Consider the following 65,276-nt stretch of genomic DNA (forward strand, 5'->3'; position numbering starts at 1 on the left):
CGTACTCCACCAACTTGATGTTTCTATCCGACATGGTCTTTTGCTAGTTTTTAATAATTGTATCTGTAACACCCCCATACTCCAAGTGCCTTACCAGGACCACTCAGGTATAAGGATGCCACCATCTCGGTTACCCGAGGCATGATAATCATAAGACAATGAAGAAACATACTTTATTGAATAAGTTTAAGTGATTACATTATAAAACCAACTGTAAGCAAAATACAACTGTTCTCAAACTATAAACCAACTGAAAGGAACTGTCCTAACAAACACAGCGGAAGACTAAAGACTCTGATATGTGATGACTCCATCCCCAGCTAGATCCCACGCGTATCCAAGATATACCGCAAGCAATCGCTCACCACCCCGAATGGATCACCACAGTTTTTAAAACATTTAAACGGGGTCAGTACTAATCACACAATTTATATACATATCAACAATCCGATAAAAGATGACTCACACCGTCACACATACAATCACACCAATCCCAACAATCTCAATCACCGACTGTCCACTGGACCAGCCACCCGATGGGGGACCGCGGCCGTACCCACCAAATCCCCGCTCCACATAGTGAGCGATAACCCTGTCCATTAATGTGCACATCCCCTTCCGTGGCGGGTTCCACGAAGGGCGAAACTAGGGCGTGAAGCCACTCCCGCAAGTGACTCCACTCAGCCGAGAACGCATCTCGAGAACCATAGGCAACCAATCACAATCACAATATCAACAACCGTCTGAATCTATCAACAGTGTACAATCACAATCACAGCCGTCACAATACAATTACTATATCAAACAATCAATCTCAACACATCAACAATCATCCCATTGTGGGACTAATGCGAGTAGGAAATCCTGCGGAAAGCAACACAATCATCGGATGATCTAGCAAATTGTCTCAAAACCTCTCCTTTACAAATCCTTCTCCTATCACATAATCACATAATCACAATCTAACCATAACAAATCATAAAAACCCCCAATCCCAAAATTAGGGTTTAACCAAATCAAAGGAAAGACAATAAAAAGGGTACATAGATCTTACCCTCGACGCAAGGAACTCAACGGTATAAACAACGACAAGAACGACCGTCGAACTCGGGAATTGCTAAGAATGCGATTAAGAAGATGAACTTGTTTGCTTTCTCTCTTAAACAGAAATTTAGGTTTTGGAAAAGTGATTTGGAAACAATGACGGAAGTGTTTTATACTTTAATCGCATTATTAACAAAACCCGACAAAACAGCCTCCGTAAACCGGCTACTCGATCGAGTAGCTAAGGTACTCGATCGAGTGCCCCTTACTCGATCGAGTACCCTAGTTACTCGATCGAGTACCCAAGAGGTCAGAAACTATTTTATATCGCAAAACTCCCTTACTCGACAGAGTAAGGCCTACTCGATAGAGTACCCCAAGACTCATAAATACGGAGTATTACAGTCTTCCCTCCTTAAAATGAACTTCGTCCCCGAAGTTCAACCCATACATGAAAACAAACATACTAACTCGATCAAGACACAACAACGTGACTAAGAACTCAAAACAAAACTCCAACCCAAACATGAACTCGTAACACCAACTCCACTAACTATTCCTACCTCCACAACATGGCTCACGATATCGTATCCACTCCATTATATCTCTCTTAACACTAACTCCATACACTACCAAAATACTCATAACATCAAACGGAATGTTACATTCTACCACCCTTAAAAGGAACTTCGTCCTCGAAGTTTACTCGGACTCATAACACCATCCTCCAGCTGTCACAACACTATATAAAATATTCTCACACTTGAAGCATCACACTACTACAAGTACGGCCATGGCCTTTTATAAGTATCATCCACAAAACAAATCCCTCCTTTACGCTACGCTAACACTCTACTTCCAATTATATTACAACGTGCACCACCATGAAACTCTCTTTTATCGCATCCTACTCCTCTTAAGACAAATGTTACGTCCTCGTAACTCACTAATACTAAATCCTAGCTATATCGTGTCATTATCCTCATCACCACCGCATGTCAAAAATAACCACTTATAATCTAAACACTCGCCATGCATATATCCAAGGCTCTCTTACTTAAACATTCCTCATACCTCAACTCATACGTCACACCACCTAACCTATACCTCAAAACCTTTATCTTAACCCAAAACTTCAACTTTTCCACATTACCGCAATATGACATACCTCTCTATATAAAGCACCTATCTCCCAAACGCATAACTCACGATCCACACTCGTTACGTACGCTCACACTAGATCCTCCAGTTCTTTCCTTCATTACCGCAAGACTCATACATAACCTAATATGACACTAATTCCCCCAACACCCTACACTCACTGTCCCAACAAAAGATTATGAACCACCTGCAGCTTTCAGATCATTACCACACATGTTCTACGGACCACTTGTCATTACCATGTCTACTAAAGCCTTATCTAGAACAAGATCAAAATTACTGTAACAACCTCTCACAACCGTGTCCCATCAATAGAACATCACTATACCATGACAACAACGAAAACATATACGACTCTATTTCATATCATATTATACCCTCATTCCCAACTTAACCTGGTAAAGAAAACATCAATAAACAAGACAACTGTCTATCTGCAGAAACTGAAACTCGCAGGGAGCAACATCAAACAAAACAACAAACTATGAATAACTGGTATGCACTTTCGAATCTCGAATCATAATCATCCCGCCTACTCCACCACAACCGGTGACGGCATCACAACACCGCCACCAACAGCCACATCGTAGTGCGAAAATACCCGCATCACAACATTATGTACCGTGCCCGTATCACCACCCGAGGCACCACAACCACACCGATAGACATCACAACTGCATACGATTCCCATAAACACTGACTGAGCATAACTTCTCAGACAAGAAAACTTACTCAAATCCACTTTATTAAATCACCACGCGACATATTATATGGATAAACAGATAAGCATCTCATGAACATTATCTCTACCATTTCACGGAATACACATGTGTTATTAATACACATAAAATTATAACTAGCCATGTCAAATTAATCAAGTTATTACCTTTCTGGATATTATTCAATTAAATTACCGTGTCCAACCTATATATTACAGAACATTCATAAAACAACTTTATAATTATCACACCATACCACTTCTTGTGATGTCAGAACCTCACACAAACATTTACACATATCATAGACCCGTAATCACAACCAACTAGTCAATCCTGATCACGTAACTTACCACTCAACATAGGTTACCAGTCGCCCGAGCTTAACTCGTATACACCTCATAACATATTCTCCCTTTCGCATATCCATCACCCACTGCCAAATGTAGCCACACCATTAATACTCAACTACTAACAACCGCCTCATATAACCACATCTTATACTCTTTCATAACTGTACTTATCAATCTGGTCTCTACAAAATCAACCTCTTTAGAATTGTTACCTTTCTAATATACCATTACCCTTAACCACTAGTCACAAACCATAACACTACCGCTGTCCGGGTATCAAACCTCTTACACTCATCTCTAAACATCACGATTTGTTTCCTATCTTTGGTTGACATCCCAAATAACGAACATCCAATCCATTAACAAAAATACCTCAACATTCTTCCCAATACTATCCTTAATTGTATCATCATCTAACTCTCCACCAAAAATCTCGTATCGTGCAAATACTCCACCAACTTCATACTCCCTTAATTCCTCGAAACTCATGATTAATCATGTTGTCCTGAAACTTCTGTATAACTATTAACTTACTTACCCTTGATAGTATCATACATCTCGACGATTCCTTACTTTATGTCACATAACTCCGGTGAACTTTTTCTCAACTTACTTTTATCCTTCTTTTCTCGTTATACTCAAAAATACCATTAATAGCTCAGCTCCTTATTACTTCTATCTAACTCTTTAGTGCTCCGATTATCTTTTCATTGCTCCAAAACTCAAATCCCATTATTTCATATCGATATCACCTCACTCTTTCTTACCATAAATATTATCTTATTATGCCATTAATCACCCTTGCCTCTAGTTTATCCATAAAATCAACGTTCACTGTTCTAACAATTGCATCTCCTTTGTACCTCTCTAGAAATCAGAATTCCTTTTGTACCATTAATTGCCCAAGGAAATCACACAGTAGTTTCATCTCTTAATAAACCAAATCTCCCAAATCCACCTCGCGACATGTCTCCACAAAGTTCACTATATACTACTCTTCTCAACTCCTTTAAAACGCACTTTCACTACATATATCCTTACTCAACTCTATTTCTAACCATCTCCCTCCATAATTCTTTACACATCTCAAGCTGCCACTATCCGCATCCTTACTTTTCAATCTTTTTATTCTCACGTTCATTATACTCACATCATCCCTTGCCCATATTCTCTTACTTTTACATTACTCAACACACAATCATATCACTCATCCCGTCTCGCAAAACGTGCTCTATGCCTCAATAAACTATACCAATCTTCCTTTTCTTTTTTCCACCATCTATCATAATCACATATATCTCATGTCCTCCCCACCGAACTCATATTCATCATAAGTGCCACTCTTTACATCATAAGATTGGGTAACTTACGCTTCAGGACCAACACATACGTAAAACAATGCATAAAGAAGTAATACAACGCCCTTGAATTAAACATAATATGCAACGAATGTCAAAAGATAAACATATGACCCGAAACACGCATATGACCTGCACAGACCCCACTCGATCGAGTACCAGAACCTACTCGATCGAGTTGAGGCTACTCGATCGAGTGCCCAACATGCTCGATCGAGTGCCCCGACTCCAGAACCCAAACAGACCTTCGATCTCGACTTACTCGACCGAGGTAGCCTGGCTACTCGATCGAGTGACCCCATACTCGATCGAGTGCCCAAGGTACTCGATCGAGTGCCCAAAAACACGATTCTGGTCAAAATAACGACAAATACCCACTCGATCGAATCAAACCCACTCGATCGAGTCATGCAGACTCGTGAATACTACCAGCGTGTTATCTCACATACCCCAACGTACTATGCATTCATTATTATTTCAAAATTATGATTACAACTACGCATTCAAATCTGCGCGACTCCTCATACAATCAACAAAATAATCTACTTCGTGTTATCAAGTGCCACGTTATAAACAACCATCATGCTTTTCATCCAATTCGTTATACAAAACACATATCATTGAACCTCTATTCTTCATGTTACTACTTACCAAAAGCCAAACATTACCATCTATCATGCTCATATAACATTCAACTTTCAATCATGTATTACCCGCATGTTTTAAACTTTCATAACTTTTCATAACACAAACCACACCCATGCACTACAAATCCTATTTCCATGTTGCTAATACAACAACATTACAAATCCACTTCATCACATAAACACTTCCATAATCAAGAAATTCATATCCTTACGAAATTGCCACTTCATCTTTTCCAATCAATTCATCTAGTTCAATCACATACTTCAGCTAACAAGCGCATATGATACGATAGTAGACAATTATACGAACTTAATATATAGCTTTACGCAAACAAAACTATGAAAACAAATCTTATCACACCCCCTATCCACATGTTATTAGGATTGCCTCATTATAAATCATTCATCCTACACATCATTATTCATCACATATAAACTATTTCCTTTTTCCACCACATCATTCGTCATTCTCACATACTTTTCCAACTATTCCAATCAACATGGTAAACCAAGTATCATCCAACATGCTTTCAACCAACAGCATACAAAATCACCCTTATACATGCCACACATCACCATATTGTTACACAATTCACAAAATAAACACATAGCGATCCCGACTCATATCCCATGGTGACCGGTTCAAAATCGTAGGGCGAGTTCGCGACTTTAGGACGTCTCCCAAGCCTTTGCATTAGCTCCTACAACCTTTACCCCGGGTTCATTTTAATTGACTCCTAGATTCATTAGATTCATTGGTTACGGGTTTCGGGATCGTCGCTCTGATACCATTTGTAACACCCCCATACTCCAAGTGCCTTACCAGGACCACTCAGGTATAAGGATGCCACCATCTCGGTTACCCGAGGCATGATAATCATAAGACAATGAAAAAACATACTTTATTAAATAAGTTTAAGTGATTACATTATAAAACCAATTGTAAGCAAAATACAACTGTTCTCAAACTATAAACCAACTGAAAGGAACTGTCCTAACAAACACAGCGGAAGACTAAAGACTCTGATATGTGATGACTCCATCCCCGGCTAGATCCCACGCGTATCCAAGATATACCTTAAGCAATCGCTCACTCACCACCCCGAATGGATCACCACAGTTTTTAAAACATTTAAACGGGGTCAGTACTAATCACACAATTTATATACATATCAACAATCCGATAAAAGACGACTCACACCGTCACACATACAATCACACCAATCCCAACAATCTCAATCACCGATTGTCCCTTTGGACCGACCCGCCAGTGGGGGACCGCAGCCGTACCCACCAAATCCCCGCTCCACATAGTGAGCGATAACCCTGTCCATTAATGTGCACATCCCCTTCCGTGGCGGGTTCCACGAAGGGCGAAACTAGGGCGTGAAGCCACTCCCGCAAGTGACTCCACTCAGCCGAGAACGCATCTCGAGAACCATAGGCAACCAATCACAATCACAATATCAACAACCGTCTGAATCTATCAACGATTGTACAATCACAATCACTGGTAGTCACAATACAATTACTATATCAAACAATCAATCTCAACACATCAACAATCATCCCATTGTGGGACTAATGCGAGTAGGAAATCCTACCGGAAAGCAACACAATCATCGGATGATCTAGCAAAATTTGTCTCAAAACCTCTCCTTTACAAATCCTTCTCCTATCACATAATCACATAATCACAATCTAACCATAACAAATCATAAAAACCCCCAATCCCAAAATTAGGGTTTAACCAAATCAAAGGAAAGACAATAAAAAGGGTACATAGATCTTACCCTCGACGCAAGGAACTCAACGGTATAAACAACGACAAGAACTGACCGTCCGAACTCCGGGAATTGCTAAGAATGCGATTAAGAAGATGAACTTGTTTGCTTTCTCTCTTAAACAGAAATTTAGGTTTTGGAAAAGTGATTTGGAAACAATGACGGAAGTGTTTTATACTTTAATCGCATTATTAACAAAACCCGACAAAACAGCCCCCGTAAACCGGCTACTCGATCGAGTAGCTAAGGTACTCGATCGAGTGCCCCCTTACTCGATCGAGTACCCTAGTTACTCGATCGAGTACCCAACAGGTCAGAAACTATTTTATATCGCAAAACTCCCTTACTCGACAGAGTAAGGCCTACTCGATAGAGTACCCCAAGACTCATAAATACGGAGTATTACAGTATCATAGTGATGGTTACTTGCATGTGTAATATGGGCGTTGTTTGCCCGAACTTTATGTAGGTATACCTTTTTTTACTGCTGCCAAAAAAAAAATTATTGTTTGATACTCAAGTTAGTAGTGAATGTTTATTGTTCATGTAATTTTAATTTGTTGTTTTTGTTGGAAATGCTAGAGTACTTTTATCCCACGTTAATGAAATAAGGAACCTTTCTATGTTTATATATCAAGTGTCTTTTTTTAGGTACTTGTCATTATGAAGGCTAGTATGTACTCTCCCCACCCGCGCGTGTCGCCGCCGTTCGGCTCGGCTCGCACGCGCTGTGTGGTCGGGTCTGTTTTGTTGTTATAACAAATAACAAAAATTCTCGTCTTATTTTTTCTGTTGCACCGTGACTTTTCGAGTCTAGTGTAGTCAGTATTGGAGACTTGCCTATCTTGTTACTTACAAATTCAGTTTTGAAAATTGTTATGTCAATTTAATTCTCATCAAAATTTGGTCTCTGATTTCTACTATAAATAAGACGATTTTCTAGCTTTTCTATCATCCAATTTCATTCTATCTATTATACTTTCTCTCCTTGTCCCTTATAAAATCTGAGCTACAACTTTAGAGTTCCTACTCTTTCATTTGGGTGCAAATTGAAGAGCTCCGTGTATACCTTAAGGAGCGTCGTTCTCAGTTGGACAACACCGTGTCCAGGGACGGAGCCAGAAGCTAATATGTGGGGTAGCAAAGTTTTTGTTACATTCCTTCGATTTATTGAAAGAAACATAAATAAATACGGACTATAATTGTTTTAATTTTACAATAATCGTATTTTTCAATTTGAGAAGACTAGTTATTTCCGCGCTTAATGCTTTGAGAGTTTGACGTGTTTCTTGAGCCTGAGCCCTAGGGCCCTTGTAGTTTAGGACTTATTAGTGAACGATTTGTATACAATTAAGTGTTACAAAAGTGACACAATTTGTAACTTATAACCAAAAAAATTTATACGTCCTTATTCCCCATCGTTTGTGAGTGATTAGAAAGGAAGTAATTAACAAGTACTACATCCGCCTCAACAAAGTCTTTATGTTTTATTTGTAATGAATTATAAAGAACCCGTTAAGATGGAAGGAGTAATAATTTATAAACTAATGTAGTTGTATATAATAGATAGTGCTAAATACTTGGTAGTTTTTTTTTGTTTTCATAATGTAAACTATTGAATAAGTTGGTAATGTAACAATATATAATTAGGGAAACACGAAATCATTCAATACAAACGTTGCCATAATGGTTGATGCGGAGGAAAAAAAACGAAAAAATGCATCCTGTGCAAACCGAACACGAGTGGTATTGGAAGAAGCCCATAAGACAACAAGTCCAGAGCTTTACCACTACAAGTCTACAACACATATACAATGATGTCAATTTTACGATGTTATGGTATCTTGTATCTATATGACCGCTAGGATAGCTAATCTTCATCTTCCTCGATAATTTTTCTGGGTTTGGAGTAGCAGTAGCTACCCATTTCTACTCACTAGCTTCGTCCCTAACTGTGTCGAGGGCGATTAAGCTTCTAAGGCAATGAGTTCCATACAATGACACGGTAAAGTTATTCTAGTCCATTTTAGTTCGTTTGTGTTTGTCCTTGCAGTAACTATTTTTCCAACAGTTTTATAGTTAATTTTGAATAAATTTGTTGTTTTTTATCAAACGATTGAATCAAATTTGAAAAAGTGCGAAAAAGAATCAACGACACATAGTACTTTCTCGATAGTTTGTAACAACTTCCCTCTTTTAAAAAGAAACTTAATCAAGCACACAATTTATATAGTAATGTACGATCATCGTATGTATAAAAAGTAATCACTTTATTATAAAAACAGTGACCATTTTACGTGATGTTTGCGGCCAGGATTTAAGAAGAGCCATATGATAGATAAAACAACAAGTCTCCCTTGTGACGGGTATATCCGTCACACGCTATATCACCCATATGAATAGATAAGACAAAAAATACCTTTTTTTTTTTGAGTAAAAGATCAATTTCATTAATAATAATAATATGTCATACAAGAATTGCAACAAGAATTAAAATTAATTGAATACAAATTTGTAAAACACAAGCAAGACAGACTCTTCCTAAAACAAAGATCGTTATTAGATAAAAGCGCTTCTGCACACCACCCTCTAAAATACCGTTGTTTCTTCATACAGCCAACTGCGAGGGGATCCATAGATCTGATAATAAAGTTTTGAAAGAGATGAATCTTGTCTGATCTCACAAATCGTAAGCAATAATCCAATATCCATTGCAGCACCATATGACTACAGATAAAACCATTGATCTTCCACATAATTCTTGAACCTCTCAAATAGAGGGATGAATCTCACACAAGATGAGGACCAAACTCACACAAAGGCGAGGACAAATCTCCAATAAAGGAGAGGCAAGAGTTATTTGCATATAATTAATAATTAATAGATATTTAGTAAGAAAAACGGAAAAATTGGGGCTTACCTCCACCAAAATTGGTAGACGGTAGCCCCTAATTGATGAACTTGAAGATTAGGGTTAGGGTTTTTAGAGGTTTTTAGAGAGAGACTTTTTTTAGAGAGAGGTTTTTTTAGCTTGTTTTCTAGACAAAAAATACCTAAAAAGTCACAAATAACTTCTCTTTATCTATCCATATGAGTTTTATTTCACCCGTCACAAGTTTTTGAAGGATATAATATCCGTCACAAATTACACAACACAAATTCTCATTATAGACGGACACTATCCGTCTATAGCTATAGACGGATAGTGTCCTCTCACAAATTAAAGTGGGTAGTGCAAGTGGGTGGAAAATGGATACCCCCACTTGCACTACCCACTTTAATTTGTGAGAGGGACACTATCCGTCTATAGCTATAGACGAATAGTGTCCGTCTATAATAAGACGGACTGATTACACAAATGAGAATTTGGGTAGATAAAATCATAGGGTTTGCTCTATACTTGGCCCAAAAATGAATAAAGAAGATGTGCAAATACATCCATAAGCCCGTAGGCCATAGCAAGTTGAGGAAGAGGCCAAAATCAACTTTATAGCTCAGAAGAAAACCAGAAGTTCATTTCAATTCCCAAGTATTCATGTGGTCGGCCCATTTTCTGGAGTTAGCTCCACGTTTTATTCTACTTCACGTATTACGGAGTACTGAATTTCTTGATCACACATTTACCAATTACCATCACACCACACTCAGGGCCGGCTTTTAGCATGTGCGGGCCGCGCGGCTGCACAGGGCCCCCGAAATTTTAGGGCCCAATATAGCCTAACAAAGTTTAGATAGAAATTGATGCGACTTAATATCAACTATTGTGTAGTGGCCCAATGGTTTACTTAGTGCTCCATTAGTCCTTCTACTTACCTGAATACCCAGGTTCAAATCCCCATGTCTACAATTTTGACAATGGGATATGTTTTTGTTGGTTTCAATTAATTTTGATTTTTTGCCAAATTTCTTATTTCTCTCTTTTTTTTAAAAAAAATATTCTTATAACCAAAATTTGTCTACAAATACATAAAAATAGAATATCAACATTATTTGTGAGAAATATTTTATGAAAGATAAAAAATGATTGGGACAAAGGAATTACAAGAGAAATCGACTTTTAACGTTCTAGTTCTTTCTAAAAAAAACCCTTATGATAAAATTAGCATTTTAGAGTGTAAAATAGTAATAACATAAGTAAAGTTGTATTGGGGCCCATTTTTAAAATTTCGCACAGGGCTTCCGAAATCTCGGAGACGGCCCTGACCACACTACACATGTGCATCAGTGCATGACTAGTCTACTACAAACAAACTTTTACATGATACCAATCTTCCTCTTTTACGAAGGTTATCCACATGGGATAGTAGATTTGGCAAACTGATCCATCGGACGTTTGTTATACATTTCTTTTAGAATTGAGTAAGGTTGAGTTATTTAAGGTTTCGACGGATTTAGATGTGCTGTTATTTCGAGTAACTTTGGACGTCATTTCAATCAAGTTATATTTAAGTATGGGTCATTTTTGGACAAGTCATTTTCGGTCAATGATTAAAATAATTAGCAATAATTTGACAAACAAAAAAGTATTTTGCAAATTTATTTAACTAATAAGGAATGTTTGAAACAATTGACCCTTATTTAATGTATTACAGAGTATATTATTGTGATTATTTATGATTTCTAAAGTTTATTATTTCTTGTCACCTCAAATAGATTTAATTTTCTGGCCAGGTGGATTTGGTCATTTCAATTCGAGTCAACACTGAGATCAACAAGGTATGGAAAGGGTTAAGTTAATTTGGATTTTGTGTCAATTGGGGTTATGTAATTTCGGGCATCTGAATTGTCTTATTGAACAGGGCCTGTTTTTGTTAGACACGTGTATAAGTATGACTAGAGGTGTATCTTGGTCTTTGGCCGATTTGGCTAGGGCTAAGGGTGGGTCGACTTGACGACACTAAATGAGGACCGGGCTGGGTCGGGTTAGTTCTAGGCCATTTTTGCCTGGCACTAAACCGGCCCACTCAGTAACGGGCTGGGCCGGGCCGAGCTGGACCTCTATTTTTTTTTATTTTCTATTTGGATCGGGTCGGGCTGAGGAAGTCGTGGCACTAACCCGACACTAGGGGATGACCGGGCTGGGCCGGGTCAGTTCTGGGCCATTTTTGTCCGGCACTAAACCGGCCCACTCAGTAACGGGCTGGGGCGGACCGAGCTGGACCTCTATTTTTTTTTATTTTGTGTTTGGATCGGCTCGGGCTGAGGAAGTCGTGGCACTAACCCGACACTAGGGGATGACCGGGCTGGGCCGTGTGTTGCCCGGACCGCCTTTTTTCGGCCCACATACCCGGGCTGGGTTGGGCTAGCCCGCCACGTTATACACCTCTAAGTATGACTTGTGTCCGTCAGGGGAGGGAGAGAGTGTGTGGTCGATTTAATAATTGGTAATAAGAGAAACGGAGTGTGGGTCATGCTCATACATATGTCAGATCCGATAAAAAATATTCGAACTGATAACCGATCGAACATCCGATATGAGAATAACCTGAATAGTATCCAAAATCTAATTAAATCACGTTCGAATCGAAATTGAGCCGAATTAAATATAACCGAATAACACCTGAACTTGAAAACATTAGAACTGATAGTAACTGAGCCGACTGACTTATATTAAAAATATTTATTTTCTCATAATAAAACTCCAATTTTGATAGTTTTTTTTCATTGATATTTATTTATTGGTGATATTTTAAATTTACATTTAAATTAAAAAGTACAAGGAACATTAAGCCAATAAGATTAACCCGATTAAAATCAAACTGATTTAACCCGATTTGAAACGGATCTTAAATGACCTATCTACAAATTGAGTCTACTAGTATTGATTTGGCGGGTAAATCGAGTAATGAACCCTAGATTATAAAATCCTTGAATTCGCGGCTGATGGAATCAGTACGTGTATCTTTCTCAGTCGCATGCTCACATCTCAGGTACACATTTTTTTAATCTGAGGGTGTTTAATCAGAGTCCACGATTTCAAAAAGGGTGATTTTCATGTTCCATTAAATAATACTCCGTATTAGTTTAATAAAACTACGCGTTGTTTGATTCGCTGATTATTTTGAGTGATTGTGCTTGCTACTGGTTATTGCGCAAGACCGTCTCCCACTGTGAAACGGTTTCATTATGTAAGAAGATAACGGGTGATTAAGTCCATCTTTAGTAATTAGCCGATTAGCGTGTAAATTCACCGTGTTGGAGGATAAATGGTTATCGTAGTATTGATCAGAAACGTTGAATAAAAAAGATTTTTCAGAATAATTTTGTTGCTGAAGAATGTTACAACATATTGCAATTGTTTTTTTGTTTATCGAAATTGTGATTGTGATGACATTCCGGAAATTGCCTATTTGTGTACAGACAGTCTTAAATTGTAAAATTGCGTAATCACGCAATTTTAGTCCGCGGATTAGGGATGCATTTCAATTGAGCAAGTTACGTTTTCTTGGAAATCTTGGTAGCAGTCGTGTTATAGACTTCAGCTAGTCTTGGTATAGACAGATCACAAATTCTCATTATAGACAGACACTATCCGTCTATACGTATAGACGGATACCATTTTCCCTCACAAAATACTCATTTGCCATAAAGTGGGAAGCACATGGGGGGTGCCCCACCTTGTCCCCCCTACCCATTTTATTAGAGGTCTTTACCCGTCTGTTCGCCCCACCCGTCTATACCAAGACCTATTGTAGACAGATATATCCGTCTATAGCTAAAGATAGGTCAAATAGCTTGAAAGTGGTGATATTTTTGGCCCCACCACTCCACGTGTTGCTTGTTCTATTAGGAATGTGGTATTGTATTTGACCCGTCTTTAGTTATAGACGGATATGGGCCGTCTATAATGAGATTTTGTGTATAGACTTATAGTCGCTTGGTTACGCAATTACGGGTCAATTCGACAAGGTCTTGTGTTTTTAGAATTTGTGATTACGGAGTTAAACAACTAATTTTCAAGACAACTTGTGTGTTATATATTAGAATCCCTACAAAAGCCCATGTTGGCATATACTCCTTCCGTCTCGTTCATTTGTTTACCTTTTGTAGGAGATTCTTTGTGCAGGGTATTTTAATCAAACGTAAACAAATGATAGGGACTTTTAGAAGTAATTGTTTTAGTTCAGCCGATTCTAGTTGACACTAGCTGCATTTCTTTCTATTTTTTTAGAAAGATTGGTTGGTAATTGGTATGGTATGATGACTTACTTCATGGCAAGTCCTGTTGGACAAAGCCAGGATGCTGCTAAATAATGGCAACATACAACTTTTTTGGAAACATTGTCACTGTTTTATCGATTTGGCTATGTGAAAGATTGAAAGACGTAGATTCATTTTCCTGAAAAACAAAAATTAAGAGGGTTACAACTTACAAGCTAGTTACTCAGATTCGTTTAATCATTAGAAGTATTCTATACGGGTGCATGTCCAAGTGTCACACACGGCTGTTTTTATGAAAAGTATTCATTCTTTAGGTTCACATGAGGTGTTAATATCAATGTCCGAGTGTCGACTGTTAGACACGGATAAACGAGGGAATCAGAAGAGACGGGGTAACAAAGGTTACAAGAACCTAGTTGTATTCACTACGGTTTTTTAGTGGACAAACAAAAAAACCTTTTTTTTTTTTTGGACAAACAAAAGTTACAACTGCTATAGACTTCTTTTTGAATGTTGTTTTGCTTCATTATTGCAGCCTGGGAGTTTTAGTCCCATATAATGAGTGAAAAAATAAATGTATGTTTTACTATCACTTATGAATATATTTGTTCGGGTAAAATAATGGATTATGAGCTGGCTTTCATCACAAGAACTTATATGAGACGTTCTTACATGTGAGTTCAATCCATTAATCCAATAATTCATATCGATACAAAAGGATTTGGGTTGGTCTAACATGTGAGATCGTCTCATTGGTATTTCATTGCTTTTCCGCAAGCTGAATATGAAAGCCCTGTGGAAACTGTAACCCAGGTGTCCTGACAATGTTCCCTCCTTTTATTGGCTGCCACCTGAGATTTTATACATAGAATTAGGACCTCTTAGATTCTCATTTTATTATGTCCTGATGATTGGTAGAGGAAAGAGATAACAAGCATTGCTTATACCTGTATTTTGTGACTAAGCAGTGTAGAAATACAGCCATTTGCACCTTGGTGAAATCTGTCCCAACACAAAATCTCATACCCCCTCCAAACGCCATGAAATGTTTGGATGCGCCATTTATTTCGCCTCCCTGAATGATAAGCAATTTCATGTTCATCTTCTTGTTGGTTTTTATAGTTTTATATCACGACCGATTTATGAATTTCTCAGGAATGGAAGAAATAACAGGACTACGCTGTTTACCTGCCATCTCGAAGGATTAAATTCAAGAGGATTTTCATATCTGCCGGGGTTTAAGTGTACAGCTGGAGGACAAACCATTACTCCCCAGCCTGCTGGAATGGTGTAACCTGCATTCCAAATTTATAAGGTGAGTTATGTTTCTTGAATATAAAGTGAATTAACTTGAATTTATAGTTGTTAAAGTAGACGTTTGTTTTGTAATGATGATTGATGCATACCCTTGTAGTCAAAATCTTTCATTGCTTTTCTGAAAATGCCGGGAACTATGTTTGCCAGCCTAACTGTTTCATTGATGAACTGCAGTATAGATTGGTAACTAGTTAAGGTTTGGTAGAGCTAATATGAGATGTACTGTCAATGAACTTTGCTTGTGAGGCTAACGCAACTGACCTGAAATGTGTATGTCATTGATTTATATTCGTTCCATGCAAGCGGAGAGTCTTTATTTTCACGTCTTCTAAGAATTTCCTCATGCTCTTCCTGTCAATTTGTCAGTCTGTGAGTTCAAAGCTCGATACGTCTGATTCTCTGAATAGTGTGTATGAAATGTCTCTGAATAGTGTGTATGAAATGTAGAACACAAGTTCTCGTATAAAAAGATCTCATGATAAGATAATCATAAGAGAGACCCATGTAATGAGATAGCTATCCCTTTATTTCAGGTTTAGAGTCAGTTAGCAGGTTCATATGTGTGGTTTTATAGTTAAATTAGTTAGTCTTGCTTTAAAATAGCAGGAGACTGTCTCTCAAGAGACTTGGTATACGGAGAATTGATGATTAATGATGAGTTGCCTACTCTAAGCTCTTACCGTCAGAGTTTTTAGCACCAAAGGATAGTCTGTGAGAAATTTCATTGCCAGAGTTAGAGCCAGGGAGGTCGTCTCAAAGCTAGCAAAGAGAAGCACGAACATTAGATCCAAAGCAATTCCTTCTGTTAGGAGCGTTCCCTCCTTTGATAGGTCCTCGAGGACAAAATCAAAAAAGTCTCTCTTATGTTTGCTAGGCATCAGTCGCCTCTCGTGTAACATGTTCTTAAGCATCGTCATTGCCCTCATTCTTCCCTGTGGCGATAATACAATTTGCTTAGAATTTGGAAATCGTTGGTTTTATTTCTTTGATTGCAAAATGGAACAGAGATTTTTCTTAGTAAAAGATCATATTGTTAATAAAAAAGGATACAAGCATCGAAATTTTTTATCAAAAGTAATGAAACACAAATTTGTAAAGTTTGAGTAAGATATAATTTAGTCGACCTGTAAGCACTTGTGGTATGCTGTACCAGGAATGTTCAAAGGAAAGGAGATCAACCCCTTTATAAATGCGACAAAGCTGTCCCTTAGATTTTCTGAAGAGTTTTCCTCATCGTAGCTGATCAACTTTTTTGCGGTGAGATTGAATATCATCTGAAGAGAAATCATAGAGAAGAGTTAAGTTAAACTTTGCAGGAATATGACTAAAGTAGCTAGCTAGAATTTTGAAATAGCTTACACTGGCTGTTGAATCCTTAAGCTCGACTGAGTCTAGACGTGACCATTGATTTAGCTGTTTGAGCACCGACTCTTCAACTTCAGGAAGCATCTTCTTTAGACTTTCAATCCCAAAGAGATTTAGCACCATGTTTTTAAGGTACTTGTACATGAACCCGTGTAAAGAGCCTACGTTCTCCCGTCCAAAAATCTCTGTAAAAGTATCTGGATACCAGCTCTGAAACATTTGTCCTTCTTGTTGAAAGATCAAGTAGTTAAGCTCTGCATCAGCTGAAATTATAATCGGTCTCCCCACTAGACTGGTTCGGAATACCGGTCCATACCTGTGATCATCAAAAATACACAATGTAGAATAAAAGATAAGCAAAGCCTCAAAGGTGAGAACCCAAACACTATTTTCGAATAAATGCAAATGTTTTTTACGAACTTTGTTTCACATTAATGTTCTTTGATAACAAAAACGTTACTGACTAATATATTACCCTGAAGTTTACCTTTCCATTCTCTTTTTGACAAAGGGAGGGATGTCGAATGAGGTGTTTTTAGCGAAGAATTGAAGAGTTTCACCAATGAGCGGCCATCCCATTGTACCAGGTGGGAGGTTGCCATTACATTTCGGGTTATACCATTTGTATACCCAATGTGTGATGCATATAACAACCACGGCAATAAGGCTTAGAACAAATGGAGACATCGGATGTTTAATGAGACCTCAAACTCGATTTCTTAAAGGCGAGTATATATGATTATTGTTATAGGAGGAATGATAAGTAGAAGTTGATGGCATGCATGCATCTAAGCACCATGAGTTGAAGCTACTTAAATAGTCAGGGGAGAATTTGCATCTAGTTGGTACAAAGCTTTAGAATACTAGTTAGTTGTACAAAGTAGTTGGAGATAGAATTGAAAATCCTATAAAATTATTATTTATTTGGTTTAAAATTGATTATTTTGCTTCCCTATACTAGTTCTTACATTGTCAACTCCTTATTTAAATACTATCTTTAAAGCTTTGAATGATTATGAAGCCTACTGGATGTTTCCTCTTCTGTTACTTCTTTCAGTTTATATGTATGCGTGCATGTTCATTCATTGCAGCATAAAATATGTTATGGAGCACCAGGTTTAAATGTGACCGGACCATGGTTGCAACTTGCATGATTCAGGGTTCTGTTGGCTGATGGTTAGCCGTAACACGACGAAGTTCATTCACGAATTAGGATGAATGGTTTTCTTTTTAATACTCGTATGCTTTTTAATTGATCTTAGTCGCATTTTTTCCTGAATCTAACACTGAAATATGTGACTCTGGCCCGAATTAGTTAATTGCGATGATCTCGAACAAGTTTATACCATCAACAATAAATCTCTTGTAAGACCGTCTCATAACTTGCCTTATTTTGAGCCTCTTGAGGATAATGTATGCAACTAAATCTTCCGTAAGATTTATCTATATAAATCATTGCTGTTAACTGTAGCATGTTTTATCTATTTTATGTTGGTTGCATGACCTATGCTACACAAAAGCCACTTCCTTTGTTATTTTTATTTGTGTTTTGGGAATGAAATCTTATGTTGGATTTTATTTGCTGTTATGTTTGTAGAATGTCAAGATTAAGATCTATTATGCACCTTCAAGATATGCAGCAACAACCATGGATACTGGTGAGATTTTGTGCCTGCATTTTTTATTTAAATTTGCTTGCAATTTGTTATACTCTATACTCTATACTAAATATATTGGGTCACTACATGAAATTACTCCTAACATAATTCAACTTCAACTTCAATCTTATCTTATGATTTACATTTACTTATGAATCGGTTTTTATGCGAATACCTCCTATCTTATCCGGTGGTTTGCATTTACTGTATTGAGTAGAAGTTACCATTTTACTTTATGGTCAGATGTTACCATTTACAAATGGTAACAAATGGTAGGTAAAAATATTAGTACCATTTAGAAATGGTCACATCTTACCATAAAAATGGTCACATAAGCCCGTCTGAAAGTTCTAGACAAAATATGCCGTCTGAAATGAGATTTTGCGTACCGCATTAGTCTATATGAGTTATTATATGTTACATATGTTATTGTATGGGCTAATCTTAGTATTAATTGTATTGGTTAAGCCCATAGCCACTAATGATGAATGAGAAGGTAAGGCAATATTGTTCATTGTCATCAAGGAGTGGCAGAAAAGTGGCATCTCAATAATTTATGAATGTTATAAATAATAAGCTATTTATCTTTTTGGTCTAATTTCTTTTGGACTTAATTTTAGTTTATGTAGTTTAGTTTATTTTAATTAAGTTCAGTTCAGATGAAATCGTCAACTTTATTTCAAACCAAACAACAATTTATCGGATTATATGTGCATGGCTATGGCCTAGCCTGACTTAAATCCATATTGACAGGGATACATATACAGACGGGGATCCGAAATTTGAAAATACTATGATAAATGTCAGTAATCTCTTTAGGAAGTACATGTACAAGTTATTAAATGTCATTTCTTGACTAAGTGGAATATTTGTCATTTCTGACTAAGTGGAATATTAATACTTGCCATTTCTGGCGCACTTCCACTTGAATGGCGTGAAGTTACAACCTTTCTATTACTACTGAATACAACCACTGTCCTCCAGCTCCAAACAAACAACATACATTGCACATAAGTGATAACAAAAAAACTGGACATGATGGTTGATTCCATTGATTGCTTCCCAATACAACCAAGACGAAAATCGTCTTCTACCGCGGACAGAAAGTGGACGCCCTGGTTGATTCCAGCGATCTCAATTGCAAATGTCGCCGTCTTTATTGTTGTTATGTACATCAACAATTGTCCTAACAACCATAACTTTGGTTCTGGAAAGTCATGTGTTCTTAAGTTTCTTGGCCGACTCTCTTTTCAGCCTCTCCGTCAAAACTTTTTACTCGGCCCCTCCGCTTACACGTTCTCTTTCTTACTTTACTTCTCCCTATCTCTACTTGATGTTGGTTTGTTACATTTTGATTGTTTATACTGTACTTGTTACCTAAGGCTACGAGACAATTGTGGTGTGTTTTAGACTTGTTTTGACATTTTGCGATATTCTTACAGATTATTTAAGATGGGTGCCCTTCAGTGGGATATGGTGGTGCGTGGGCACCAAGGATGGCGTCTTATTACTTGCATTTGGTTGCACGGTGGTTTAGTTCATCTTTCCCTCAATATCCTCAGTTTGCTGGTCATTGGTATTCGGCTGGAACAGAAATTTGGCTTTGGTATGCTACCTTTATTTAAATATCAACACATTTCAAGCAAGACTTGAATTTTACCAAAATAAAACTGTCAAACATCTTGATTTCATATCTAGAGTGTGCCTTTTGTGCCACTGTCGCATGTTTCAGTGTTTGACTCGGTTCAGGGAAATGAGTTCAAGTTTCTAAATCGCTTGTGTCTCTGACCAGCTAGTTGCTAATGAACGTTCTTTCGAGAGCAATCTGATACGAGGATCGTCCAATTAAACCCCGAACCATGCAACCATGTTTTTGGGCTCATTTAAATACTTGTTGAGTTCGCTTCAGTAGCTTTATTTCCTGCTATCAAGCACTTACTCCTCTGTTTCCTTTTGTTAGTTCGAATTGGAGTATTGTACCTGGTTTCAGGCGTTGGAGGATCTGTACTATCAGCACTCTTTCTCGGAAGGTACATGTCTATGGGAGCCTCTGGAGCAATATTTGGACTTCTTGGTGCGATGCTTTCTGAGCTCTTGGTGAATTGGACTATCTATAACAACAAGGTAACCCTCTAATTCGTCTAAGAAGTGTTTTTTTTCTTCTTCCGTTACCCTTTTTATCTTCATTTATCAGTATGACACGTTTTAGATATCGACTACTCTCATTATATCGCCAATGCTTGTGCTTTCAAATAATGAACAAACGGGAATTATATTCTAATATTTCCTGACGTTCAAATAGATTGTGTTCTTCCAGGTTGTTGTTCTACTCGTACTTGTGCTTCTGATTGTCCCTAACTTCGTACTTGGAATCATTCCTCATCTACATGTAGACAATTTCGGGCACCTTGGAGGTTTTTTGACAGGGTTCCTGCTTGGGTTTGTGGTGCTCCTACGTCCTCGATTTGGGTGGCAGGAACGTCATCAACTGCCTGAGCATTTACGTGTCAAGAGCAAATACTTACCATACCAACTGGTTTTATTCGTCACCGCCTTAGCTTTACTGATAGCTGGGTAAGTCCAATTTATGAAATATTCCCAAATTTTTTTTTTTTGGCATAAAATGAATTGTTCAAATGTCATACACATGTTTATTCACAATCCTGGTATGCAAGATAATATGTTGAATCGGTGCAATATAGATTGAAAATTTGTCTGACCTTGAAATTTGATTACCTGCCTCATTACCGTCATAACAGGTACACAGTAGGGATGACAATGCTGTTTAAAGGGAAGAGAGGTGATGACCTTTGTAAGTGGTGCCATTACTTAAATTGTGTGCCTTCTTCTAGATGGAAGTGTAACTGAGATCCCGAGTCCAGTCTGATCCTTCCATTGCCATATAACTTCACGTCTTTGTCTATCGATGGGTTCTGGTTTATATAGAGATATCGGGTTCTTTCTCGAGGTAACTGAGTAGATTAGGTACGGCCCCTGCATCTCTGTACTGACTGTTAATTTGTGTTGCATCAGATTGTTGGCTTTGTACGAGAATATTCTAATCGTAGTCTTTGTGACAATTATATATAGACTGGAAAACATATTCGTACTACCCGTTTTTTCCCTAATCTGCCAGGACAGCCACTGCTATTCACAAATGTTATGTTATATTCAAATGCCATGTTTATACATTTGCAGGCCTGCAAGTTTTCTTATAATATTTCGTCAATGAAAGATTAAATACTAAGTATATGTAGACATGTAGTTGTACCCATGGTATTTCGTATTACGCCATACACCAACTTATACGACTCCATGTTATAAGACTCCATGGTATGTTCAAGAGAATAAGAGTGTATGGCTAATCTAAGCTATACCTCTGCTAGTAAGGAATTTGGGGACGGAGTTGCTAATTCAGTTCTGAAGAAGCGGAAATGCTACAGCTTCTCTCTCTCAGTTAGCTTATAAAATTTGCACTATTAACCATGAACCTAAGTCTGAAGCTGCCAGTATGAAGCCTCAATTATAGAGGGTTAAATGATACGTTCTCCCGTGTAATTCCTAAGATTAGAGCGTTACTAAATAATAAGTCCGTAACTCGTAAGTAGTACTATGATTAGAGCATTATTGATCCATGGTAATGGAAAAACATCTTTACAATAGAATAATAATTGGTCCAGCAAAACCAATGTTGCTTTAACCTACACCTAAGTTCTTTACTTGCATTGTTTAACAATTATCATACTTGTTGTACAAGACATTCCAACATCTTTTTGTATCTTGTGGAAGAATTGAGACCAGTCTCCAAAACTCTCACACTTTATTCTACCTCAATTGCCAAGTATTTTTCACCAAAAAAAATGTTTATTTAAATGTCATGTTGGTATAATGTATTCACTCCATCCCAAATTCCCGATCAATAGTTTACACTTTTCTTTTCTGAGTGTTTTAGGTCAATAACTTACGTTTTTATTTTTTGACTAGTTTTATTACCCGTGAAATTCACGGGTCTAGCTATGTTGGGACGTTAGATTGTTAATGTGTTATAAAAGCCCATATTTGCGATCGCACTGAAAACCGAGGACAAAAAAGTCTTGTAAAAAAAAAAAATTCTATTAATCAATACGTATATTTGTATAATGCCACTAATATTGCTAAGTTTATTAGTGTTTTGTCACGATTATTGTTATTATTCTTGTTGTCTTTGATTTTTTTAAGTCTTTTTTTATTATACCCCCTCCATTCCAGTCATTTGTTTTATTTTATTGTTCTTTCATTAAAAATATTTGAATTACGTAATTAATTCAACCGAAAATAATTTTTTAAAATAGAAATTTTTATATTTTTATTTGCGAAGTATAATTCAAGGTAGATTAATCGGTTAATATTGTATTGAAAGAGTATGGTGCGGATTATAAACGTTGAAAAAATAAAGATTATTTTATCCGTAAAATTTATTCTAACAATAAAATTTCAGAATTTATTTAGTATTTATTTTAATGTTTAACGATTGTTTAATTATTTTGAAAATGAAAAGCCAATTTTAATGATTGTGTTTAATCCTACAAACTCTTTCAACAATTTATCTTTTTTTTTTTATTAAAATAAAATAAAATAAATGCATAAGGATGTGGTTTGCAAAAATTCTGTCAAAGGGAATGTGATGCTTTGTCATGCCTTTTTTAGTATATACTAATTTAATTTCTCGTGAAAATCACGTAAATTATTTTTTATTACTTTTGTAATGGCTTGATATTCACATAATTATGTTGAGTTTTTTTTGTGGTTGTTATTGTAACCTATTATTCTTTTATTCTTATTTTGGCTTTTGTTACGGAATTATATCAATTTTGCTCGATGACTGAATTATATTTTTCTTAGTCCAACTCTATCAAAATGATAATAAGAAGTGTTAATCATAGATATATACTTATTTTTATTTTTTTCTGTACGTTTGGAAATAACAATGATATTTTATAAAGTAAATTATTATTTTCCCTCATTTTCTATTAACCGTTGTAACGTTTAATTAAGTAAAAACAATTTAAATGAGAACTACTTTTGTACCCGCGAAAATCGCGGACTTGTTCTATTTGTCCCATTTATTTGCTTTTGTTGACGTCTATCTTGAACTAAAATATAAAATATTTTTTTTATCGCGAATAAGCTATAAACCAAACATTTGTAAATGTTTTCTTCTTTTACATTATTTTTCATGATCATAGTAATATAGATAGAAGTTTTAATTTGAATTTTATTTCCATATATTTTAATACATGTTAATATTATTCATGAATATTTTGTAGTCAACAATTTAATGTAACTAATTTTATAACTATAAATGTTTGTTTAAATTTTTTACAAATTTGTTATTTTTATGTATTTATGATGTACGTCATAAATAATTAAGCTAAAAACGGCTGCGTCGTTAGGTCGATAAACAAAGCATTCCAAAATCGCGGTTACATATCTGATCGATAGGTTTTTTTAAGAAAGTAAAATAAATACTATTAATTTAACTTTTCCTCAAAATTTATACTTTTTATCAAAAATATACATGTAAAACAGAGAATCTCGCCGATGATGAATGATGATGCTTTGTAAGCCAACTAAAAGAGTAAAAAATATGTTTTCGTTTTTCACATTTAGATCCAAACATGTAATCTCCACTTTTTAATAGCCTCTCGCAATCAATAATCTGCAAATTGAAATAGTTAAAATTAAAATTAAAATTAAATAAGCATCATCTTAATTACAAAACTAACTATACAACTTATTAAACGTTTAAAATTTTAAAATCTTAAAAGATAGAAATATGGAGTACTTTTAAGAAGACTATGTACGTTTGAATCACATGCACATATACACCTTATTTTTCAATTTTTCGCAAGTGTGCTAATTACAATATTTAAGATGGTTTTGAAATAAATCAAAAGTAACAATATGAGAAATTGTGAAGCTTTACAATCCAAGTTATTGGATTTTTCATTTACCAGATATAAGACCTTTTAGTTATTATCTTTATTACTAATGAGGAATTATATGGATAAATTTTACGATTTAAAATTTTAAATAATGAGAGTAAATTCTTAATTTATTTTTGTAATTTAGTACATGATCTTATGGTTTCCACTAAAAAATATTATTAGTAGCTTTATAATCCAAATTATTAGACTTTTTAGTTACTACATATAAGACCTTTTAACTACTATCTCTATGGTTAATGAAGAGTTAGATGGACAAATTGTACGATTTAAATGATGAGAGTAAATTGTTAATTAATTTTTATAATTTAAATCATGATCGGTATTATGATTTCCATCAAAAAATATTAGTAAATCTTATGAAGAATTTTAATAAATAAGTCTGATGTAGCCTTAATATTAACCAATGTAAAAATGACATGTGAATTAAAATTAGATGTTTTAAGTAGCCTTTTAACTATATTGTATTTTTTTTTTTACAAAAACAAAGTTATAAAAAAAATAATTTACTAAGATCCTCTAAATTCGAATTAAAAACTAAAAATGTTTTGTTTTTGTATCAAGTGAGACAATTACGTACCAAATAAGTTTTAATATCATTAGAACATGGTTCAAGGACGGATATCAAGTTTTTGTTCAACTAAATCCTTCTCTTGCCTACACATTTCCCATGTAGTTTTTTTTAACACACTATGTTAATATTATGAGAAGACAAAGGAAGCATCACCTACAAAAATAGAATAAGAAACAAACATACATTTAAAGATAATTCAATTAATCTTGTAAGAGGGTTTACATAAAGATAATATAAAATAAATCTACCACAAAGCGATATTAGTGGATAAATTACAAAAAACTGTGCATTTTACAATAAGATTATATAAATTACACAAACAAAACTCGTAGAACATACCTTATGTATAACGTAATTAACTGCACAATCCAACTTTGTAATAATAAGAAAATTGTACCATTCCCTCTGCAAAAATAAATCAAGTTGAGAAATACAAATTGACATCAATAAAAGTTATTTAAACAATACCAAATAAAACACAAATCTTATGTATGATATAACTTTATTTTTTTCACAAATGCAAATGATTAATAAAAATTATATGCAATAATGAAAAGTTTCAATAACATATGAATCTATACACCTTACCTAAAAGTGGGTAAGACATATAACTGTTCATCGATGAACAGTACATAATTGCTCTACTTTAATGGGCCGTTACTTGGGCTGTGCTTATTTGCTCTCCTTTGTTAGTTTGGCTGTTTACTTGGGCTACGTCTATTTTGGGCTTCTGCTTACTCATGTAAGGTGTAAAGGTAACAGTCCACGTGCAATCCGCTCCACGTTTAGGTAAGGTCCCCTTGCTCCACATCTATGGATTCTCCTTGCAATTTTTTAATTGAAAGACGGCATAGCTTTGGCATTTTGCTTCCCAAGCACATCGTTTCACTAAAAATTACAATTATTCCAATTGCACACTCCTTATCTCTCCACTTCTCTGCTTCTTATGCCCTCCTTTCCTCTCTTTCACCTTAAACTAATCTGCCCCAAGGCTACCCGAGTAGATCCTGACAATAATTTCTGAAACATCTCATACAGACGTAGTTGTGGCCGTCGGGTCTGTAAACAACTTTAGTCTTATTTTCAGGAAGTATAAGGCGCAAAGTGCACTGAGATGCAATGCAAAGGAGCATGCTTTTGTATGAACTGTAAATAATTCTAAAACCCAGGGCAAATTCATAAATGGAACGAAGCGGATAGTTCCAGTTTATGGATTGGCCATGGCTATTCGTTGGCGCCATAGCTCGCTTTGGCATCCTCACTTACTCGGCTCTATTGGTGTCGCATGGGATAGGCGATTTAATGGCAATTTGTCACTTATTCAGCTCTATTAATGGCCTTGGTGTCTTCGGGGATGGGCGCTTCAATGACAATTGGTTATTTCATGGCCTTGCAGGGGATCTTACTGGTATTCCGGGTAATTTTTCAGTGGATGTAGTAATTCTATTTAGTGTGGTTTTTGCTATTAAGCGGCTCACTGTCTGGCTCATTTTCTTCCCATAAATTACTCTACTAGAATGCGGTACCGTGCCGGAGGCAGTTTCGGATGTAGTTTCAACTTATTGTTATTTGGCTTTCAATGATGGATAAAAAAAATTATACGGTCATATAAATTAGTACTAATTTTTTAAAATGAATGGTGTGCTTGGTATTTTTTGATTTCAAAGAAAATTAGCAGAAGAGACAAAAAAGGACATGCTAATAATAGGTTGTATCAGTAGAAATTGAGTGAAGGACATGCTAATAATAGGCTATATCAGTAGAAATTGAGTGGACTATTAAATTATAGACTAACATGATTGCATAAGATTTGACACATCCTATGGATTTAGCTTATAACAATGCAATTTCAGAGGGCCATTTTAATGACTTTAGGTAACCATGACTCACGTGTATTAGATTTGGTAAGCATTGGGGTCCCTTGTGGCAAAAAAAAAATAACCTTAAACCTTAGAGACTAATCACATCAGTATAGCTGACCAAGTAGGGGTAGCTGCTAATGCTTAGTATCCTTACTCCTACTATATACCTGGGCTGTTATGAATCTTGTTTTCGAATTGATTGATTAAGAGTTAGTAGTGTTGTTGTACAGGGACTTTTGTTCCTTACCAAAAAAAAATCGATTTGTTTATTCATATCAAATAATAATCATTTTTTTAAAATGAATGGCGTGCTTGGTATTTTTTGATTTCAAAGAAAATTAGCAGAAGAGACAAAAAAGGACATGCTAATAATAGGTTGTATCAGTAGAAATTGAGTGAAGGACATGCTAATAATAGGCTATATCAGTAGAAATTGAGTGGACTATTAAATTATAGACTAACATGATTGCATAAGATTTGACACATCCTATGGATTTAGCTTATAACAATGCAATTTCAGAGGGCCATTTTAATGACTTTGCATTAGGGTCCCTTGTGGCAAAAGAAATAACCTTAAACCTTAGAGACTAATCACATCAGTATAGCTGACCAAGTTTAGATTTGCTAAGCATTGGGGTCCCTTGTGGCAAAAGAAATAACCTTAAACCTTAGAGACTAATCACATCAGTATAGCTGACCAAGTAGGGTTACATCGTACTTACAATTAAGAGAGGTGGCAAGGTGATTTGAGTTACCATGCCCTTGTAAAGTGGGGTAGCTGCTAATGCTTAGTATCCTTACTCCTACTATATATAAGCTGGCTTAGTGTATGTAAGCAAGGCAAATGCTTATCTTCCTTGCATAGGTAAGCCTTTCTCTCTGTTTTGGTAGTAGTCAAAAAGTTTTAAAAAAATAGTTGTGCCTTCTCTTTTGCTTATTGTGACTTGCCATTCAAAATAAAGGGGTGAACATAATAGTTTGAATTCTCTTGTGCAGGGCATTGCAGCATTGAGGTTATCATATTTTCAAGAGGTACTTGCTAAACTTTGCTGACTTCCCTTCAAAATTGTTTCTGTGTTCTTAGGTTTGGCTTTATTTTTGTATTATTAAGTGAGTTTCAAGGTTATTATCTAGGCTTCTCTTTTGCTTATTGTGCATTACCATTGAAAAATAAATGGTCAACTATGCAAATCTTTGCTTACTTTGCAAAATAAGTTGTCTATAGTTTGTATGTTCTTGGTGTAAGGTGTTATAATTCAGTTGTGATCATAGCGATAGGTTCAATGTTCCTTGGGTTTAAAGCATTTCTAAAGTTACAGCCATTGTACCAGAGTGTGCACATTGTATTCACTAACCAGAGCTATGTGTGTTTTGGTATAGTCCTAAGTATTCATTATATGCTAAAAAGAGGAAAGTCTTAGACTTTAAAAAAATGCTTGAGTTATGAGAATGATGGTTAAGATTACTAAATACTCATCCCTCTGTTGAGTCAACCTAAGTGCTTACGTAGATGAATATGCTTTGGTGACGTTTACAGAGATGGGTATGCTGTGGTTGTGAGAATATTACCATGTAGGTGATGGCTATCAGTGATGGGAGTGATGATAGTGGATGGTCCTGTTTGTGTGAGTGGTGTTTTTTTACAAATTTTAAGCCACCGTTAGCGAAAAATGGTGCGGCATGGGGAACGACTTGTTTTTGTTTGCAGGTTCTGAAGTGCCAAACCGGCACATACAAGTTCTTGGAACCTGAACTTTGATTAGTTACAGTGTAGCATAGTTCATATTACAGATGTGTATGCTTAGACCCCTCACCTGTTCGTCCGTTAGTGTGGTTGTATGGTTTCCACAGATAGGTTGACTGATGAGGTTGTGATGTTGGTTGTTTAGGAGCACATGGAACGTGCTGTAGTGTAGTTGGTCTGGAGTCAGTGGACCTGCCCAATTGAAGAAGTATTGCAGATGTTTATTCAAACCACATTAGCCTATTAAGGATTCCCGGTGTATTTCTTAGGGAAGAATAATAGCCACGGGTGGGTTTTGTTGGGTTACTAATTTATTCGCTTTACAGGTTAGGCTAAGGATGGCATCACACAGTCAGCTGTTCAGCATTTCATACCGTGTTCTTTTGGGCAATATTGCAGAGGAGCTGGGCTGGTTTGAACCGCTATACTGCCAGTTTAACATGACACAAAATGTTGTGTGTGTGTTTCTTAGGAGGAGCCATAACCCAATTGCATATTCTTTTAGTGGTGCCCCTAAGGCAACTCTTGCTGAATCTGAGGAGGATGCTGCTGAGCAGGCAGTGGATTACTTAGTCCAGAAGGGGAGGGTGATAGTGGACGATGTGAACCTGGAAAGGAGGGAGATGTACAAGGCCTGTTCAAGGTTCTATAAGGACAAGAGGACAGCTCTTGAGTTGATAAAGAGGGTGCCAGCTAGAGTTAGTATGTTAGGAGCCGCTGACCCAAATAACCATACGCTCGGAAATGGGGCTAAGATAGTAAGCATTGACTTTTGGGAGCTTCTGATCCAGATTTTCACGGTTTTCCAGATTAGTACAACTGAAGTTGAGGACCTGGTCTTTGACAATGATAGCCGTGTTTGTACCTTGAGGATTAATTGGGAAAACAGCTACAATAAGGTGTGCCACTTTATTGGGGAGTGCTCCCCTACTCTTGAAAAGGCTAGACAGTCCTTGGCTAAAAAAATTGTTGCCTACCTCGAAACCATCTATGGCTTTGGTGTGAAAGACGCAAACTACTACAATATGATTTATGGCGAAATGAGGTGTGGTGTGGAGCGCGAACTGTACTTGGCTGTTAAGGATAAGATGGAAAGAGAGCTAAGGGCATTGGCAGCACCCTCAGGAGAAGGGTGTCTCACACCCGATGGCCCGGAAAACCAGATCTGCACTGGCCTGACGCTGCCACCACCTCCCAAAAAGCTTAAGTCTATTTGGATGGCCATAGCATCGTCATCTACAAACAAGGGCCCAATGTATCAGATACCCAATGCTGATGTGCTACTTGTAGGCAAAGGTGCAGACGTCTCTGGGGGAGTAGAGGAGGGTGTTTAGTGGATCTAGGCAAACTCGCACTATTAATTAGCTAATTATAATAATGTACTTAGGATTGGCAAGTCTACGTTGTAGCGTTGGTGTTTAGCGGGTCTAGCGAACCCGCGCTATTATTTAGCTAATTATAATAATGTACTTAGAATCAGCAAGTCTGTTGCTATACCTTGTAGCGTTCATTAGTTTTTGGGATTGGCTAATGTTCAACTTTGTTGCCTACATAGTAGAGTTGGTAACATAGTTGAAGTTTGGTTATTAGTTCCTTTTTGGCGTTGGAAAATGTATTTTGTGGCCGGGGTGTAAGCAAAGCAACGTTGTTCCTGTTTATGGCTATAATAAAAGACTTATTATCCCATGTGTGTGTTTTTAAGGTCTCTTTTAAAATGTGTAATTGGGTGGTCCTTTTCATACTAAATAAAATTGAATGCAACTCTATGTGTGTTCGCCTATGAGAATGACGGGAAATGAACAAGATAAAATGAAAGTGTAAGATCAAATTTGTGCAATCGAGACATGATGAAAGTGTTGCTTAAAAACATTGAAAATACTTGTGGAAGAAAAAAAAATGCATGCATGTTCCAGGTTATTTGTTGTGCTGTTGCATGGACCAATGGTTGGATATATCATCTAAAATGCTGGCCATTGAACTGTGTGCTTGAAAACATTGTGTGGTGCAGGAATTAACCATTAGCCTGGTTTCACCAACTGTATGTAAGATTGCCTGCTGATTAAAGGCAAGCAGCCAGTTGTTTGTGCGGGGAAATTCATAAAGGTGCTGATGGAAGCTAACGAGGATACAGGTTTGCCATTAGTTAGATTTTAGGTGTCTGATTTTGGCATTGATGTCGTGGCTAATTCCAATACAGACATTTAATTCTTCTGTGTTTATGTTCGGTAGTCACGATTTTTAGTGCCACGTCTTTGCAATGGTCGGCTCAATTTTCAGGTTGTTTACGTATGGCTAAACATCTAACGGCGCAATTTAAGAATACAAGTTATAATCGAACCAAACTAGCTGGACAAATGCATTACGAACCTACTGTAACCTTGCAAAGGCGTTCGGGACAAATTATGTTGAGAATGTGGCAGAAAATGTTGACTACAACCCTTTAAAAATGGTTGTCTGTAGCTGAATCAGCACGGACTATCAGGAAAGGCAAGAGGCAAAGACGGGTGCCTAATGTGCAAGCGGACACAGGTGAGGGGTCATTCAGGGCTTCAGAGGATATTCCATATAGATCCAGACGAGCACCAGCGCCTGCTGAAGTACCGATGCAACAGCCTCCGATTGCTAAGCGACAACGCCGTAGGAGACCAAAAAGTGAGTAAGGAATTGTTTACTTTTGCCACAGAGCTTTCCATATTCAAGATAAGATTTTTTTTTTGAAACCCCTTCGGCTATGCAATGTACTAGGTCGTAAGATTTATTGCCAATTATGAGTAAATATTTTATAAATCGTGTGTGTTAATTTTGCACGCTCTGTTGTGGCTACCGAACAGTTCTCTGTTTCTTATACCGGTGTTGCCAGAGGTAACAAACTCATCAACAGTCGCTAATTTTGTTATGCAGACACACCTGATGCGCTGGGCGGTAAACCTATACTAACCGAGGCACGTAAGCTCAAACCTTCGACAATATGCCAGAAATGCCATGCTAAAAAATTTGAGTACGAGACCAAAGGATTTTGTTGCTGCGACGGCGAGGTTAGTTTGGCGTGCAATGATTACCCAGATGAGCTGATGCGCCTCTTTACTGCAAGTGACTCAGATGCCCTGCATTTCCAAACATATTCGCGATTATATAATAACCTGTTTGCATTCACATCTCTTGGCGGCACATTTGATGCGCAGACTCATAAAGGCATTTACGTGTTCAAAGCACATGGTCAGGTCTATCATAATCTTCCTAATCTAATACCCATGGACAACATACCTAGGTATTTGCAGTTGTACTTCTACGATGGCCAACATGAGACGGCTAATCGGCTTGGATTGTTCCCTCAACTAGAAGATGGACTAATTACGTCATTGATGGGCCTTATGGATGCAAACCCCTACGGTAGGTTCTTTAGGTCTCTTCGGGAAGTCGAGGTCACCCAGGATACACGGATTGTGATCAACTCTAACCCAGGACAAGACCAGCGTGTTTACAATGCACCTACCTCTGATGAGGTGGCTGCAGTGTGGGTAGACAGTACATCATATGAAGGAAATGAAGGACCACACATAGTTGCATATGGAAAAGCTGACCACACACATAGAATTAAACATTACTATGGCTGTTATGATCCGCTGCAATATCCATTGCTATTACCGAGGGGAGAAAGCGGGTGGCGACAGGGGCTTAAGAAGGTGTCGGCTACTACTGCGGGCACATTTGAAGATGTTCAGTTTCCAATTTCAGCGGCGATGGATGAAGAACCCAATATATTGATTGCAGCTGAGGTTCAAAGTAAGTGGCTAAACTAAAGGTGTTGCTTTATGTTATTTGTTGTCAACCTTAGTAAACATCATCATCAAAGACATATAGACAAGGTTTAATTATTTACTTCCTGGTGAAAATCGTGTCTTATTATTTGGGTCTTGGATTGAATTGGTTACTTTGTTTACTGGGGGAGGAAAGCATATTAGTTTAGTGTTTTTAGAACGATGCTTGTTAAATATCAGCGGATTGGTATTTCATGTACGCCCAAGTAACTACTAAGTCAATGTCTCATGATGTGCATAACTAGGTGTAGAAGCTGTGCTGCTTCCTGGTCTAATATAGTACCTATAGCCATATTTAATATATAAGTTTGTGCTGCAGCATATTTTGACTGCAATTTATCAAAAGCAACCTTAGTAAACATCATCATCAAAGACGCCTCTGTTAGATTTTTTTCTAGAAAAGTATAATGAGTGCAAATGTTAAATATGGACATAGGCATTAACAATTATATGATGCACTGTCTTCTTCTAATCACTGTCCACAATGTTTGTATTGGTCATAATACTTGTCCAATGTTGTACAGACGCTGCTAGGAGGCACACAAAGGCTGACAAGCGCATATCATGCCGAGAGTACTATGCTTATAAATATCAAATTCGGCCTGGTAACTTCTTACTTAGAGGCGGAAGGCTATTCCAGCAATTCATTGTTGATATGTATGTGAAAATTGAGAACACAAGACTTGACTTTTTTCGATTGAACCAAGATGCGATTCGAGCAGACCTCTACCAGGGCATTCTTGACACATTGGAGCTTGGCGAAAATAGTGCGTCAAATGTTGGGAAGAGAATCATTCTTCCGCCTTCTTTTCTCGGTGGGCCGCGGTATATGCGCCGTAGGTATTTGAATGCGATGGCCCTTGTGCAGAAATATGGCAAGCCTGATTTATTCTTAACCATGACCTGTAATCCTAACTGGTCTGAGATAAAATCAGAGTTGGCACCCTGTGAGCTGGCACACAATAGACCAGATTTGGTAGCAAGGATATTCAATGCCAAATTAACGGCATTGCGCAAGGAAATAATGGAAAAAAAGGTTTTTGGGGAAGTGGCAGCCATAATACATGTTGTAGAGTTCCAAAAACGCGGCCTGCCTCATGCACATTTTCTGATTATTCTCAAAAAAGATTATAAGATTACAAATCCAGAAAGCTTTGAAAAATATGTGTGTGCGGAAATTCCTTCGCAAGATAACGCACATTTGAGGGCAGCTGTTATTAAGCATATGATGCATGGACCGTGCGGGGACGACTTTCCAGACTGTGCATGCATGAAAACCAAAGACAGGAAGAGGTACTGCAAATCTGGGTACCCAAGGAAGTTCCAAGACTACACAACAAGTGGCAAAGACTGTTACCCATTGTATAGAAGAAGGGACACCGGCGAAACTGTTCTTGTGCGCAAGGTTCAAATGGACAATCGATCAGTCATTCCTTATAACCCTTACCTTCTTGCAATGTTTGACTGCCACATGAATATGGAAGTGTGTACTACCATCAAAGCAGTGAAGTATCTTTACAAGTACGTGTACAAAGGTCATGATCGCATCTCATTCAATGTTGCGGGTGAAGGACCAGCTACGTTCGTTGATGAGATAGAGAGGTACCAGGCTGGTAGGTGGGTTTCTCCCCCAGAAGCGGCTTGGAGAATATTTGGATTTCATCTTTTTGACACGTACCCACCTGTTCAGCCACTGCATGTGCATTTGCCTAATAGTCAGCTCATCAGGTTTGCCAATCATGAATCGTTAGAAGATATAGTTGCTGATGAGCACAGAACAAAGACTATGTTGACTGAATTTTTCCGCGCAAACTCTGAAAACGACGACGGACCAAAGTACCTGTATAGTGAATTCCCAGAACATTTTGTTTGGGATGGAAACCGAACGGGCTGGAGAGCAAGGGAACGTGGAATTTCTATTGGAAGAGTTGCACATGCTGCTCCCGGAGAAGGGGAGCGTTACTACCTTAGGGTATTGCTCGCACATGCCAGAGGGCCAAAATCGTTCGAAGACTTGTTGACGGTTGACGACGTCGTTTCTGCATCGTTTCAGGAAGCCGCTCTTAGAAGAGGAATACTCGAGGAGGATAATGTGGGGGAAAGTTGCATGGATGAGGCCGTTCAGGTAGAAATGCCACATGCTCTCCGACGGCTATTCGCAACAATCCTGATATTCAGCTCCCCAAACAACCCCCAGAATTTTTGGGACAAATATTTTCCAGCTGATACGGTCGTTATGTACCAAAAATAAATACCTAGCTACTACTAACAGAAGTCAGCGGTAAGTAGGGTCGATCTCCACAGGGAGGCGGTCACTATCTACTTGTCAAATTCGGTCTGTCTAATGTCACTAATGGGGGTTTTAAAATGTGTTGACTAAACTAATAGAATTAAGCTAGAGGAAAGGGAATAAGAGAAATTAACAGTAAGGAAGAGGGAACTAGGATTTCGGGTCATCAATGAACGTCAGTTAATCGCAGTTAAGGTCACAGATCAGTCGATGTGTCGGTCTAAGGGGCAACGAATATCTCCTTTCAGTCTCAATTCGCCCTAAAATGCTATTAGCTTAACTTTCGCCCTCACTAAAGCATCCTATTGTTCACTGCAGGTCTCACCCCTTCCAACCTTTCGGTCCAGGTCAAGGTTTACCAAAATTAAAAGGCTAATTGCTTCGAATCAACTAGCAGGATACAGTTAAGGCAGCGATTAACAACATAGACTAAAACAACAACGACAAATCTAGAAACCTAATCAGCAGTTAACATCCATTCATTAACTTCTCTAATCCTAGCAAAGAAATTAGCTAGACATGATTAAATAAGCAAGAACAAGGAAAAGAGTAATAAACATAAATTAAAGAGAGTGAAGGAAAAGAAAAGTTACAGAAATAAATCCGGAAATTAGGAATGAACAAAGTAGCAGAAACAGTAACAGAGGAAAAGTAACGTGCGATGTGTGGAAGAAGTCCCCTAAACTGTTCTATCGTCTTCCTATTTATAGGAAAGGCGAGTTTATTAAACCTAATGCTGAAATAAAACAAAAAGCCCAAGCCCGTAAGAGAATCCACTCGATCGAGTGGTTTTAAACTACTCGATCGAGCAAATCCTGGCTCAAACTACTCGATCGACTAAAAGTGTCACTCGATCGAGTAAACCACAAATAGCAACTGTTCGATCGACTAAGAAAAGTACTCGACCGACTTATTATTCCTAGCAGAAGCACTCGATCGACCAGTAAAGTACTCGATCGAGTGAAAACTAACTTCAGCAGCTCATAATCTCGCTAGTTCAGCTTTGACTTGTCTTTTTAGCTCCTGAAATGGCTTCACGCATCCCAAGACAGCTATATTTCCGCTCCAAATTCACTCTTCCTCCAAATGCATGCAAAACGGACGATAAAAGACTCGATTTCACTACTTTCTGGTCCATTCCTGCAAATAAGACAGAATAAACCAAAGTAACATATTCGGGGCATTTCGTAGCATAAAACTACGATAATAGCATAGAAATACGTGCATAAAAAGGCCTAAAAAGACTATATAAAATGCACGTATCAAATCTCCCCAAACCAAACCTTTACTCGTCCTCGAGTAAACTAAATGCAAACTAGTGGAACGGAAAAGATAACTCGGAGCTAGCTACAAATGCCCACTTAAACCAATTTAATGCAAGCAAACTAACACTTATACCAAACAGTCAAATGCAAACGAGTTGTAAGATGTTTATAATAAAGCTGAACCGTCGACCTTGCAAGACCTTTAATAATGGACTCTCACGGGTCACTCTTCTCTCATGAAGCAAAGGGTGAAAATATATATGTAAGAGAGAAAGAAAAATAGTCGCTCACCTAGACTACGACCCACATAAACATGCATGCAACTAATATGATAGACAATTCTAGCTACCGTACATACATTCCAACCAAACAATGTCCGTCACAGCCGAGGGCTTACAAAAATATGGTAAAGTGAGGCAATGGGTAAGAAAAGGCAAAACATGTTATGGGAATGTGGAGGTATAGGTGATCAAGCTAGTACCTAAACAAAACCATATGGCAACATCCATTTCCAACTCAATTATAAAATAAGCGCATATGCCCTCCATTTGGCACAAAACTCACCAAACCGAACTGAAAATACTCCTCAAAAGATACAGATAAAGCATAGGAGTGAAACCGTCTCATCAAACACCATCTTTTTTTTCTTTTTTTTGTTTTTCTTTCTTTTTCAAATTCTTTTTTTTTTTTTCCGGTTTCTCTTTCTCATTTCTTTTTTTCTTCACGTTTTTTTTTTCTTTTTTCTATATTTTTTTTTCTTTTTCACGTCATTTTTCATCAACCTCCTTTTCTTCATATATTACCAACTCCGAATCAACAGATACAAGCCAAAATTGGCACAATAAAATATATACCGCATAAACATACACTAAACTAGCTTGACAAGGCAGGCTAAATGTTGAATGTAGTTAAGGGTCAACAGGCAAATTTGGCTAATGTGGAGTTAAATGGGTAAAAATGAAAGAAAAGGGAAATGTAAGCACCTCCCTGCATGTGACACCAACCACTAACCCGAATGTATGAAGGCAAAAAGCAATTGAATTTCATATACGTGCAAATTAATGATACATGTTATGCAAGGAGTAACTACTCACAATCCTACATGAAACTGGTCATAAATGACACCAGTTTATAAAGCTCTAGTCCTTAGAACTTATAAGTAGGTTGCCAAAATTTCTGGTCAAGTCTATTCGTTCAGCTAAATTTTAACATTAACTCGTAGATATGCAATAAGACAAAGCTAAAAGATAACAGTTCAATGCAAGGCTTAAGCAAAAAGACAAATTGCAGTGCAATTTCATCATTGAAATCTACCGTTCCGACTTAACCTATATGCTAAAATAAACGTGAAAATTTTGAATTTTTTGAATTTTTCTAATTTTTATCCGAATTTTTCTAATTTTTATGAGATTTTTGAATTTTAATTAAAGATAAACAACAATGCAAACTGAAATTAAACGTGACAACAAAAATGCAATAAAAACAAGATGCAGACACAGATATGGATGCATAACCTCCCCAAACCAAACTGTACAATGCCCTCATTGTACCAAAACATGGAAAGGAAACGCAAACTAAAAAGAGGAAGAGAGTAAATACGGAAAGCTTACAAGATAGCACGAAAAAGGGACCTCCCCAAACCGACCATGAACATGGGAGGTCGCTAAATAGCTCCATCAGCATCACAGGAAGAAAATCCAAGTCAAAACCACTCGATCGAGGTGAAACAGTGGTCGATCGAGTGAATGGGCATCCAAAACTGCTCGATCGAAAGGAAATTAGGTCGATCGAGGACTTCTCTCTTTGCAGGTGCTCGATCGAGAGGAATAAGTGCTCGATCGAGTAAATACAACAGCAAAAGTTCTCGATCGAGTACAAAAAGCACTCGATCGAGTGATCCTCAATATGTTCCTGCAAAGATACAATGAAAACAGCCCGCAAACTAACAAAACAAGCTTAACTGATCTAGTCTATGGTATGAAAACCATTTATTACAACTGGAATGAAAAACAATTAAAAATAAATCTCCGGATTGCCTTCCGGATAGCGCTAGCTTCAGTCAGGTCCCAGCTCGACCTTCTTTTTCAACAGCAGCTCCAATCAATCATAATCAAAACAGCTCAAAGCTCTTAGCATGAGATCATACATCTGCGCATGTGCTACACAAGAGTATAAGAAGCACCATAATGGAATAAAGAAATAGGAAATAAAAATGCACGACCGTTTAAGTCTAACAAATTTCCTATGACAGCTCCTAAATTTGTCCACAAAATAAAGGAGCCCAGGAGCAATCATCAATAAATTAGGGCCCCGTTTCAGATTAACAATTTCAAGATGACAAGTACGGTGAAAGACAGTTAAATTAATTAACCATCTGGGAGAGGGTATATTATTGAAATACGAAGCATGAGTAAAATGAGGCATTGTACTGTTCAAACAAACAATAATAGAATTATCGTTTACTACCTCGGGTTGGTTGCTCTCAACGATGGAATCATAGATAAAGAAATTTATTACCTCTTCCGTGCTAGGAGCAATTACCGACTCAGCTGCTTCCTCGTCACCCTCCTCAGTGGATTTCACCCCGTAAATCGCAGCCTCAAGTGAATCCAACTCGGCTTTGAATAGGGGAGATTCACCGTATCCATTATTATCATCAAAATCGTCATCTAGAACAAACCCACATGACGAATCAATGCTCTCGCTGGCCAGACTACTCGATCGAGTAGAATTGTCATTCGATCGAGAACTTTCTTCCTGATTTTCACTCGATCGAGTGCTTTGAACTACTCGATCGAACGGTTTTTCTGGAAATTCACTCGATCGACTAATATAAGTCACTCGATCGAGTGATTCTTCCTGTACAGTGCTAAAATCCTCGTGTAAGGCATTGAAATATGATAGAACTTCGTAATCCGAGTCATAAAAATCATCCTCAGCATTGGGCAACACGGTTTCTTCACGGGAAAAACCGCTCTCGGCAAAGTATACCTCTTCTGGTTGCCTACTATCCGACTCAGCTGCTAACTGAGCAATTTCAGACTCTAGCTCAATGAGTTGAGCTTCCATACGTCTATCACACTCTTGCTTTTTGGATGCAAGTGTCTCCAGCAAAGATTTCAGCTCCACAATCTCTTCTTTCCGTATATCAGGAAGAATTTGTTGTTGCGGTGGCCAGACAAACAGAGGCTCTTGGTAGCCTCGTTGATAGGGTAGATCCGGCGGCACAACTACAGAGGAATGGCTAGCTCGTCCCCAAAGCCTGAACTCGAGGACCTCGTCATTTTCTACCATGCAAAAGGCTGCATTGTGCTCAGCAGCACCACATCTCCCGCAGTAAATCACCTGCTGCGCCATATAATGGGACATAGGTGACAAGTCAAAGGTACTCAAGCCTTCCCTTTGACAATCTTTCACCTAGAACTGTCTAGGTAGGACCTGTAGGGCCTATCAAAACAGCACTAAAGAAAAAGATTAGAACGGCCTCAAGGGAAAAATCCCTTGAGGCTAAAAACAGACAGAATTAAACAAATAAATAAATAGTTGCCTCCCCGGCAACGGCACCAAAATTTGATACGGTCGTTATGTACCAAAAATAAATACCTAGATACTACTAACAGAAGTCAGCGGTAAGTAGGGTCGATCTCCACAAGGAGGCGATCACTATCTACTTGTCAAATTCGGTCTGTCTAATGTCACTAATGGGGGTTTTAAAATGTGTTGACTAAACTAATAGAATTAAGCTAGAGGAAAGGGAATAAGAGAAATTAACAGTAAGGAAGAGGGAACTAGGATTTCGGGTCATCAATGAACGTCAGTTAATCGCAGTTAAGGTCACAGATCAGTCGATGTGTCGGTCTAAGGGGCAACGAATATCTCCTTTCAGTCTCAATTCGCCCTAAAATGCTATTAGCTTAACTTTCACCCTCACTAAAGCATCCTATTGTTCACTGCAGGTCTCACCCCTTCCAACCTTTCGGTCCAGGTCAAGGTTTACCAAAATTAAAAGGCTAATTGCTTCGAATCAACTAGCAGGATACAGTTAAGGCAGCGATTAACAACATAGACTAAAACAACAACGACAAATCTATAAACCTAATCAGCAGTTAACATCCATTCATTAACTTCCCTAATCCTAGCAAATAAATTAGCTAGACATGATTAAATAAGCAAGAACAAGGAAAAGAGTAATAAACATAAATTAAAGAGAGTGAAGGAAAAGAAAAGTTACAGAAATAAATCCGGAAATTAGGAATGAACAAAGTAGCAGAAACAGTAACAGAGGAAAAGTAACGTGCGCTGTGTGGAAGAAGTCCCCTAAACTGTTCTATCGTCTTCCTATTTATAGGAAAGGCGAGTTTATTAAACCTAATGCTGAAATAAAACAAAAAGCCCAAGCCCGTAAGAGAATCCACTCGATCGAGTGGTTTTAAACTACTCGATCGAGCAAATCCTGGCTCAAACTACTCGATCGACTAAAAGTGTCACTCGATCGAGTAAACCACAAATAGCAACTGTTCGATCGACTAAGAAAAGTACTCGACCGACTTATTATTCCTAGCAGAAGCACTCGATCGACCAGTAAAGTACTCGATCGAGTGAAAACTAACTTCAGCAGCTCATAATCTCGCTAGTTCAGCTTTGACTTGTCTTTTTAGCTCCCGAAATGGCTTCACGCATCCCAAGACAGCTATATTTCCGCTCCAAATTCACTCTTCCTCCAAATGCATGCAAAAAGGACAATAAAAGACTCGATTTCACTACTTTCTGGTCCATTCCTGCAAATAAGACAGAATAAACCAAAGTAACATATTCGGGGCATTTCGTAGCATAAAACTACGATAATAGCATAGAAATACGTGCATAAAAAGGCCTAAAAAAACTATATAAAATGCACGTATCACCAGCGCTCTCAGAAGACTTCAAAAAACGGTATGGTGATGACGGGCACAAGATCTTGCTGATGACAGCTACAAAAGTAGAGCAGTATTTGGAAGGCATGGGTAAGACATTTGCGGACTTCGGCCTCGCACACTTACATTTTGAAGAAGATGCAGTAGTGCAAGGCACCCGGGATATTACTGACGCTCTTAATGCTCCTGTGCCTCTTGCACAACTAGCATCTAGGAAAGAATTAAATGTAGGCCAGCGAGCTGCGTATAAAGCAATAATGGAACATGTGAAGAATGGGAGGCCAGGAGCCTTTTTCATTGACGGCCCGGGTGGGACTGGGAAAACTTTCTTATACGGTGCGTTGTATGCAAAGGTTCGTTCAATGGGAAAGATATGTTTGCCAACCGCAACATCAGGGATTGCAGCGTCCAATTTTCCGACTGGAAGGACTGTTCATTCCAGATTCAAAATACCATTGGATACTGATGAGTCATTAACCTGTGATGTTCCAAAACAGGGCAGCCTAGCTTGCTTATTAAGAGAAGCTTCACTCATAATTTGGGATGAGGCCTCAATGGCTAAAAAAGAGAACATTCAGGCTGTTAATTTGCTGCTCCAGGATGTATGTAGTAGTCCAGTTTTGTTTGGGGGGAAAATAGTGGTTTTCGGTGGCGATTTCCGGCAGGTGCTATCTGTTTTGCCACGTCGTACTCAACAAGAGGCCGTAGATGCTAGCATAGTTAGTTCTGAAATCTGGCCAAGCCTTCAAAAGTTTCATCTCACAGAAAACATTCGAGCGCGTGCAGACCCGGAGTTCTTTGACTTTCTACTGAAGCTTGGAAACGGGGACTTGCAAACCACAGAAGACGGATATGTGAAGTTACCCCCCGAACTGATCTTACAGTCAACATGTGATCCTTGTCCACTCCAGGTACTTGTTGATGCTGTTTTCCCTGAGGTGAACCAGGTTTCGTTCAGCCCAGACATTTTCAATGACAGGGCAATACTGACGCCAAGAAATTCTGATGTTGATGCTGTCAACAAATTGTTGATAGAAAAGTTTCCTGGAGATAGCTATTGTTATAAGAGCTTTGACAGTGTTGTCGATGATTGCTCAAACGTCTATCCTGCTGAGTTTCTGAATACACTTTGCCCTCCTGGAATGACTCCACACGAGTTGGTGGTTAAAAAAAATTCCCCCGCCATCTTATTAAGGAACATCGACCCTGCAGCAGGCCTGTGTAATGGGACACGCCTTATTTGCAAGAGTTTTTTCCCGAACATGATTGAATGTGAAATTTCTACTGGTTTTTACACTGGGGAGCGAGTTTTTCTTCCAAGAATCACTCTAAAACCATCTAAAAGCTCGAAATTCCCCATTAATTTCCAGAGGAGACAATTTCCAATTAAACTTAGTTTTGCGATGACAATAAACAAAGCTCAGGGGCAAACACTGCAACGCGTTGGAGTTTTTCTACCAAAGCCATGTTTTTCACACGGACAGTTATACGTGGCTCTTTCTAGAGCCAGAACAGCAAAACAACTAAAGGTGCTTAATGGGATGGCCGAAGATGAAGGTGATAGATCTGAGCTAAAAAATATCATCTCCTTTGAGATGCTTAGAAGAGTCGGGATAAAGCCGTGATGCTAGGTACACATTGCTTATCTCTATGTTGGAATTTGACAACCGCCGTTTACAATGCGATACTAATTTAGCAATTGGTTGAAGGTAGCATTTGCGTCTAGGGAACTGCTACATGTAGCCTAAATTGTATCAGGGCTATAAATATGATGTTTGAAACCTGATATTAGGACTATGCTATGAATCTAACTGAATAGTAGTTCTGTGTTCCAATGTTCCTAGGGTATTTAGGAATACAATAACCTAACATTGATGTTGCTTATAATTACGGTTCTTGCATGTGCAGGCAAATCGTGGGAAGAAGACTGATTGGGACGGAGATGTAGCCTGCACGAAGTTGTATTATAAATCTTTCTTTTTAGATTTAGGGTTTTTGCAGTTCATAATTAGTGAGCCATGTAGGCTACAAAGCACACCCGGACAAAACTCCGTATTATATCATCGGAGTTGCCCTTAGTTACTTTGGAGATTTCTGCATGCAGTTTAAGGCTAAAGCAGAATTCGCCTTAGCCATAACCACTTTATTTTGGGTGCATGAATAACACAATCAGCGAGCCGTGTAGACTATAAAGCAAACCCGGACAAGGCTCCATACGGTTTCATGGGGACTGTCCTTGGTTGCTTTAGAAATTTCTGCATGCATTTTTTTGCTGATAAGGTTCACTGAAATCAAGGCGATTTAATTTCTAGAGCCCGAATAACTTTTTTTTTTTAAAAGGCGCCGGCCAGCAATAATGCTGAATGCTCAATCACCCTTATCGTCTATTGAAGTCATTTTGTGTTACTGCACATCCAAGATCTAATTAAAAATTTCATCTTCTACCCAATATTTGGGTTGCCTGATTCGTTCATATTGTTGCCCTATAACAGAAAACGCCTTTGATGGCTTTACTTTTCGGGTTATTATAGTTCCGTTGTCGTTACTAAATCATTTAAACTAATTTAAATCGAGATTTATAGGTAGATAATACCCCACAGATAACCACCAATATGCACTGCCATCTAAGAATATAGTATTATGATTATGATTTTGACTTGTCACTGTGCTGCTATTATGATTATGATTGTGACCTGTGACTGTGCTGCCTATGAACTGACTACACATGTGATATTTTAGACTTAAGATTGACTATACATAATATCATAGAAGCAATGGTAACCTGCAAGGCCTATACTTATGCTGAGATTGGAATAGACATTTCAGTAATCCTTTTGTACGGCAAGAAAAGTCCATACCAAGCAACCTCAGGCTGTTTATATATAAGGATATTCATACTTCAGCTTCAAACACATATTGTTGCATCAAACCACTACTACAAATACAGGCAACCACAACGGCCCTTTAACAACGCTTATTCACGAAAATCATCAAAACACGTTGTAGAATTGATTCCGCGAATTTTACCAAACTTAATTACAACGGTTCTGTGTTGTTAACCGTTGTTATTGGTTTTAACAACGGGTCATACTTGAAAAACCGTTGTTAATGAAAAAACTAATAACAACGGTTAAATTTTAACCGTTGTTAATGGTTTGGCGCCAAATTAGTGAAAAGTAATCACAACGGTTATATTAGAACCCGTTTTTAATACTTTTTAACAACGGTTGTAGACTCAATAACCGTTGTTATTAATGTTATGAAAATCTTAAGAACAACAGATTGCTTTATTCTGCTATACGCTACAAAACCCAAACACAAGCTAATACTGCTACTATATCATCCTCCATTTCTCTTCGATCGTCTCTCTGTCTTCATCTCCGTCACTGTTGTCACCGTCTTCTCTCCCTCATCGTGTTTATCAATCAGGTATATATATGTTTCTTAGCAACGCTTATAGATATAGGATTTTTTGGGTTATTATCTAATTTGTTGATAATTTAGCTTAATTGCTTTTCTGAATTTCGTTTATTTGTTTGCCTATTATTGTATTTTCTGAATTAGTTGCCTATTATTACGAATGTAGAATAATGACTCGAACTTGGATGATTGATGCAAATATGAGTGACCGCACCTACAAGGATGGTTTAGCTGAATTTTATGAATTCGTTTCGAACAATTTGAAAGGTTCTTCTAGTATTGCATGTCCTTGTGAAAGATGTGGTAATATTAGCTATATGGCTTTTCCGGACGTTAAAATACACCTAGAAAAGTTGAGATTTAGTCGATCCTATACACGTTGGATTTTTCATGGGGAATCATTAGAGGAAGAGAATAACTCTGAAGAAGATGATGTTGAGGTACACGAAAGGCTAACTGATGATCCTGAGTTTGCCGAGTTTTTTGAGTTGGAAGAGTTGGAAGTAGAGAAGTTGAATGTTGGGTCTATAGATAATGAAGAGAATGATGATGAGTCCATTGCTTTTGAAGATGTAGGTGATGACACTAGTAATTGGGATGACCTTAACAACATGTATGAGAAGTTGTGTGAGTCTGAAGTACCTCTGTATCTTGTAAGTTCACAAAAATGTCGGCTGTGGTGAAGTTGTATAATATCAAGGGGGCAAATGGGGTGAGTGACACGTGTTTCACTAGTTTTTTAGCCTTGATAAAGGAGTTGCTTCCTGATGGTAATGTTCTACCTGTTAAGACATATGAGGCGAAAAAACTAATAAGAGGAATGGGTATGAAATATGAGAAAATACATGCATGTCCAAATGATTGCATATTGTATCGGAAATTATATCAAAACTTAACCGATTGCCCTAAATGTTTGGAGTGGCGTTATAAGGATAAGGAAGGGATCCCGGCTAAGGTGTTGTGGTATTTTCCATTGATACCAAGAGTCATAAGAATTTATGCGAATCCCGATGATGCAAAAATGTTAACTTGGCATGAAACAGGAAGAATAAATGATGGAAATCTAAGACACCCGGCAGATGGTAAGCAATGGAAATCGTTCGACGCTAAGTATCCCGAGTTCGACAATGAACCTAGAAACTTACGTCTAGCGCTGTCCACTGATGGAATGAACCCACACGGAAACATGAGTAGCCAACATAGTACTTGGCCAGTAGTGTTGGCTATTTATAACTTACCTCCATATGTGTGCATGAAAAGAAAGTATTTGATATTGTCGTTGTTAATTTCCGGCCCTAAACAACCTGGAAATGATATAGATGTATATTTGGAACCTCTTCTAGATGATTTGCGATTGTTGTGGGATAGTGGGATAGAAGTACTTGATGCATATAAGAACGAAACTTTCAATTTGAGAGCGATGTTATTGTGTACAATAACTGACTATCCGGCTTATGGCGACCTTTCTGGGCACACAGTTGTAGACACCTCGTTTCTGCACCTCCCGCAAACCACCCGGTGATGATTGGGCCGCATGTTTGATACGCGGAACGATTTGTGACAGTTCGTAAGATTATCGTCAAGTGATTGCTCAAATATTAATGTCTACCTCTTAGTTGTCATCTACGCGCCGATACGGTCGTTTTGGCAGTAATTAGAGTACATTTGGAGTCCGGGTCAAAAGCCGTCTTCATTTCTTAAAACCGTCAAATCCCGAGTCAAAGCAATGTGCTTGTCTACCTAAGGTTAGGATGTCATAAAATGTCATGATTACTCTCATTTTGAGTCCCATGTCACTTCTTTAGGCTAAACATAAAGTTTACATCACAAAATGTGCATTTCAATTAGCTAAAATGACAACCCGATCTTTAGGCCCGTTTTACGAGGTCATAACGACTTTTGTGGGTCAGCCCTATTTCACAGAAAGTTCTAGATCTTTCTTTTAGCTTTCCAACGCCACCTAAATCACCTTATTCCGAGTCTTGTAGAGAAAGTTATGCCTAAAATACGACAGGCTGTCAAACGCGTTTTCTACGCGCAGAGGAACCTACCGGGAAAGGACGCGGCAGGTCTTTGCGCCTCTCTTCAAGGGACGCAGCTCGCTGCGCCTTTTCCAGGGCTTTCTTTTTGTCCAAGTTTCCGCGTTAAACCTAAGTCGGTGGTTTCCGGATCTTTCCTTCCGTATCCAACTCTTACCATAATTCCGTCGTGTGATTAGTATAAATAGGAGCCTTGGTTCCTCATATTTCTCACGCGAGTGTCCGCCCTTCTCTTCTCCCTTTGCATTCTAGACTTTGTTCTTACTAATTGGCGCCTACGTGCTTGAACTTTCGACCACGTAAGCTCGGATCCTTCCGGGTACCAGCCTCTCCGTTTGCATGACCGACCAATTTGACCAACTACACCAATAATCAATCTAATTAATCAATTAATCAATCGTTTTCCTCTTACGAGGGCACTTTCTTTGCATTCGCGTCGAGCATCACTAGTCGATATCTTAGTCCTTCTCGTTTCGTCAACATGTAAGTCTGAGGGTGTATAATCCTTGTTTATTTATTGTATTTTTTAATTATCGTATCACAATTGTAAGATTTACGTCGAATATACCATTAAAACCGATTTCTAAAACCGTCTTTAAAACCTCTTTTTACGGATTTTCAGAAGACTGACAGTCGAGAAAAGACGCAGCAACTGCTGCGCCTCTTCAAAGAAGCGCAGTTCCTGCTGCGCCTCTTCGTGAGGCTGCCGCAGTTCCTGCTTCTTTTCTTCTTCCTTCGTCCTCTGTAATTCGTTTCGTTGTTCTTATTTGATTGTTTGTTCTTTAATTCGTTCACATGATAGCATAATAATCACATGTATACAATTCATCATCATTAACATGTTTAGTTCATCCTTAAATCCGACTTAAATCCCTTATAATTCATATTCGCGGGTTTTCGTCATTAAACTCAATTCGGGTTTTAGAAATTCAATTCGTTCATATTGAGTTCCTGTAATTCATCGTTGACATATTTGTATCTGTCCTTCATCATTAATCCGTCATTAGTTCATCATGTTTAGTTAATTATTTGTTTGTTTGTAATTCATTAATCATTCGTTCATGTATATATTCCGTCTCACTCGTGTTTTACTGTTTTTATGACCCATTCATATGTTAAATAACCTATTAATCACTTCCATCCGAGTAAATAATTTAATCCATCATTAAATTTACCAATTAACATTAACGGCTTGCAATTACGGCTTCACAGCCAGAACTGAGCCACGGAACAGACGCAGCGTCTGCTGCGCCTATTCAAAAGGACGCAGTTCTGCTGCGCCTGTTCCTGGCTGAGTTCTGTCTCTGAACTCCGTCTTTGCTTTGACCTAGTTTAACTAGCTTACGTATTAACTAACTATTATCCGTAATATCGCTAATCCCTGTTCGTTTATTTTATCCTTTTATTCTTTTATTCCTCTTTTTCTCAAATTGTCCGTTTTAAAGGTATTTTCGACATAAATCGCCTAATCCGTTGTAATTATTGTATTTTTCATTATTGTAATTTATAATTATTGTATTTCCTTTATTCCTTGTATGCTTTCACATGTAAATGAGCATTAAATCCAACTTCGACCTAATTGTATGATTAAATTATTTGTTCACCGACTTAGTCTAATTCTCACATGCTAGGATTAATTTATGGATGTTGCATTGCATGCATATAATCGACGATATATCAAGTACGAATAACTTCCCTAATCATTAGTAGAGGCCGCTATCGAGGCGGGCGGGATTAGGTGTTCGATCAAAAGAGCTTCCTAATACGTACCCTCACCCCTTACTCCAGATCTCCGTGAGCACCCGTGTTCATTGTCATCCACGAGAGTCATTCTAGACATAGAATGCTAAGGGTAACGATTGCTTAGTGTTCATGTCACTACTTTGTGTCTTGACATGACATGAAGTATTCGAATGGTTCCAATTTCCCATAAAAATTGGTGGCGACTCCATACAAAATGCAAACGCTTGTTTTCGCTCCTCACCAAGCGCCCCCGTGGGCGGCCCGCTGTCCACAGTTTGGCGACTCCGATGGGGATATACACTTACGTGTAGCTAGGGTGAAACTTGAACAAGGTTAGAGAATAATTTGTACAAGACAATTGTCGGTTTTCATAACTCGGTCTTCCTAGATCGTTTATTCGGCCTTCCTAGGCCCAACCCAGCCCATTCGACCAATCGTCCCGTCTAAACGGTCCTAATTCTTATTTGGGCCTAAGGATGAATAGCGATTGACGTCATCCATACCATGATGCTTACTCTTGTTTGTATCAAGGGCCTTCACTACTTGAGGAAATGGACTAGGAATCGGCCTTACTCTTGTTTGGTACGAGCCTCTCCACAGACTTCGGGTTTGATGGTTCGGTATGGCAACCCACCCTTTAAACCAAAACCCTTCTAAATGCACTCGGCATCCCGTTATAATGCTTGTATAAATGTGTAAACCTTACGTGATCACCATTTCTAAACCATGACCTTTTTTTCAAAAATCAAAAACCCTTTTCTTAAATCAAAAATTTCGAAAAAGGCCTTCAATTAGCACAACACAAGTCGAAACTCTGTCCGTTTGTTGTGTCAAACTTCGGGCCTAAAACCCATTTCAAAACTAAATACAAAACAACAACAACAACAACAACAAAAAAACAAAAAAAACAGAAGGTCCAAAAAAAAACGAAAAAAAGAAGAAAGAACAAAAAACCAAAAAAATGTTTTAATCAAAATTTTTCAAACCATGTACATGTAAATATGTAAATTCAATTGGGCTAAGTTAGAGTCGGAGTTCAAACCGACTATGTCCTAGTCGGAACCCTGTCGAGTCGTAAACTCGTCTTCCTTTACATTTTGGGTCTTTTCAAATTCAAGTCAAGTCCTAAGGCGTCACGCCGTCATTTTGGACCCCCTACCCCAATTCAGTTAGGATCTAAACACTCGAGTCACACGTTCTGAGGCTCAACACACGAGTCTCAATGGGCCTCATATTTGAGTCTAAACTACAAGAGTCTTCTTAACACCTATAAGCAAACCTCGAGTCTAGAATAAACATGTGTCATCAATCCCGTCAATAAGGTCAATCATATAAGGGTCACTCCGTCAAAGTCAACACTCGAGTCTAAATTAAAGTCAAGCACCGTGAATCCAAACACGAGAAGTCGCTCACGACATTTCATGAATTCACAAGTCAAGTCTAGATTTGCCATCTTGTCCCTTCCTTTGTTTGTTGCCTTAGTATGTGTGATCCCATGTCGAATCGAGTTGTAATGCGCGTCATTTCTGTCAAGTAGGAATCCAGCAAGTTCCGTCAATCAGCAAAGTCATGAAGGAGCTCAAGCCACCATCACCGTGTCTCTCCAGGACGTTTATGCCATGGTCCTGCAAGTTCAAGCTACAGTGGAAAATTTGAGCATTCGCGTCCTCTCCCTCGAAAATGGAATGGTGGAAAAGAACACACCACCTAGAGAAACCTCTAGTCCAGGTCGTCCAAAGTTTACCTCTTGTAATAACCATCGTCCTAGAAAGCCGAAAACGGCTGAAAGGAAACCTGGGAGGCGTCAAAGGGTGCTTACCGATTTAGGCATGTATTATGCCGATGCTTTGAAGAGACTCTCTGCCCAAGGTAAGCTACATCCAATAGGGCCGACTCCGGATCCACCTTTAGAGAAGCAAGTAAACCTCTGGAAGGGCAACAAATACTGCTTATATCACCAAGGTAGAGGCCATGATATTGAAGAGTGTTTTCTCTTGAAACACACCATCCAAGATATGATCGAAGAGGGCAAGCTTCCTAAGCCACCTTCTGTCGGAAAATCCAAGAAAATCGATCCTCTTGGGTCTAATATCATTAAGCATGATGAAGGACCATCTCTAGATTGTTATCATCTCCTCAATCATCATGATGACGAAGAGATCAATGTCCTCGAAGATGAAGATGTCCAAAATGGAATGCTCATGCTTTCCAGGGCCTTTGACAATAAATTTTACAAAATAGAGGGAGCTATTGATAGCCTAAACTCTCGGCTCTCCAACATGGAAAACCAGTTTGCTGAAATGGGTAAGAAGCTTGATGCCCAACCTCTCAAAATGAAAAGTGTCCACGCAAACCCTCAACTTGACAGTCCTAAGGAGAAAGCAACAAATAGAAGACCTATTCTTAGTTCTTCTCATCCGGGAGTCAAAATCAATAAAGGCATCCTCATGGATCCTTCGTCAAAGAAACCTAACAACTGTTCAAGGTCATTCACAAAGGCTACCGAAAATAAAGGCACATCTCCTAGGGAATTTACCAACATTGGTATTACATACACCGATGCCCTTCAGAGACTCATGGAACAACGAATGTTGAAGCCTATAGGACCTACTCCCGAACCCGAAAAGAAATCCAAATTCTGGGATGAGAATTCGTACTGCAAATACCATAGAGGCAAAGGGCATGATACAGAGAAATATTACAAATTAAAACATGTCATTCAGGATATGATCGAAAGCGGGAGGTTGTCCCTCTCAACCTTTAACCCACAAGGTAGCTTAGGCAATCCTCATGGATATACCACTTATCAAGAAACTCTTCTTGACTATTATCCTTCGAATGTTCCCAATGATGAGGACATGGTGCTCAAAGTCAGATGCCGAAGCCAGTTGCTGGAAGAGAAAATGCTCAAGCATGGGCCGACGATTACGAGTCTAGATCTAAGATCGCGTCAAAGTCCGAGTCCGAGTCCGAGTCCGAGTCTTAGGCTTTCTATCCCATAATATTTATTCTAGTGTCTTTCTTTGTGTCCACTTCCATTCTTAGTGACAACCTGGGGGCTGTCCCACGAGTCACATGTCTTCTCGAGTCTATGTTAAATACATTCATTATTCATTTCAATAAAAATACAATTTTCAATCCACATATTCTATCCTATCTCTTCCTCTACCCTTTTCCTGTGACAACAAGAATTGGTTTGAGACATTTTTTAAAATGAACAACAACAACGCATGGCAAGTCAATGTGAGTGCACTTATACAATGTTCCATTCCAAGTTGTAGAGGACCTGAAACTCCGTGTTCTTTTCTTACCTATTCCATGTCTGGCAATAGAAACCACAATATAACCCTAGTTTAGGACGAGCATATCTCTAGAGATTCTAGGACAAATCCAGACCATCTCCCTTGTTAACAATCCATGACGGAAGGCAAGCCCATTCCCCACAATAACAACCCTGTTACTAAAAAACCAACCCGTTTCACACCAAAGGTGCTAGTCTGACCCAAGTCCATCCAAGACGATACGAGCCATGATCAAAGACAAAGGCTCAATCAAGAGAAATGACCAAGATCAATATCCAAGGCAAAAGAGTCAAAAGAAGAAGGCTCAATCAATCAGTCAATGTCAATACCCAAGGTCAAAATCATCCTCAAAAAAACCTGAATCAAAAATCTGAGCAAAAGCCGAAATATATCCTAGACCAAGAATCTGAGTTTGAGTCAAGACCGAGTATGAAATCAAATGCTATATAGAATACTGCTGAAGTCTATATAGAATCAAGACACCAATCAAGATGGTCAGCTAGCACCCTCACTTAGCCTTCCACACATCACATCCTAAGTCCTTCTCGAGACCGTTACGGGGAGATAGTTAGGAATTTTGAGAATCCTCTCAAGCTCGTCAAATATACCCACCCTTTAGGGCCAAGACATGGAAACTTGAACCCACGTCATTTTAACCTACCTTTATGTGCTCAGGCTACATCAAGCCAAGAGACTCCATTTCCAAGCCATATTACAAGCCATAACCCCCATCAAGCCTTAACTCCACAAAATAAAAGCTCCAGAGATTTGTTTCATCAAAGCCTCTTATTATCGAGCTCCACATTCCAAATATCCAATCCAGTTTCACCTTGACCCAAACACGGAGTCTTCAATACTTTGCTACTCAGAACGGGACAAACCCATATATCCTTAGGGTCCACTAAGTGTGCTCACGTAACAAGGAAATTTTTACAAATTAATTATACCTCTTTGGTCTATGATCGGAGGGAGTTATCTCAAATCGATTCTTCGAGTCACCAAAGGAATACTACCCTTGTGACCCCTGCACTTTAAGGTCCTGACAACTTAGCTTAGGCACACACTTGAACTACGATCTGGTTTGATTTCACCTTCTCAGGTGGATACGTAGGCAGTCCTTTCTTACACAAGAAGGATACAACCACAACACCCAAACAAAATTAACCAAACCTCAGAACTACGATCTGGTTTGATTTCACTTCACGTGAATACGTAGGCAGTCCTCAAGGACACAACCATCCTCTATTTCAACCTTCCAACCTCAATTAACATCCCTTCCACAACCAAATTTTCCTCTATAATGGGGGCTCCTTATTGTCGCTCAGTCTCCTTTTTACCAAATTCCAGAGTCATCTTCTCATCCTGGGGGCTTCTCTTTCGAGATGCCACCCTTCCTTTATTCCTCTAAGTCTAGCTAGTACTCGGTCCGGACAATGACAAAGATCTTAGATCAATTCTCCAAGTTATCGTTCCTCAAGAGGGGTCTCTTTTACAGCAACGGTGTCAAAAGATGTCCAAGTAGACAGATGATCCATGGCTCATGCCTTGCTTTTATATGCCTTCATCATTCTTTCAATTCTTCTACCTTTGGAACTGATACGCATTGTCACCCACACTTGGCTAGGGGTTTCGCATGCTTAAGCAAAGTCTGTCAAGGTCATCCCTGTGTCGCGTCAAGTCTAAGTTAGTGTCGCGTCAGTCAAGCCTAAGTCTATATTTTCACGTCCGCATAAGGTCTACGTCGCGTCAGTCACGTGTCTAAAGCCCATTTGAATATGCATAACGCATTACAAGCGACAAAGTTCTTTGAACAAGTTTTAAACGACTTTTATAAAAAAAAACAACTTTTGCAAAACCTATGTGTTTCCTCATTCGAGGTCCATGTCATAATTGCTTACGTGCATATATTAGATTGCATTCTTGTGTGGCTACTAACCATGCAGGTAAGTATCCAGCGCAGCAGTATTTTGCAGTATTGCTCGAATCCTTATATCCAAAGACAAGAAGATATTTTGCGTATTGCTCGAATCCTTATATCCAGCGCAGTAGTATTTTGCAGTATTGCTCACTCAAGATTTCTCCCATGACGATCAAGATGTTCCTAGTCGTCGATTTAATCACCCAACGAGAGTTTGCTTGAGGACAGAGACAGGCAGATTCCCCAAAGTCATCGCTTTATTCCCCAGTGAGAGTTTGCTTGAGGACAGAGACATGCAGATTCCCCAAAGTCATCGCTTTATTCCCCAGCGAGAGTTTGTTTGAGACCGACGCAAGCAGATTCAACCTCAAGTTTCGCCAGAGTTTGTTTGAGACCGACGCAAGCAGATTCAACCTCAAGTTTTGCCAGAGTTCGCTTGAGACCAACGCAAGCGGATTCCCCGGCAGTTTCTACCGACGTCCTGCTGTTTTCAATATTTCTTGTTTCCCCGCGGAGTTCGGCCAGGGTGTCGTTCTCCAGAAGTTCCCAAACCGAAGCCTCCTTCCTTAGGTTCGTAGACCCAAAGTTAGGACAAGCCTTTAAGTTCCCATACCAGCCGTCCTTTTAGTTTCATATACCCAGGTTCACACATCTAGCTCTTTAGGTTCCCAAACTCCCTAGAGTTCATACACTTCTACATTTAAGATCACCTTTTCCTCTTAGGATCACATTCCTTTAAGACCACTTTTCCTCTTAGGATCACATTCCTTTAAGATCACCTTTTCCTCTTTGGATCATATTCCTTTAAAATACACCTTTTCCCTTTAGGATCACATTCCTTTAAGATCACCTTTTTAGAACCACTTCCTTAGAGTTCCTACACCCAAACCTTGGTTACCCCTTAAATTGAACTTATATTTGGCCTCCTTCCCGTCGATGCTTTCCTTTAGGGTCCCCACGCCCTAGCACAAATCCTTACTTATCTTTTAGGTCTTACCCTTAGCTCCTATGCTTAACCTTAGCTCCTATGCACCTCCAGAAGCATCTCGAGAAAGAAGTCTCAGGTATGGTTTCTTCTTATGGCTGGCGAGCTTCCTTACGTAGTCTAATGGACTTTAAACGACCCTCCCCGATAGTCGACAGACTCTAAAATGTTCCCGACCAAAGGTCCTTGGCTCAGACCCCTTGAGCCGCCTCGCGTCGCCATAGTCGTCAGGTTGTAATCTTCGATTGACCTGATGGCTATACTTTGACTTTCGCCTTGTCCAAACCTCAGTCAAAGTGGGGGCTCTGTAGACACCTCGTTTCTGCACCTCCCGCAAACCACCCGGTGATGATTGGGCCGCATGTTTGATACGCGGAACGATTTGTGACAGTTCGTAAGATTATCGTCAAGTGATTGCTCAAATATTAATGTCTACCTCTTAGTTGTCATCTACGCGCCGATACGGTCGTTTTGGCAGTAATTAGAGTACATTTGGAGTCCGGGTCAAAAGCCGTCTTCATTTCTTAAAACCGTCAAATCCCGAGTCAAAGCAATGTGCTTGTCTACCTAAGGTTAGGATGTCATAAAATGTCATGATTACTCTCATTTTGAGTCCCATGTCACTTCTTTAGGCTAAACATAAAGTTTACATCACAAAATGTGCATTTCAATTAGCTAAAATGACAACCCGATCTTTAGGCCCATTTTACGAGGTCATAACGACTTTTGTGGGTCAGTCCTATTTCACAGAAAGTTCTAGATCTTTCTTTTATCTTTCCAACGCCACCGAAATCACCTTATTCCGAGTCTTGTAGAGAAAGTTATGCCTAAAATACGACAGGCTGTCAAACGCGTTTTCTACGCGCAGAGGAACCTACCCGGGAAAGGACGCAGCAGGTGCTGCGCCTCTTCCAAGGGACACAGCTCTGCTGCGCCTTTTCCCAGGGCTTTCTTTTTGTCCAAGTTTCCGCGTTAAACCTAAGTCGGTGGTTTCCGGATCTTTCCTTCCGTATCCAACTCTTACCATAATTCCGTCGTGTGATTAGTATAAATAGGAGCCTTGGTTCCTCATATTTCTCACGCGAGTGTCCGCCCTTCTCTTCTCCCTTTGCATTCTAGACTTTGTTCTTACTAATTGGCGCCTACGTGCTTGAACTTTCGACCACGTAAGCTCGGATCCTTCCGGGTACCAGCCTCTCCGTTTGCATGACCGACCAATTTGACCAACTACACCAATAATCAATCTAATTAATCAATCGTTTTCCTCTTACGAGGGCACTTACTTTGCATTCGCGTCGAGCATCACTAGTCGATATCTTAGTCCTTATCGTTTCGTCAACATGTAAGTCTGAGGGTGTATAATCCTTGTTTATTTATTGTATTTTTTAATTATCGTATCACAATTGTAAGATTTACGTCGAATGTACCATTAAAACCGATTTCTAAAACCGTCTTTAAAACCTCTTTTTACGGATTTTCAGAAGACTGACAGTCGAGAAAAGACGCAGCAACTGCTGCGTCTCTTCAAAGAAGCGCAGTTCCTGCTGCGCCTCTTCGTGAGGCTGCCGCAGTTCCTGCTTCTTTTCTTCTTCCTTCGTCCTCTGTAATTCGTTTCGTTGTTCTTATTTGATTGTTTGTTCTTTACTTCGTTCACATGATAGCATAATAATCACATGTATATAATTCATCATCATTAACATGTTTAGTTCATCCTTAAATCCGACTTAAATCCCTTATAATTCATATTCGCGGGTTTTCGTCATTAAACTCAATTCGGGTTTTAGAAATTCAATTCGTTCATATTGAGTTCCTGGAATTCATCGTTGACATATTTGTATCTGTCCTTCATCATTAATCCGTCATTAGTTCATCATGTTTAGTTAATTATTTGTTTGTTTGTAATTCATTAATCATTCGTTCATGTATATATTCCGTCTCACTCGTGTTTTACTGTTTTTATGACCCATTCATATGTTAAATAACCTATTAATCACTTCCATCCGAGTAAATAATTTAATCCATCATTAAATTTACCAATTAACATTAACGGCTTGCAATTACGGCTTCACAGCCAGAACTGAGCCACGGAACAGACGCAGCATCTGCTGCGCCTATTCAAAAGGACCCAGTTCTGCTGCGCCTGTTCCTGGCTGAGTTCTGTCTCTGAACTCCGTCTTTGCTTTGACCTAGTTTAACTAGCTTACGTATTAACTAACTATTATCCGTAATATCGCTAATCCCTGTTCGTTTATTTTATCCTTTTATTCTTTTATTCCTCTTTTTCTCAAATTGTCCGTTTTAAAGGTATTTTCGACATAAATCGCCTAATCCGTTGTAATTATTGTATTTTTCATTATTGTAATTTATAATTATTGTATTTCCTTTATTCCTTGTATGCTTTCACATGTAAATGAGCATTAAATCCAACTTCGACCTAATTGTATGATTAAATTATTTGTTCACCGACTTAGTCTAATTCTCACATGCTAGGATTAATTTATGGATGTTGCATTGCATGCATATAATCGACGATATATCAAGTACGAATAACTTCCCTAATCATTAGTAGAGGCCGCTATCGAGGCGGGCGGGATTAGGTGTTCGATCAAAAGAGCTTCCTAATACGTACCCTCACCCCTTACTCCAGATCTCCGTGAGCACCCGTGTTCATTGGCATCCACGAGAGTCATTCTAGACATAGAATGCTAAGGGTAACGATTGCTTAGTGTTCATGTCACTACTTTGTGTCTTGACATGACATGAGGTATTCGAACGGTTCCAATTTCCCATAAAAATTGGTGGCGACTCCATACAAAATGCAAACGCTTGTTTTCGCTCTTCACCAAGCGCCCCCGTGGGCGGCCCGCTGTCCACAACAGTTCATGGGAAAGAGGCTTGTCCATTGTGTGGGGAGGATATCGAGTCTGAATACTTGAAGTCTTCTTGTAAGTATGTGTATATGGGAAATAGGAGGTTCTTGTATCATGACCATTGTTATCGCAAGATGCAGAAAGCATTCAATGGAAGACAAGAACTTTGTCAACCTCCTAGAATTTTGAGTGGGCATGAAGTTTATCAGAAAGTAAAGCATATTGAGATAGATTATGGGAAGAAGAGCGGCTCTAAATTGTCTACTCGTGGGTATAAGAAAAGATCCATATTTTTTGATAAACTTCCATATTGGCGACGACTGGAGGTCGAGGCATTGCCTCGATTTCATGCACATTGAGAAAAATGTCCGTGATAATATTATCAATACCCTTTCGAATGTTCTTGGTAAAACAAAGGATAACGCCGCAGCTAGGGAAGATATGAAAATGATGGGTATTAGGCTAGAGTTGGCACCACAGAAGAGAGGTAATCGTACATTTTTACCGCCAGAAGCTTATACCCTTTCACGGAATGAGAAAAAAGAGTTCTGTGCATGCTTGAATGGAATTAAAGTGCCACATGGTTATTCGTCGAACATCAAAAGCCTAGTGTCGATGCAAGACCTAAAACTCACCGGGTTAAAGTCACATGATTGTCACACTTTGATGCAACAATTACTACCCGTGGCTATTCGTTCCATTTTACCTGAAAAGGTAATATATGCTATAACTAGATTCTGTCTCTTCTTCCAGTCCATATGCGAGAAAGTCATCGATCCCGATGACGCGGATTCATTGCAGGACCTCGTTGTAACCTCTCTTTGTCAGTTGGAAATGTATTTTCCACCCTCTTTCTTCACTATCATGATTCATCTGACCATTCACTTGGTTAGGGAGATTTTGTACCTTGGGCCCGTGTATAGGGGTGTAAACGAGCCGATCTGAGCTCGAGCTCAGGTGGGCTCGGGCTCGGCTCGAATTTTTTAGCTCGAGCTCGGGCTCGGCTCGAAGCTCGTCGAGCTTAAAAAATTGAAGCTCGAGCTCGGCTCGGAAAAAGCTCGAGATCGGCTCGAGTTCGAATCGAGCTCGTTTTGTCTTTATATTATTTTCACTTTCTAACTTTTTTTAATCTAACTAAATATAAATATTTTTAAATAATAAATAAGATTATAAAATTATAAAAATTATTATAATATAATATAATTATACATGACTAAATAACATATAATTTATAATAAAATTAATATTAAAAATATAAATATTGTACAAAAAACTATAAACGAGCCTAAACGAGCTTCCGAGCCGAGCCTTGCTGAGCTCGGGCTCGGCTCGTATTTAGCTAAGCCCGGCTCGAGTTCGAGCTCGAGCTCGTTTTGACCGAGCTCGAGCCGAGCTTTGACCGAGCCGAATCTGAGGGCTTGTCGAGTCGGCTCGGATCATTTACTGCCCTACCCATGTACTTGAGATACCAGTATCCTTTCGAAAGATTAATGAAAGTCTACAAGGACTATACATCTAATCGGTATCGTCCGGAAGGTTGTATTGCTGAACGCGCTATTTTAGACGAAGCTCTTTCATATTGTTACGCTCATCTCTCCCCGAGGAGTTTATGGCGTTCTAAGAATCGTCATAGTGACTGGATGACCGGAAAAGGTATTAGGGGCCGGGTTGAAAAAATTGTGACACGTGAAATGTTGCATTTAGCACACACGTATGTGCTAAACAACGAAGATGAGGTGCAACCTTATATTCAACAACACAAAGATGAGCTCAAATACGATCACCCAAACAAGACCGAGAAGTGGATTGCGAACGAGCATACGAAGACGTTTGCAGAGTGGTTTAGGAATATTGTCTTAGAGTGTACTGATCAAACTGGTGATGACATCTCTCCTAGGTTACTACGTCTTGGTTTATGTCCAAATGCCAGGGTCACCTTTTACAACAGTTTTGCCATTAATTGATATACTTTTTACACCCGCGAGCAAGATGAGTTGAGCACAATGCAAAATAGTGGTGTGAGTTCTGAATTTGAGGCAATGCACTTTGCTACTTCAAAAGATAAAAAGCCTATTTGGGGAAAATGCCTTTATTATGGTGTTATTCAAGAAATATTGGTACTAGATTACATTGATTTCACAATGCCTTTGTTTCGATGTAACTGGGTTGATAACAACATCCATTGTGTCCGAAAGGATAAGATGGGATTTACGTTTGTCAATCTGGGTAAGGTTGGCAATAATAAGGATGATCCTTTCATAATGGCATCCCAAGCTAAACAAGTGTTCTATGTCACCGATCCTATGGATAAGAAGTGGTCCATTGTGTAATGTCTATAAGGAGTAGAAGGATTAGTCCATCCGATAATGGTGATGATGATCAGGATGTCGTTTTTGAGGGAATGGATCAGTCTACCACTGTATCTTATTTCGACGATGTTGACACTGATCATGAGGACACTGAAAGCATCTATATGCGTGATGACCATGGTGAAGGTATTTGGGTTAACGAAGAAACTATGACATCCAAGAAACGCCCCCGATCCCGAGATAGTTCATCGAGGACACGGTGATATGGACGACCAACATTTTGAGTCATTTTCAGACCAATAATTTGATGGTTTAATTTATTGGTAAATCAATAATGGTCATTATATTGTTAAATAAAAATTCCCAAATTTGCATGGCATGGTAAATCCTGTAGCTTAGATATAAAGTATGCATGCATGCTGGTGTTGTCTTATATTCTTGATCTTATTATTAGATGTGGATCTTTGGTGTTGAAATTTTGAATAATGTTGCAAAGATATGGTGCTTCGTTGTTACAGTATGTATTGTTACAGTTTGGACTGTAATGGAATTACTGATAATTTAAAAAAAAAAAAAGGTTCAACAATAACAACGGTTATATTTAAATTACCCGTTGTTAATACTTTCAACAACGAGTGTAGTACCTCTACCCGTTGTCAATGATTTTTTTGACATATTTCATTTTGGCGCAAATTTGGTGAAAATATATTACAACGGGTATATTTTAACCGTTGTAATAAAGTTTTGACAACGGTTGACTTTTATTGACCCGTTGTTATTAACATATAACAACGGTTCTTCTTTGAGCACCCGTTGTCAATAGTTTGTCTTAATAAAAAACTAATTTACAAACCCATACAGCATACCATACACAAACACACACAACATTAGTTCAACCGTTGATATCCTGAGTTAATTCTTCTCTCTTCCTCGCTTTCTACATTTCGTTGCGGCCGCCCAATTTCCGACGCCTGATTCCGTTGCCTTCCCTTATCATTCTGCTCGTTCTCTTTATCATCATCATCATCAGGTATGTTCACTTTAATTTTGTGTTTCGTCATTAGGGTTTTAAGACGATCATCTTTTTTTCTTTTTCATGCATCTGTTTGTTTTTCGTCTTCTTTGTTATCTTTATCATCCCGCATCATCTACTTCACTCCTCTTATTAGGGTTTAGGATTTTAGAAGCTCAATCTGTTGTTTTAAATTTTCATTCCTATTAGGGTTTAGGGTTTTAGATAATACTCTGCATGTACGTTGTTAAGTTGTTCATTTCCTATATCATTCATATTTGGGTTTTAGGATTATCATGGGTGAAAAACGTAAAAGAAGTCAAAAGAATAATAAGCCTGGTGAGAGAGGTGCTACGAAGTGCCAGAAAGTCCTTGCAGCTATAGCCGCTAAACAGTCGTTGGAAATAACATGGAGTGAGATGGGTTTCCCTACTGGTCCAAATGCGGGTTATTTCTCCAGTTGGATTGGTACTTGCACAAGACAGTTTGTGCCTATACATTTAGATGATGTTAGAACTTTGAATCCAAAATTGGCGGAGTTATACTTGGCTCGTGTAAAGGAAGGCTTTATTATACCCGATGAAAGCCATGATAAGTATTTAATGCATAAGGCAGCGGATGTCCACAGGCAGTGGAGGTGTGACGTTGCTAGGGATTGGTTGTATGTGGACAAGGCATCGGGGGAGATGCGTAAGAGCCCACCGGAAAACAAGTGTCCCACCATCAGTCAGGAACAATGGGATCTTTTCAAAAAGATGAGAACTACTGAGAAGTTTCAGGTTAAATATCCTCACCTTTTAACGATTTACCTATCATTTTTTTAATTAATGAGTCCTTTATATAATCTTTTTATTATCTCATCTACTTGCGCTTTTATATAATTATTTGAAGGCCGTTAGCAGAAAAAATTGTGCTAACATTTCATGCAAGAAGGGGAAATGGTATGGTTCTCGGCGGATTCTGAGAAAGATAGAAGAGAACCTCGTAAGTAGCATGCATTATTCCCCTGTGAGATTTTATTTTTTTAATCACACTTGGACTTGCATTGATACACATTTACGTGTATAAATGTTACCATGTTAATGTGTAGGTGGCAAAGGGAGTGAAAGAGGTGGATCGGCATGTAACTTATAAAGAAGGGCACACGCCTAAAGGATCCCGGTCGCGTGACAAATATGATGAGGAAGTGTTGGCCAACATAGTAAGCATTATTTTATTAAGACGAGTTCATTACTAACTTTATTATTTTAGTCACAAATATAATTTGAAGTTTATTTAATATATTATAGGACAACGTATTGAAAGAGGTAGAAGAAGGGAAATTCACTCCCAGTGGTCGTAATGACGTTCTTGCTAGAGCGATCGGCCGACCCGAACATCCAGGTCGTTTGAGGGGCGTCCCGTTACAGGTTGGAGTAACGAAATATTATGGGACAACTGCCCCGATAAAGAAGAAAAGGAAGACTAAGTCTAAGAAGGCTGACATGGTAACATTTATTCTATTATTTTCATTTAAGTTCAATTCACATGTTATTGTTGGGATAAAAATTGCTGACACATTACATTCTTGGCTCACAGCTTCAGTTAATGGCATCCATACTACTAAAGCTGAATGCTGGAGGCAAGCTTTCCGAAGAAGAAGTGAAGATGATGGAGGATGTCATTTCTAAAGGGGGTAATAATAAGGTACAACAGATTGGTCAAGAGGCCACTACTACCTTGACAATACATGAGAAGGAAGTATCGGTCAACGAGATTCAGAAAGATCAGGTACCTAATAATGCTTCTGAAGTTGTAACAACTAAAGCCGATCAGGTACCTAATACTTCCTTATTTTTCTTTTTATTTTTTTGGGTAAGATCAGGGGGTGTGTTCCCTGCCAGCTCTAATGCTATAACTTATGACATGGTGCCATTGGTTAATTTTATTAGGTAAATAATGGGTCTGAAAAGGAGATGCAACTTGAGAAGACGGCTGATGGAAAACAGCATACATCCCCTTCAAGTCAGTTCCCTGTTTTCAGTAAGGTATGCATGAAGTGTTTAATTAGTTAAATTTATATGAATTCTATTAAATTTTGGGATATAATAATGTATGTGTATATTCTTCAGGCCGTAAACAAGAGGCCGAGTTATTCTTATCGACCCTAAAACCGAAAAGCCACATGTGCGTGTTGGCCGGGGTCTCGTAGAAATGCACACCAAATCTGCAGCAGCGGAAACTGTAGTTCATGGCGAAAAACTTTTGCCGAATCATACCAAAGTAGAGATAACTACAGTCTTTCCAGGCCATGAAAACTTGCAACTGCCTGTCCCAGTTCGTGACGACATTACCATTCTGGGAGATGCGGTTGGAAGTTTCATCCAATGGCTTGAAACTCACATCTACTTGGCTCGGCCGTCTCCGCCTCAGAAGCGGAAAGCAGTTGGGGTTAGAAGAAATACCTTTATATATATGTTAAATTTTTAATTGTTGAATGTTTTTATATGTTAAATTTATATGTTATTTTTTTTTGTAGGGAACAAAAAAGCCGGCTTTGGCGGATAAGCCTAAGTCCACAGACATGCCAACGACCTCGTCGAGACAACAACTTGATGAGGTATTTAATTAACTTCTCCATTTTTTAAAAACCTCGCTCCCTTTATTTATATTTTGTCTGTATTTATAAAAAGCATGGTAATTTTGTGTAGGGGACAAAAAAGACTGATAAGCCTAAGTCCCGGTCTTACTCGCTACTACTACCTCATCATTGAAAGAGCGCAAGTTGACGAGGTATTTAATTAAGTACGCTTTTATTTTTATTACTCCAACTAGGATATGTTACCTTTGGATTTTTTATTATTTTAATTATCTACTACATGTGTAGGCTGGTGGTAGTAGCACAAAATCAAAGACTCATTCTTTCCGGACACGAAAGTAGTTAGGAGTTTAAACTCCACACAATATCTTCGGGAAGGATTACATGCAAAAAGTAAGAACGGTGACGATGAGGAAACTGCATGAGGAGGCTGGCCATCGCATAGCCACCGAGCAATTGATAGTTATTTCGCTCGAGGAGGATATTCTAGGGGTTGAGCGCCAAGCACTTCTATCATGGGATATGCTAGACATTTGGGCTGGCCTAGACCAGATTGATGTCCAACACGTATTTGTTTGGATGAAGTAAGTTTCTTAATAAATAATTTCATATTCTAATATTCTGACTACTAGATAGTGTTTTAAATACCGGAATTAATACCGTAATAATGTAGGATATTGAAATTGAGAGTGATCCCCGAGAAGAATATTCCATCTGATCAATACGGATTCCTGTGCCCCTATGTTTTATCTTTATTTATTCCGGATTTCTCGTTCGAAGAACGGGTAGATTATATTGCTCAACAATTGGCGACAACCAAGAAGCTGATTTTTGGCGCTTATAATGATAAAGGGTAATAAACAAATTAGTATTACGTTTCCCCATACAATTGCATTTTCATAACTAATATATGTACTTGTTAATAATGATGATGTCTCTTGATGTAGGACTCATTGGGTGCTAGCAGCCATCATGCCGACAAGGAATAAAGTTTTCTGGTTGGACTCTATACATCATCAACCAAGCGAGACTTTTAAGCGCTTGATTAATAAGTAAGTTTATAATACTGATTTATTTATAATAACATTAAGTTTCAATTTTTATTTATAGAAAAAAGCTCATTTTTGCCCCTAAAAAAATGAGTTTCGCCTCCTTTTTATTTTTAAAAAAAGGGCCTTTGAGAAGAGAAGAGCAAACGAGCAGGATCAACCCACGAAAGATTCTGATGTTGGCCCTGATTTTATTACGATAACAGGGGTACGTGCTCAAATACAATAACATTAAGTGCAAAAATCTGTGTTTAATACTAATACAATACCTAAAGTTCAAGATTCTGATGTGAGCCTTCTCTCGTCTGTTTTTTTATGTAATAATAGGCCCCTCGCCAGCCAGATAGCATACAATGTGGATACTACGTTTGTCGGTTCATGTTGGAGATTATTAGGCGAAGATATATCATTATTCCAGAAAATGTTAGTAATTTAATAATGTGTTTATTAATTTTTTTAAATTAGAGCTAATGTTGTCTTACTTGCTGCTATATATACCATGATGTTGCTATGCAGTAATTGATGTTGTTACAATAATGTCTTCTCTTTGTTTTTTCCGCAGTATGTAATCAACCCCGTCACAGATTGAGCAAGTACTCAAGTATAGATATAGACGAGGTAAGGGACATGTTGGGCAAATACGTCTTAGAAAATAGAAATGCATGATACTCAGAGTTTAGATCAACTTATTAGTAAATTTTTTGTTGAAGTTTAGGGAATGATTAGTTCATGTAAATTCAACTCCTTGTAAGTATATATATATATATGATACTGCTGTTGTGGTTGAATTAAATCTATTGAGTTCTGATGAACCCAGCTGTGATTTATCTTTGGTCTTTGGTATATGGTGTCTTGATATATGCAGGTTTTTGAATGGCATGAAACAAATTTAATTTTTCAAAACATTAGGAGTTCGTAATAAAAACGGTTACTAAAAAAACCGTTGTGAAGACCTTTCACAACGGTTAATAAAAAGAACATCGTTGTGAATGACTTTCACAAATACCGCGCATAATATTCAACAACAGGTTTTAAAC

The 65,276-nt window shown here is 38.3% G+C and overlaps 2 protein-coding genes and 1 pseudogene across 3 annotated transcripts; 2 read left to right on the forward strand and 1 right to left on the reverse strand.

The window, feature by feature from the left end:
• Window positions 1-14,904: 14,904 nt before the first annotated feature.
• Window positions 14,905-17,596, reverse strand: LOC141638519 (cytochrome P450 87A3-like; annotated as a pseudogene).
• A 1,950-nt stretch (window positions 17,597-19,546) lies between these two features.
• LOC141638518 (RHOMBOID-like protein 3) lies at window positions 19,547-21,755 on the forward strand. 2 transcript variants are annotated; one of them, XM_074447929.1, is made up of 5 exons: window positions 19,547-19,859; window positions 20,007-20,170; window positions 20,525-20,688; window positions 20,882-21,138; window positions 21,324-21,755. In XM_074447929.1, exons 1-5 carry the CDS (start codon window positions 19,600-19,602, stop codon window positions 21,430-21,432), a joined length of 954 nt encoding a protein of 317 aa, XP_074304030.1. In that variant the 5' UTR covers window positions 19,547-19,599; the 3' UTR covers window positions 21,433-21,755. The 2 variants fall into 2 exon arrangements, with proteins under 2 accessions (XP_074304030.1, XP_074304029.1); XM_074447928.1 differs by having other exon boundaries at window positions 19,552-19,859; window positions 20,867-21,138.
• A 19,237-nt stretch (window positions 21,756-40,992) lies between these two features.
• Window positions 40,993-42,639, forward strand: LOC141638327 (uncharacterized). Its single transcript, XM_074447731.1, has one exon. The coding sequence runs from the start codon at window positions 40,993-40,995 to the stop codon at window positions 42,637-42,639; it is 1,647 nt and encodes a 548-aa protein (XP_074303832.1).
• The last annotated feature ends 22,637 nt before the right edge of the window (window positions 42,640-65,276 follow it).

The sequence above is a fragment of the Silene latifolia genome, unplaced genomic scaffold (genome assembly GCF_048544455.1).
Source record: "Silene latifolia isolate original U9 population unplaced genomic scaffold, ASM4854445v1 scaffold_20.1, whole genome shotgun sequence".
Classification (NCBI taxonomy): Eukaryota; Viridiplantae; Streptophyta; class Magnoliopsida; order Caryophyllales; family Caryophyllaceae; genus Silene; species Silene latifolia.

Bases quoted from the DNA above. Each gene is read 5' to 3' on its own strand.
- LOC141638518 (XM_074447928.1), top strand. From the start codon at position 19,600: ATGATGGTTGATTCCATTGATTGCTTCCCAATACAACCAAGACGAAAA. The intron at 19,860-20,006 runs GTTCTCTTTCTT...ATATTCTTACAG, and splicing joins CTCGGCCCCTCCGCTTACAC to ATTATTTAAGATGGGTGCCC. The intron at 20,689-20,866 runs GTAACCCTCTAA...ACGTTCAAATAG, and splicing joins GGACTATCTATAACAACAAG to ATTGTGTTCTTCCAGGTTGT.
- LOC141638327 (XM_074447731.1), top strand. From the start codon at position 40,993: ATGCACGTATCACCAGCGCTCTCAGAAGACTTCAAAAAACGGTATGGT.